We start from the raw sequence: 72,089 nt of genomic DNA on the forward strand, positions 1-72,089 counted from the left end.
GCGGCTGAACAGTGAGCGACACACTCAAACTGCTTTTTTTTTTAGATACCAAAGGCCCAAAACTGGATAGTACAGCGATTTGACCCGTGGAACTGTGAAACCACACTGGGATGTCGGGCCTACACAAGACTATTTTCAACAGATATATTTTTGTGTCACAACAGTCAGGAGACACTACTGTTTTTCTTTACGGAAAAAACTAGCAAAAGCTGAATAATAGAGATTTTTTACCGTGGGATGGCAAAACCACAGTTATTGTTTACTGGGGTATACCACACTTTTTTAAATAGAGATATTTGCGGCTGAACAGTGAGCGACACACTCAAACTGCTTTTTTTTTAGATACCAAAGGCCCAAAACTGGATAGTACAGCGATTTGACCCGTGGAACTGCGAAACCACACTGGGATGTCGGGCCTACACAAGACTATTTTCAACAGATATATTTTTGTGTCACAACAGTCAGGAGACACTACTGTTTTTCTTTACGGAAAAAACTACCAAAAGCTGAATAATAGAGATTTTTTACCGTGGGATGGCAAAACCACAGTTATTGTTTACTGGGGTATACCACACTTTTTTAAATAGAGATATTTGCGGCTGAACAGTGAGCGACACACTCAAACTGCTTTTTTTTTAGATACCAAAGGCCCAAAACTGGATAGTACAGCGATTTGACCCGTGGAACTGCGAAACCACACTGGGATGTCGGGCCTACACAAGACTATTTTCAACAGATATATTTTTGTGTCACAACAGTCAGGAGACACTACTGTTTTTCTTTACGGAAAAAACTAGCAAAAGCTGAATAATAGAGATTTTTTACCGTGGGATGGCAAAACCACAGTTATTGTTTACTGGGGTATACCACACTTTTTTAAATAGAGATATTTGCGGCTGAACAGTGAGCGACACACTCAAACTGATTTTTTTTTAGATACAAAAGGCCCAAAACTGGATAGTACAGCGATTTGACCAGTGGAACTGCGAAACCACACTGAGTTGTCGGGCCTACACAAGACTATTTTCAACAGATATATTTTTGTGTCACAACAGTCAGGAGACACTACTGTTTTTCTTTATGGAAAAAACTACCAAAAGCTGAATAATAGAGATTTTTTACCGTGGGATGGCAAAACCACAGTTATTGTTTACTGGGGTATACCACACTTTTATAAATAGAGATATTTGCGGCTGAACAGTGAGCGACACACTCAAACTGCTTTTTCTTTTAGATACCAAAGGCCCAAAACTGGATAGTACAGCGATTTGACCCGTGGAACTGCGAAACCACACTGGGATGTCGGGCCTACACAAGACTATTTTCAACAGATATATTTTTGTGTCACAACAGTCAGGAGACACTACTGTTTTTCTTTACGGAAAAAACTAGCAAAAGCTGAATAATAGAGATTTTTTACCGTGGGATGGCAAAACCACAGTTATTGTTTACTGGGGTATACCACACTTTTTTAAATAGAGATATTTGTGGCTGAACAGTGAGCGACACACTCAAACTGCTTTTTTTTTAGATACCAAAGGCCCAAAACTGGATAGTACAGCGATTTGACCCGTGGAACTGCGAAACCACACTGGGATGTCGGGCCTACACAAGACTATTTTCAACAGATATATTTTTGTGTCACAACAGTCAGGAGACACTACTGTTTTTCTTTACGGAAAAAACTAGCAAAAGCTGAATAATAGAGATTTTTTACCGTGGGATGGCAAAACCACAGTTATTGTTCACTGGGGTATACCACACTTTTTTAAATAGAGATTTTTGTGGCTGAACAGTGAGCGACACACTCACACTGATTTTTTTTTAGATACAAAAGGCCCAAAACTGGATAGTACAGCGATTTGACCAGTGGAACTGCGAAACCACACTGAGTTGTCGGGCCTACACAAGACTATTTTCAACAGATATATTTTTGTGTCACAACAGTCAGGAGACACTACTGTTTTTCTTTACGGAAAAAACTACCAAAAGCTGAATAATAGAGATTTTTTACCGTGGGATGGCAAAACCACAGTTATTGTTTACTGGGGTATACCACACTTTTATAAATAGAGATATTTGCGGCTGAACAGTGAGCGACACACTCACACTGATTTTTTTTTAGATACAAAAGGCCCAAAACTGGATAGTACAGCGATTTGACCAGTGGAACTGCGAAACCACACTGAGTTGTCGGGCCTACACAAGACTATTTTCAACAGATATATTTTTGTGTCACAACAGTCAGGAGACACTACTGTTTTTCTTTACGGAAAAAACTACCAAAAGCTGAATAATAGAGATTTTTTACCGCGGGATGGCAAAACCACAGTTATTGATTACTGGGGTATACCACACTTTTTTAAATAGAGATATTTGCGGCTGAACAGTGAGCGACACACTCAAACTGCTTTTTTTTTAGATACCAAAGGCCCAAAACTGGATAGTACAGCGATTTGACCCGTGGAACTGCGAAACCACACTGGGATGTCGGGCCTACACAAGACTATTTTCAACAGATATATTTTTGTGTCACAACAGTCAGGAGACACTACTGTTTTTCTTTACAGAAAAAACTAGCAAAAGCTGAATAATAGAGATTTTTTACCGTGGGGTGGCAAAACCACAGTTATTGTTTACTGGGGTATACCACACTTTTTTAAATAGAGATATTTGCGGCTGAACAGTGAGCGACACACTGAAACTGATTTTTTTTTAGATACAAAAGGCCCAAAACTGGATAGTACAGCGATTTGACCAGTGGAACTGCGAAACCACACTGAGTTGTCGGGCCTACACAAGACTATTTTCAACAGATATATTTTTGTGTCACAACAGTCAGGAGACACTACTGTTTTTCTTTACGGAAAAAACTACCAAAAGCTGAATAATAGAGATTTTTTACCGTGGGATGGCAAAACCACAGTTATTGATTACTGGGGTATACCACACTTTTTTAAATAGAGATATTTGCGGCTGAACAGTGAGCGACACACTCAAACTGCTTTTTTTTTAGATACCAAAGGCCCAAAACTGGATAGTACAGCGATTTGACCCGTGGAACTGCGAAACCACACTGGGATGTCGGGCCTACACAAGACTATTTTCAACAGATATATTTTTGTGTCACAACAGTCAGGAGACACTACTGTTTTTCTTTACAGAAAAAACTAGCAAAAGCTGAATAATAGAGATTTTTTACCGTGGGGTGGCAAAACCACAGTTATTGTTTACTGGGGTATACCACACTTTTTTAAATAGAGATATTTGCGGCTGAACAGTGAGCGACACACTCAAACTGATTTTTTTTTAGATACAAAAGGCCCAAAACTGGATAGTACAGCGATTTGACCAGTGGAACTGCGAAACCACACTGAGTTGTCGGGCCTACACAAGACTATTTTCAACAGATATATTTTTGTGTCACAACAGTCAGGAGACACTACTGTTTTTCTTTACGGAAAAAACTACCAAAAGCTGAATAATAGAGATTTTTTACCGTGGGATGGCAAAACCACAGTTATTGTTTACTGGGCTATACCACACTTTTATAAATAGAGATATTTGCGGCTGAACAGTGAGCGACACACTCAAACTGCTTTTTTTTTAGATACCAAAGGCCCAAAACTGGATAGTACAGCGATTTGAACCGTGGAACTGCGAAACCACACTGGGATGTCGGGCCTACACAAGACTATTTTCAACAGATATATTTTTGCGTCACAACAGTCAGGAGACACTACTGTTTTTCTTTACGGAAAAAACTACCAAAAGCTGAATAATAGAGATTTTTTACCGTGGGATGGCAAAACCACAGTTATTGTTTACTGGGGTATACCACACTTTTTTAAATAGAGATATTTGCGTCTGAACAGTGAGCGACACACTCAAACTGCTTTTTTTTTAGATACCAAAGGCCCAAAACTGGATAGTACAGCGATTTGACCCGTGGAACTGCGAAACCACCCTGGGATGTCGGGCCTACACAAGACTATTTTCAACAGATATATTTTTGTGTCACAACAGTCAGGAGACACTACTGTTTTTCTTTACGGAAAAAACTAGCAAAAGCTGAATAATAGAGATTTTTTACCGTGGGATGGCAAAACCACAGTTATTGTTTACTGGGGTATACCACAGTTTTTTAAGTAGAGATATTTGCGGCTGAACAGTGAGCGACACACTCAAACTGATTTTTTTTTAGATACAAAAGGCCCAAAACTGGATAGTACAGCGATTTGACCAGTGGAACTGCGAAACCACACTGAGTTGTCGGGCCTACACAAGACTATTTTCAACAGATATATTTTTGTGTCACAACAGTCAGGAGACACTACTGTTTTTCTTTACGGAAAAAACTACCAAAAGCTGAATAATAGAGATTTTTTACCGTGGGATGGCAAAACCACAGTTATTGTTTACTGGGGTATACCACACTTTTATAAATAGAGATATTTGCGGCTGAACAGTGAGCGACACACTCAAACTGCTTTTTTTTTTAGATACCAAAGGCCCAAAACTGGATAGTACAGCGATTTGACCCGTGGAACTGCAAAACCACACTGGGATGTCGGGCCTACACAAGACTATTTTCAACAGATATATTTTTGTGTCACAACAGTCAGGAGACACTACTGTTTTTCTTTACGGAAAAAACTACCAAAAGCTGAATAATAGAGATTTTTTACCATGGGATGGCAAAACCACAGTTATTGTTTACTGGGGTATACCACACTTTTTTAAATAGAGATATTTGCGGCTGAACAGTGAGCGACATACTCAAACTGCTTTTTTTTTAGATACCAAAGGCCCAAAACTGGATAGTACAGCGATTTGACCCGTGGAACTGCGAAACCACACTGGGATGTCGGGCCTACACAAGACTATTTTCAACAGATATATTTTTGTGTCACAACAGTCAGGAGACACTACTGTTTTTCTTTACGGAAAAAACTAGCAAAAGCTGAATAATAGAGATTTATGACGGTGGGATGGCAAAACCACAGTTATTGTTTACTGGGGTATACCACACTTTTTTAAATAGAGATATTTGCGTCTGAACAGTGAGCTACACACTCAAACTGCTTTTGTTTTAGATACCAAAGGCCCAAAACTGGATAGTACAGCGATTTGACCAGTGGAACTGCGAAACCACACTGAGTTGTCGGGTCTACACAAGACTATTTTCAACAGATATATTTTTGTGTCACAACAGTCAGGAGACACTACTGTTTTTCTTTATGGAAAAAACTACCAAAAGCTGAATAATAGAGATTTTTTACCGTGGGATGGCAAAACCACAGTTATTGTTTACTGGGGTATACCACACTTTTATAAATAGAGATATTTGCGGCTGAACAGTGAGCGACACACTCAAACTGCTTTTTTTTTTAGATACCAAAGGCCCAAAACTGGATAGTACAGCGATTTGACCCGTGGAACTGCGAAACCACACTGGGATGTCGGGCCTACACAAGACTATTTTCAACAGATATATTTTTGTGTCACAACAGTCAGGAGACACTACTGTTTTTCTTTACGGAAAAAACTACCAAAAGCTGAATAATAGAGATTTTTTACCGTGGGATGGCAAAACCACAGTTATTGTTTACTGGGGTATACCACACTTTTTTAAATAGAGATATTTGCGGCTGAACAGTGAGCGACACACTCAAACTGCTTTTTTTTTAGATACCAAAGGCCCAAAACTGGATAGTACAGCGATTTGACCCGTGGAACTGCGAAACCACACTGGGATGTCGGGCCTACACAAGACTATTTTCAACAGATATATTTTCGTGTCACAACAGTCAGGAGACACTACTGTTTTTCTTTACGGAAAAAACTAGCAAAAGCTGAATAATAGAGATTTTTTACCGTGGGATGGCAAAACCACAGTTATTGTTCACTGGGGTATACCACACTTTTTTAAATAGAGATATTTGCGGCTGAACAGTGAGCGACACACTCAAACTGATTTTTTTTTAGATACAAAAGGCCCAAAACTGGATAGTACAGCGATTTGACCAGTGGAACTGCGAAACCACACTGAGTTGTCGGGCCTACACAAGACTATTTTCAACAGATATATTTTTGTGTCACAACAGTCAGGAGACACTACTGTTTTTCTTTACGGAAAAAACTACCAAAAGCTGAATAATAGAGATTTTTTACTGTGGGATGGCAAAACCACAGTTATTGTTTACTGGGATATACCACACTTTTTTAAATAGAGATATTTGCGGCTGAACAGTGAGCGACACACTCAAACTGCTTTTTTTTTTAGATACCAAAGGCCCAAAACTGGATAGTACAGCGATTTGACCCGTGGAACTGTGAAACCACACTGGGATGTCGGGCCTACACAAGACTATTTTCAACAGATATATTTTTGTGTCACAACAGTCAGGAGACACTACTGTTTTTCTTTACGGAAAAAACTATCAAAAGCTGAATAATAGAGATTTTTTACCGTGGGATGGCAAAACCACAGTTATTGTTTACTGGGGTATACCACACTTTTTTAAATAGAGATGTTTGCGGCTGAACAGTGAGCGACACACTCAAACTGCTTTTTTTTTAGATACCAAAGGCCCAAAACTGGATAGTACAGCGATTTGACCCGTGGAACTGCGAAACCACACTGGGATGTCGGGCCTACACAAGACTATTTTCAACAGATATATTTTTGTGTCACAACAGTCAGGAGACACTATTGTTTTTCTTTACGGAAAAAACTACGAAAAGCTGAATAATAGAGATTTCTTAACGTGGGATGGCAAAACCACAGTTATTGTTTACTGGGGTATACCACACTTTTTTAAATAGAGATATTTGCGGCTGAACAGTGAGCGACACACTCAAACTGCTTTTTTTTTAGATACCAAAGGCCCAAAACTGAATAGTACAGCGATTTGACCCGTGGAACTGCGAAACCACACTGGGATGTCGGGCCTACACAAGACTATTTTCAACAGATATATTTTTGTGTCACAACAGTCAGGAGACACTACTGTTTTTCTTTACAGAAAAAACTAGCAAAAGCTGAATAATAGAGATTTTTTACCGTGGGGTGGCAAAACCACAGTTATTGTTTACTGGGGTATACCACACTTTTTTAAATAGAGATATTTGCGGCTGAACAGTGAGCGACACACTCAAACTGATTTTTTTTTAGATACAAAAGGCCCAAAACTGGATAGTACAGCGATTTGACCAGTGGAACTGCGAAACCACACTGAGTTGTCGGGCCTACACAAGACTATTTTCAACAGATATATTTTTGTGTCACAACAGTCAGGAGACACTACTGTTTTTCTTTACGGAAAAAACAACCAAAAGCTGAATAATAGAGATTTTTTACCGTGGGATGGCAAAACCACAGTTATTGTTTACTGGGGTATACCACACTTTTATAAATAGAGATATTTGCGGCTGAACAGTGAGCGACACACTCAAACTGCTTTTTTTTTTAGATACCAAAGGCCCAAAACTGGATAGTACAGCGATTTGAACCATGGAACTGCGAAACCACACTGGGATGTCGGGCCTACACAAGACTATTTTCAACAGATATATTTTTGCGTCACAACAGTTAGGAGACACTACTGTTTTTCTTTACGGAAAAAACTACCAAAAGCTGAATAATAGAGATTTTTTACCGTGGGATGGCAAAACCACAGTTATTGTTTACTGGGGTATACCACACTTTTTTAAATAGAGATATTTGCGTCTGAACAGTGAGCGACACACTCAAACTGCTTTTGTTTTAGATACCAAAGGCCCAAAACTGGATAGTACAGCGATTTGACCAGTGGAACTGCGAAACCACACTGAGTTGTCGGGCCTACACAAGACTATTTTCAACAGATATATTTTTGTGTCACAACAGTCAGGAGACACTACTGTTTTTCTTTACGGAAAAAACTACCAAAAGCTGAATAATAGAGATTTTTTACCGTGGGATGGCAAAACCACAGTTATTGTTTACTGGGGTATACCACACTTTTATAAATACAGATATTTGCGGCTGAACAGTGAGCGACACACTCAAACTGCTTTTTTTTTAGATACCAAAGGCCCAAAACTGGATAGTACAGCGATTTGACCCGTGGAACTGCGAAACCACACTGGGATGTCGGGCCTACACAAGACTATTTTCAACAGATATATTTTTGTGTCACAACAGTCAGGAGACACTACTGTTTTTCTTTACGGAAAAAACTACCAAAAGCTGAATAATAGAGATTTTTTACTGTGGGATGGCAAAACCACAGTTATTGTTTACTGGGATATACCACACTTTTTTAAATAGAGATATTTGCGGCTGAACAGTGAGCGACACACTCAAACTGCTTTTTTTTTTAGATAAGAAAGGCCCAAAACTGGATAGTACAGCGATTTGACCCGTGGAACTGTGAAACCACACTGGGATGTCGGGCCTACACAAGACTATTTTCAACAGATATATTGTTGTGTCACAACAGTCAGGAGACACTACTGTTTTTCTTTACGGAAAAAACTATCAAAAGCTGAATAATAGAGATTTTTTACCGTGGGATGGCAAAACCACAGTTATTGTTTACTGGGGTATACCACACTTTTTTAAATAGAGATGTTTGCGGCTGAACAGTGAGCGACACACTCAAACTGCTTTTTTTTTAGATACCAAAGGCCCAAAACTGGATAGTACAGCGATTTGACCCGTGGAACTGCGAAACCACACTGGGATGTCGGGCCTACACAAGACTATTTTCAACAGATATATTTTTGTGTCACAACAGTCAGGAGACACTACTGTTTTTCTTTACGGAAAAAACTACCAAAAGCTGAATAATAGAGATTTTTTACCGTGGGATGGCAAAACCACAGTTATTGTTTACTGGGGTATACCACACTTTTTTAAATAGAGATATTTGCGGCTGAACAGTGAGCGACACACTCAAACTGCTTTTTTTTTAGATACCAAAGGCCCAAAACTGGATAGTACAGCGATTTGACCCGTGGAACTGCGAAACCACACTGGGATGTCGGGCCTACACAAGACTATTTTCAACAGATATATTTTTGCGTCACAACAGTCAGGAGACACTACTGTTTTTCTTTACGGAAAAAACTACCAAAAGCTGAATAATAGAGATTTTTTACCGTGGGATGGCAAAACCACAGTTATTGTTTACTGGGGTATACCACACTTTTTTAAATAGAGATATTTGCGTCTGAACAGTGAGCGAAACACTCAAACTGCTTTTGTTTTAGATACCAAAGGCCCAAAACTGGATAGTACAGCGATTTGACCAGTGGAACTGCGAAACCACACTGAGTTGTCGGGCCTACACAAGACTATTTTCAACAGATATATTTTTGTGTCACAACAGTCAGGAGACACTACTGTTTTTCTTTATGGAAAAAACTACCAAAAGCTGAATAATAGAGATTTTTTACCGTGGGATGGCAAAACCACAGTTATTGTTTACTGGGGTATACCACACTTTTATAAATAGAGATATTTGCGGCTGAACAGTGAGCGACACACTCAAACTGCTTTTTTTTTTAGATACCAAAGGCCCAAAACTGGATAGTACAGCGATTTGACCCGTGGAACTGCGAAACCACACTGGGATGTCGGGCCTACACAAGACTATTGTCAACAGATATATTTTTGTGTCACAACAGTCAGGAGACACTACTGTTTTTCTTTACGGAAAAAACTACCAAAAGCTGAATAATAGAGATTTTTTACCGTGGGATGGCAAAACCACAGTTATTGTTTACTGGGGTATACCACACTTTTTTAAATAGAGATGTTTGCGGCTGAACAGTGAGCGACACACTCAAACTGCTTTTTTTTTAGATACCAAAGGCCCAAAACTGGATAGTACAGCGATTTGACCCGTGGAACTGCGAAACCACACTGGGATGTCGGGCCTACACAAGACTATTTTCAACAGATATATTTTTGTGTCACAACAGTCAGGAGACACTATTGTTTTTCTTTACGGAAAAAACTACCAAAAGCTGAATAATAGAGATTTTTTAACGTGGGATGGCAAAACCACAGTTATTGTTTACTGGGGTATACCACACTTTTTTAAATAGAGATATTTGCGGCTGAACAGTGAGCGACACACTCAAACTGCTTTTTTTTTAGATACCAAAGGCCCAAAACTGGATAGTACAGCGATTTGACCCGTGGAACTGCGAAACCACACTGGGATGTCGGGCCTACACAAGACTATTTTCAACAGATATATTTTTGTGTCACAACAGTCAGGAGACACTACTGTTTTTCTTTACAGAAAAAACTAGCAAAAGCTGAATAATAGAGATTTTTTACTGTGGGGTGGCAAAACCACAGTTATTGTTTACTGGGGTATACCACACTTTTTTAAATAGAGATATTTGCGGCTGAACAGTGAGCGACACACTCAAACTGATTTTTTTTTAGATACAAAAGGCCCAAAACTGGATAGTACAGCGATTTGACCAGTGGAACTGCGAAACCACACTGAGTTGTCGGGCCTACACAAGACTATTTTCAACAGATATATTTTTGTGTCACAACAGTCAGGAGACACTACTGTTTTTCTTTACGGAAAAAACTACCAAAAGCTGAATAATAGAGATTTTTTACCGTGGGATGGCAAAACCACAGTTATTGTTTACTGGGGTATACCACACTTTTTTAAATAGAGATATTTGCGTCTGAACAGTGAGCGAAACACTCAAACTGCTTTTGTTTTAGATACCAAAGGCCCAAAACTGGATAGTACAGCGATTTGACCAGTGGAACTGCGAAACCACACTGAGTTGTCGGGCCTACACAAGACTATTTTCAACAGATATATTTTTGTGTCACAACAGTCAGGAGACACTACTGTTTTTCTTTATGGAAAAAACTACCAAAAGCTGAATAATAGAGATTTTTTACCGTGGGATGGCAAAACCACAGTTATTGTTTACTGGGGTATACCACACTTTTATAAATAGAGATATTTGCGGCTGAACAGTGAGCGACACACTCAAACTGTTTTTTTTTTAGATACCAAAGGCCCAAAACTGGATAGTACAGCGATTTGACCCGTGGAACTGCGAAACCACACTGGGATGTCGGGCCTACACAAGACTATTGTCAACAGATATATTTTTGTGTCACAACAGTCAGGAGACACTACTGTTTTTCTTTACGGAAAAAACTACCAAAAGCTGAATAATAGAGATTTTTTACCGTGGGATGGCAAAACCACAGTTATTGTTTACTGGGGTATACCACACTTTTTTAAATAGAGATGTTTGCGACTGAACAGTGAGCGACACACTCAAACTGCTTTTTTTTTAGATACCAAAGGCCCAAAACTGGATAGTACAGCGATTTGACCCGTGGAACTGCGAAACCACACTGGGATGTCGGGCCTACACAAGACTATTTTCAACAGATATATTTTTGTGTCACAACAGTCAGGAGACACTATTGTTTTTCTTTACGGAAAAAACTACCAAAAGCTGAATAATAGAGATTTTTTAACGTGGGATGGCAAAACCACAGTTATTGTTTACTGGGGTATACCACACTTTTTTAAATAGAGATATTTGCGGCTGAACAGTGAGCGACACACTCAAACTGCTTTTTTTTTAGATACCAAAGGCCCAAAACTGGATAGTACAGCGATTTGACCCGTGGAACTGCGAAACCACACTGGGATGTCGGGCCTACACAAGACTATTTTCAACAGATATATTTTTGTGTCACAACAGTCAGGAGACACTACTGTTTTTCTTTACAGAAAAAACTAGCAAAAGCTGAATAATAGAGATTTTTTACCGTGGGGTGGCAAAACCACAGTTATTGTTTACTGGGGTATACCACACTTTTTTAAATAGAGATATTTGCGGCTGAACAGTGAGCGACACACTCAAACTGATTTTTTTTTAGATACAAAAGGCCCAAAACTGGATAGTACAGCGATTTGACCAGTGGAACTGCGAAACCACACTGAGTTGTCGGGCCTACACAAGACTATTTTCAACAGATATATTTTTGTGTCACAACAGTCAGGAGACACTACTGTTTTTCTTTACGGAAAAAACTACCAAAAGCTGAATAATAGAGATTTTTTACCGTGGGATGGCAAAACCACAGTTATTGTTTACTGGGGTATACCACACTTTTATAAATAGAGATATTTGCGGCTGAACAGTGAGCGACACACTCAAACTGCTTTTTTTTTTAGATACCAAAGGCCCAAAACTGGATAGTACAGCGATTTGAACCATGGAACTGTGAAACCACACTGGGATGTCGGGCCTACACAAGACTATTTTCAACAGATATATTTTTGCGTCACAACAGTCAGGAGACACTACTGTTTTTCTTTACGGAAAAAACTACCAAAAGCTGAATAATAGAGATTTTTTACCGTGGGATGGCAAAACCACAGTTATTGTTTACTGGGGTATACCACACTTTTTTAAATAGAGATATTTGCGTTTGAACAGTGAGCGACACACTCAAACTGCTTTTGTTTTAGATACCAAAGGCCCAAAACTGGATAGTACAGCGATTTGACCAGTGGAACTGCGAAACCACACTGAGTTGTCGGGCCTACACAAGACTATTTTCAACAGATATATTTTTGTGTCACAACAGTCAGGAGACACTACTGTTTTTCTTTACGGAAAAAACTACCAAAAGCTGAATAATAGAGATTTTTTACCGTGGGATGGCAAAACCACAGTTATTGTTAACTGGGGTATACCACACTTTTATAAATAGAGATATTTGCGTCTGAACAGTGAGCGAAACACTCAAACTGCTTTTGTTTTAGATACCAAAGGCCCAAAACTGGATAGTACAGCGATTTGACCAGTGGAACTGCGAAACCACACTGAGTTGTCGGGCCTACACAAGACTATTTTCAACAGATATATTTTTGTGTCACAACAGTCAGGAGACACTACTGTTTTTCTTTATGGAAAAAACTACCAAAAGCTGAATAATAGAGATTTTTTACCGTGGGATGGCAAAACCACAGTTATTGTTTACTGGGGTATACCACACTTTTATAAATAGAGATATTTGCGGCTGAACAGTGAGCGACACACTCAAACTGCTTTTTTTTTTAGATACCAAAGGCCCAAAACTGGATAGTACAGCGATTTGAACCATGGAACTGCGAAAACACACTGGGATGTCGGGCCTACACAAGACTATTTTCAACAGATATATTTTTGCGTCACAACAGTCAGGAGACACTACTGTTTTTCTTTACGGAAAAAACTACCAAAAGCTGAATAATAGAGATTTTTTACCGTGGGATGGCAAAACCACAGTTATTGTTTACTGGGGTATACCACACTTTTTTAAATAGAGATATTTGCGTCTGAACAGTGAGCGACACACTCAAACTGCTTTTGTTTTAGATACCAAAGGCCCAAAACTGGATAGTACAGCGATTTGACCAGTGGAACTGCGAAACCACACTGAGTTGTCGGGCCTACACAAGACTATTTTCAACAGATATATTTTTGTGTCACAACAGTCAGGAGACACTACTGTTTTTCTTTACGGAAAAAACTACCAAAAGCTGAATAATAGAGATTTTTTACCGTGGGATGGCAAAACCACAGTTATTGTTAACTGGGGTATACCACACTTTTATAAATAGAGATATTTGCGTCTGAACAGTGAGCGAAACACTCAAACTGCTTTTGTTTTAGATACCAAAGGCCCAAAACTGGATAGTACAGCGATTTGACCAGTGGAACTGCGAAACCACACTGAGTTGTCGGGCCTACACAAGACTATTTTCAACAGATATATTTTTGTGTCACAACAGTCAGGAGACACTACTGTTTTTCTTTATGGAAAAAACTACCAAAAGCTGAATAATAGAGATTTTTTACCGTGGGATGGCAAAACCACAGTTATTGTTTACTGGGGTATACCACACTTTTATAAATAGAGATATTTGCGGCTGAACAGTGAGCGACACACTCAAACTGCTTTTTTTTTAGATACCAAAGGCCCAAAACTGGATAGTACAGCGATTTGACCTGTGGAACTGCGAAACCACACTGGGATGTCGGGCCTACACAAGACTATTTTCAACAGATATATTTTTGTGTCACAACAGTCAGGAGACACTACTGTTTTTCTTTACGGAAAAAACTACCAAAAGCTGAATAATAGAGATTTTTTACTGTGGGATGGCAAAACCACAGTTATTGTTTACTGGGATATACCACACTTTTTTAAATAGAGATATTTGCGGCTGAACAGTGAGCGACACACTCAAACTGCTTTTTTTTTTAGATAAGAAAGGCCCAAAACTGGATAGTACAGCGATTTGACCCGTGGAACTGTGAAACCACACTGGGATGTCGGGCCTACACAAGACTATTTTCAACAGATATATTGTTGTGTCACAACAGTCAGGAGACACTACTGTTTTTCTTTACGGAAAAAACTATCAAAAGCTGAATAATAGAGATTTTTTACCGTGGGATGGCAAAACCACAGTTATTGTTTACTGGGGTATACCACACTTTTTTAAATAGAGATGTTTTCGGCTGAACAGTGAGCGACACACTCAAACTGCTTTTTTTTTAGATACCAAAGGCCCAAAACTGGATAGTACAGCGATTTGACCCGTGGAACTGCGAAACCACACTGGGATGTCGGGCCTACACAAGACTATTTTCAACAGATATATTTTTGTGTCACAACAGTCAGGAGACACTACTGTTTTTCTTTATGGAAAAAACTACCAAAAGCTGAATAATAGAGATTTTTTACCGTGGGATGGCAAAACCACAGTTATTGTTTACTGGGGTATACCACACTTTTTTAAATAGAGATATTTGCGGCTGAACAGTGAGCGACACACTCAAACTGCTTTTTTTTTAGATACCAAAGGCCCAAAACTGGATAGTACAGCGATTTGACCCGTGGAACTGCGAAACCACATTGGGATGTCGGGCCTACACAAGACTATTTTCAACAGATATATTTTTGTGTCACAACAGTCAGGAGACACTACTGTTTTTCTTTACAGAAAAAACTAGCAAAAGCTGAATAATAGAGATTTTTTACCGTGGGGTGGCAAAACCACAGTTATTGTTTACTGGGGTATACCACACTTTTATAAATAGAGATATTTGCGTCTGAACAGTGAGCGAAACACTCAAACTGCTTTTGTTTTAGATACCAAAGGCCCAAAACTGGATAGTACAGCGATTTGACCAGTGGAACTGCGAAACCACACTGAGTTGTCGGGCCTACACAAGACTATTTTCAACAGATATATTTTTGTGTCACAACAGTCAGGAGACACTACTGTTTTTCTTTATGGAAAAAACTACCAAAAGCTGAATAATAGAGATTTTTTACCGTGGGATGGCAAAACCACAGTTATTGTTTACTGGGGTATACCACACTTTTATAAATAGAGATATTTGCGGCTGAACAGTGAGCGACACACTCAAACTGCTTTTTTTTTTAGATACCAAAGGCCCAAAACTGGATAGTACAGCGATTTGAACCATGGAACTGCGAAACCACACTGGGATGTCGGGCCTACACAAGACTATTTTCAACAGATATATTTTTGCGTCACAACAGTCAGGAGACAATACTGTTTTTCTTTACGGAAAAAACTACCAAAAGCTGAATAATAGAGATTTTTTACCGTGGGATGGCAAAACCACAGTTATTGTTTACTGGGGTATACCACACTTTTTTAAATAGAGATATTTGCGTCTGAACAGTGAGCGACACACTCAAACTGCTTTTGTTTTAGATACCAAAGGCCCAAAACTGGATAGTACAGCGATTTGACCAGTGGAACTGCGAAACCACACTGAGTTGTCGGGCCTACACAAGACTATTTTCAACAGATATATTTTTGTGTCACAACAGTCAGGAGACACTACTGTTTTTCTTTACGGAAAAAACTACCAAAAGCTGAATAATAGAGATTTTTTACCGTGGGATGGCAAAACCACAGTTATTGTTTACTGGGGTATACCACACTTTTATAAATAGAGATATTTGCGGCTGAACAGTGAGCGACACACTCAAACTGCTTTTTTTTTAGATACCAAAGGCCCAAAACTGGATAGTACAGCGATTTGACCCGTGGAACTGCGAAACCACACTGGGATGTCTGGCCTACACAAGACTATTTTCAACAGATATATTTTTGTGTCACAACAGTCAGGAGACACTACTGTTTTTCTTTACGGAAAAAACTACCAAAAGCTGAATAATAGAGATTTTTTACTGTGGGATGGCAAAACCACAGTTATTGTTTACTGGGATATACCACACTTTTTTAAATAGAGATATTTGCGGCTGAACAGTGAGCGACACACTCAAACTGCTTTTTTTTTTAGATAAGAAAGGCCCAAAACTGGATAGTACAGCGATTTGACCCGTGGAACTGTGAAACCACACTGGGATGTCGGGCCTACACAAGACTATTTTCAACAGATATATTGTTGTGTCACAACAGTCAGGAGACACTACTGTTTTTCTTTACGGAAAAAACTATCAAAAGCTGAATAATAGAGATTTTTTACCGTGGGATGGCAAAACCACAGTTATTGTTTACTGGGGTATACCACACTTTTTTAAATAGAGATGTTTGCGGCTGAACAGTGAGCGACACACTCAAACTGCTTTTTTTTTAGATACCAAAGGCCCAAAACTGGATAGTACAGCGATTTGAACCGTGGAACTGCGAAACCACACTGGGATGTCGGGCCTACACAAGACTATTTTCAACAGATATATTTTTGTGTCACAACAGTCAGGAGACACTACTGTTTTTCTTTACGGAAAAAACTACCAAAAGCTGAATAATAGAGATTTTTTACCGTGGGATGGCAAAACCACAGTTATTGTTTACTGGGGTATACCACACTTTTTTAAATAGAGATATTTGCGGCTGAACAGTGAGCGACACACTCAAACTGCTTTTTTTTTAGATACCAAAGGCCCAAAACTGGATAGTACAGCGATTTGACCCGTGGAACTGCGAAACCACACTGGGATGTCGGGCCTACACAAGACTATTTTCAACAGATATATTTTTGTGTCACAACAGTCAGGAGACACTACTGTTTTTCTTTACGGAAAAAACTACCAAAAGCTGAATAATAGAGATTTTTTACTGTGGGATGGCAAAACCACAGTTATTGTTTACTGGGATATACCACACTTTTTTAAATAGAGATATTTGCGGCTGAACAGTGAGCGACACACTCAAACTGCTTTTTTTTTTAGATAAGAAAGGCCCAAAACTGGATAGTACAGCGATTTGACCCGTGGAACTGTGAAACCACACTGGGATGTCGGGCCTACACAAGACTATTTTCAACAGATATATTGTTGTGTCACAACAGTCAGGAGACACTACTGTTTTTCTTTACGGAAAAAACTATCAAAAGCTGAATAATAGAGATTTTTTACCGTGGGATGGCAAAACCACAGTTATTGTTTACTGGGGTATACCACACTTTTTTAAATAGAGATGTTTGCGGCTGAACAGTGAGCGACACACTCAAACTGCTTTTTTTTTAGATACCAAAGGCCCAAAACTGGATAGTACAGCGATTTGACCCGTGGAACTGCGAAACCACACTGGGATGTCGGGCCTACACAAGACTATTTTCAACAGATATATTTTTGTGTCACAACAGTCAGGAGACACTACTGTTTTTCTTTATGGAAAAAACTACCAAAAGCTGAATAATAGAGATTTTTTACCGTGGGATGGCAAAACCACAGTTATTGTTTACTGGGGTATACCACAGTTTTTTAAATAGAGATATTTGCGGCTGAACAGTGAGCGACACACTCAAACTGCTTTTTTTTTAGATACCAAAGGCCCAAAACTGGATAGTACAGCGATTTGACCCGTGGAACTGCGAAACCACATTGGGATGTCGGGCCTACACAAGACTATTTTCAACAGATATATTTTTGTGTCACAACAGTCAGGAGACACTACTGTTTTTCTTTACAGAAAAAACTAGCAAAAGCTGAATAATAGAGATTTTTTACCGTGGGGTGGCAAAACCACAGTTATTGTTTACTGGGGTATACCACACTTTTATAAATAGAGATATTTGCGTCTGAACAGTGAGCGAAACACTCAAACTGCTTTTGTTTTAGATACCAAAGGCCCAAAACTGGATAGTACAGCGATTTGACCAGTGGAACTGCGAAACCACACTGAGTTGTCGGGCCTACACAAGACTATTTTCAACAGATATATTTTTGTGTCACAACAGTCAGGAGACACTACTGTTTTTCTTTATGGAAAAAACTACCAAAAGCTGAATAATAGAGATTTTTTACCGTGGGATGGCAAAACCACAGTTATTGTTTACTGGGGTATACCACACTTTTATAAATAGAGATATTTGCGGCTGAACAGTGAGCGACACACTCAAACTGCTTTTTTTTTTAGATACCAAAGGCCCAAAACTGGATAGTACAGCGATTTGAACCATGGAACTGCGAAACCACACTGGGATGTCGGGCCTACACAAGACTATTTTCAACAGATATATTTTTGCGTCACAACAGTCAGGAGACAATACTGTTTTTCTTTACGGAAAAAACTACCAAAAGCTGAATAATAGAGATTTTTTACCGTGGGATGGCAAAACCACAGTTATTGTTTACTGGGGTATACCACACTTTTTTAAATAGAGATATTTGCGTCTGAACAGTGAGCGACACACTCAAACTGCTTTTGTTTTAGATACCAAAGGCCCAAAACTGGATAGTACAGCGATTTGACCAGTGGAACTGCGAAACCACACTGAGTTGTCGGGCCTACACAAGACTATTTTCAACAGATATATTTTTGTGTCACAACAGTCAGGAGACACTACTGTTTTTCTTTACGGAAAAAACTACCAAAAGCTGAATAATAGAGATTTTTTACCGTGGGATGGCAAAACCACAGTTATTGTTTACTGGGGTATACCACACTTTTATAAATAGAGATATTTGCGGCTGAACAGTGAGCGACACACTCAAACTGCTTTTTTTTTAGATACCAAAGGCCCAAAACTGGATAGTACAGCGATTTGACCCGTGGAACTGCGAAACCACACTGGGATGTCTGGCCTACACAAGACTATTTTCAACAGATATATTTTTGTGTCACAACAGTCAGGAGACACTACTGTTTTTCTTTACGGAAAAAACTACCAAAAGCTGAATAATAGAGATTTTTTACTGTGGGATGGCAAAACCACAGTTATTGTTTACTGGGATATACCACACTTTTTTAAATAGAGATATTTGCGGCTGAACAGTGAGCGACACACTCAAACTGCTTTTTTTTTTAGATAAGAAAGGCCCAAAACTGGATAGTACAGCGATTTGACCCGTGGAACTGTGAAACCACACTGGGATGTCGGGCCTACACAAGACTATTTTCAACAGATATATTGTTGTGTCACAACAGTCAGGAGACACTACTGTTTTTCTTTACGGAAAAAACTATCAAAAGCTGAATAATAGAGATTTTTTACCGTGGGATGGCAAAACCACAGTTATTGTTTACTGGGGTATACCACACTTTTTTAAATAGAGATGTTTGCGGCTGAACAGTGAGCGACACACTCAAACTGCTTTTTTTTTAGATACCAAAGGCCCAAAACTGGATAGTACAGCGATTTGAACCGTGGAACTGCGAAACCACACTGGGATGTCGGGCCTACACAAGACTATTTTCAACAGATATATTTTTGTGTCACAACAGTCAGGAGACACTACTGTTTTTCTTTACGGAAAAAACTACCAAAAGCTGAATAATAGAGATTTTTTACCGTGGGATGGCAAAACCACAGTTATTGTTTACTGGGGTATACCACACTTTTTTAAATAGAGATATTTGCGGCTGAACAGTGAGCGACACACTCAAACTGCTTTTTTTTTAGATACCAAAGGCCCAAAACTGGATAGTACAGCGATTTGACCCGTGGAACTGCGAAACCACACTGGGATGTCGGGCCTACACAAGACTATTTTCAACAGATATATTTTTGTGTCACAACAGTCAGGAGACACTACTGTTTTTCTTTACGGAAAAAACTACCAAAAGCTGAATAATAGAGATTTTTTACTGTGGGATGGCAAAACCACAGTTATTGTTTACTGGGATATACCACACTTTTTTAAATAGAGATATTTGCGGCTGAACAGTGAGCGACACACTCAAACTGCTTTTTTTTTTAGATAAGAAAGGCCCAAAACTGGATAGTACAGCGATTTGACCCGTGGAACTGTGAAACCACACTGGGATGTCGGGCCTACACAAGACTATTTTCAACAGATATATTGTTGTGTCACAACAGTCAGGAGACACTACTGTTTTTCTTTACGGAAAAAACTATCAAAAGCTGAATAATAGAGATTTTTTACCGTGGGATGGCAAAACCACAGTTATTGTTTACTGGGGTATACCACACTTTTTTAAATAGAGATATTTGCGGCTGAACAGTGAGCGACACACTCAAACTGCTTTTTTTTTAGATACCAAAGGCCCAAAACTGGATAGTACAGCGATTTGACCCGTGGAACTGCGAAACCACATTGGGATGTCGGGCCTACACAAGACTATTTTCAACAGATATATTTTTGTGTCACAACAGTCAGGAGACACTACTGTTTTTCTTTACAGAAAAAACTAGCAAAAGCTGAATAATAGAGATTTTTTACCGTGGGGTGGCAAAACCACAGTTATTGTTTACTGGGGTATACCACACTTTTTTAAATAGAGATATTTGCGGCTGAACAGTGAGCGACACACTCAAACTGATTTTTTTTTAGATACAAAAGGCCCAAAACTGGATAGTACAGCGATTTGACCAGTGGAACTGCGAAACCACACTGAGTTGTCGGGCCTACACAAGACTATTTTCAACAGATATATTTTTGTGTCACAACAGTCAGGAGACACTACTGTTTTTCTTTACGGAAAAAACTACCAAAAGCTGAATAATAGAGATTTTTTACCGTGGGATGGCAAAACCACAGTTATTGTTTACTGGGGTATACCACACTTTTATAAATAGAGATATTTGCAGCTGAACAGTGAGCGACACACTCAAACTGCTATTTTTTTTAGATACCAAAGGCCCAAAACTGGATAGTACAGCGATTTGAACCGTGGAACTGCGAAACCACACTGGGATGTCGGGCCTACACAAGACTATTTTCAACAGATATATTTTTGCGTCACAACAGTCAGGAGACACTACTGTTTTTCTTTACGGAAAAAACTACCAAAAGCTGAATAATAGAGATTTTTTACCGTGGGATGGCAAAACCACAGTTATTGTTTACTGGGGTATACCACACTTTTTTAAATAGAGATATTTGCGTCTGAACAGTGAGCGAAACACTCAAACTGCTTTTGTTTTAGATACCAAAGGCCCAAAACTGGATAGTACAGCGATTTGACCAGTGGAACTGCGAAACCACACTGAGTTGTCGGGCCTACACAAGACTATTTTCAACAGATATATTTTTGTGTCACAACAGTCAGGAGACACTACTGTTTTTCTTTATGGAAAAAACTACCAAAAGCTGAATAATAGAGATTTTTTACCGTGGGATGGCAAAACCACAGTTATTGTTTACTGGGGTATACCACACTTTTATAAATAGAGATATTTGCGGCTGAACAGTGAGCGACACACTCAAACTGCTTTTTTTTTTAGATACCAAAGGCCCAAAACTGGATAGTACAGCGATTTGACCCGTGGAACTGCGAAACCCCACTGGGATGTCGGGCCTACACAAGACTATTGTCAACAGATATATTTTTGTGTCACAACAGTCAGGAGACACTACTGTTTTTCTTTACGGAAAAAACTAGCAAAAGCTGAATAATAGAGATTTTTTACCGTGGGATGGCAAAACCACAGTTATTGTTTACTGGGGTATACCACACTTTTTTAAATAGAGATGTTTGCGGCTGAACAGTGAGCGACACACTCAAACTGCTTTTTTTTTAGATACCAAAGGCCCAAAACTGGATAGTACAGCGATTTGACCCGTGGAACTGCGAAACCACACTGGGATGTCGGGCCTACACAAGACTATTTTCAACAGATATATTTTTGTGTCACAACAGTCAGGAGACACTATTGTTTTTCTTTACGGAAAAAACTACCAAAAGCTGAATAATAGAGATTTTTTAATGTGGGATGGCAAAACCACAGTTATTGTTTACTGGGGTATACCACACTTTTTTAAATAGAGATATTTGCGGCTGAACAGTGAGCGACACACTCAAACTGCTTTTTTTTTAGATACCAAAGGCCCAAAACTGGATAGTACAGCGATTTGACCCGTGGAACTGCGAAACCACACTGGGATGTCGGGCCTACACAAGACTATTTTCAACAGATATATTTTTGTGTCACAACAGTCAGGAGACACTACTGTTTTTCTTTACAGAAAAAACTAGCAAAAGCTGAATAATAGAGATTTTTTACCGTGGGGTGGCAAAACCACAGTTATTGTTTACTGGGGTATACCACACTTTTTTAAATAGAGATATTTGCGGCTGAACAGTGAGCGACACACTCAAACTGATTTTTTTTTAGATACAAAAGGCCCAAAACTGGATAGTACAGCGATTTGACCAGTGGAACTGCGAAACCACACTGAGTTGTCGGGCCTACACAAGACTATTTTCAACAGATATATTTTTGTGTCACAACAGTCAGGAGACACTACTGTTTTTCTTTACGGAAAAAACTACCAAAAGCTGAATAATAGAGATTTTTTACCGTGGGATGGCAAAACCACAGTTATTGTTTACTGGGGTATACCACACTTTTATAAATAGAGATATTTGCGGCTGAACAGTGAGCGACACACTCAAACTGCTTTTTTTTTTAGATACCAAAGGCCCAAAACTGGATAGTACAGCGATTTGAACCATGGAACTGCGAAACCACACTGGGATGTCGGGCCTACACAAGACTATTTTCAACAGATATATTTTTGCGTCACAACAGTCAGGAGACACTACTGTTTTTCTTTACGGAAAAAACTACCAAAAGCTGAATAATAGAGATTTTTTACCGTGGGATGGCAAAACCACAGTTATTGTTTACTGGGGTATACCACACTTTTTTAAATAGAGATATTTGCGTCTGAACAGTGAGCGACACACTTAAACTGCTTTTGTTTTAGATACCAAAGGCCCAAAACTGGATAGTACAGCGATTTGACCAGTGGAACTGCGAAACCACACTGAGTTGTCGGGCCTACACAAGACTATTTTCAACAGATATATTTTTGTGTCACAACAGTCAGGAGACACTACTGTTTTTCTTTACGGAAAAAACTACCAAAAGCTGAATAATAGAGAATTTTTACCGTGGGATGGCAAAACCACAGTTATTGTTTACTGGGGTATACCACACTTTTATAAATAGAGATATTTGCGTCTGAACAGTGAGCGAAACACTCAAACTGCTTTTGTTTTAGATACCAAAGGCCCAAAACTGGATAGTACAGCGATTTGACCAGTGGAACTGCGAAACCACACTGAGTTGTCGGGCCTACACAAGACTATTTTCAACAGATATATTTTTGTGTCACAACAGTCAGGAGACACTACTGTTTTTCTTTATGGAAAAAACTACCAAAAGCTGAATAATAGAGATTTTTTACCGTGGGATGGCAAAACCACAGTTATTGTTTACTGGGGTATACTACACTTTTATAAATAGAGATATTTGCGGCTGAACAGTGAGCGACACACTCAAACTGCTTTTTTTTTTAGATACCAAAGGCCCAAAACTGGATAGTACAGCGATTTGACCCGTGGAACTGCGAAACCACTCTGGGATGTCGGGCCTACACAAGACTATTGTCAACAGATATATTTTTGTGTCACAACAGTCAGGAGACACTACTGTTTTTCTTTACGGAAAAAACTACCAAAAGCTGAATAATAGAGATTTTTTACCGTGGGATGGCAAAACCACAGTTATTGTTTACTGGGGTATACCACACTTTTTTAAATAGAGATGTTTGCGGCTGAACAGTGAGCGACACACTCAAACTGCTTTTTTTTTAGATACCAAAGGCCCAAAACTGGATAGTACAGCGATTTGACCCGTGGAACTGCAAAACCACACTGGGATGTCGGGCCTACACAAGACTATTTTCAACAGATATATTTTTGTGTCACAACAGTCAGGAGACACTATTGTTTTTCTTTACGGAAAAAACTACCAAAAGCTGAATAATAGAGATTTTTTAACGTGGGATGGCAAAACCACAGTTATTGTTTACTGGGGTATACCACACTTTTTTAAATAGAGATATTTGCGGCTGAACAGTGAGCGACACACTCAAACTGCTTTTTTTTTAGATACCAAAGGCCCAAAACTGGATAGTACAGCGATTTGACCCGTGGAACTGCGAAACCACACTGGGATGTCGGGCCTACACAAGACTATTTTCAACAGATATATTTTTGTGTCACAACAGTCAGGAGACACTACTGTTTTTCTTTACAGAAAAAACTAGCAAAAGCTGAATAATAGAGATTTTTTACCGTGGGGTGGCAAAACCACAGTTATTGTTTACTGGGGTATACCACACTTTTTTAAATAGAGATATTTGCGGCTGAACTGTGAGCGACACACTCAAACTGATTTTTTTTTAGATACAAAAGGCCCAAAACTGGATAGTACAGCGATTTGACCAGTGGAACTGCGAAACCACACTGAGTTGTCGGGCCTACACAAGACTATTTTCAACAGATATATTTTTGTGTCACAACAGTCAGGAGACACTACTGTTTTTCTTTACGGAAAAAACTACCAAAAGCTGAATAATAGAGATTTTTTACCGTGGGATGGCAAAACCACAGTTATTGTTTACTGGGGTATACCACACTTTTATAAATAGAGATATTTGCGGCTGAACAGTGAGCGACACACTCAAACTGCTTTTTTTTTTAGATACCAAAGGCCCAAAACTGGATAGTACAGCGATTTGAACCATGGAACTGCGAAACCACACTGGGATGTCGGGCCTACACAAGACTATTTTCAACAGATATATTTTTGCGTCACAACAGTCAGGAGACACTACTGTTTTTCTTTACGGAAAAAACTACCAAAAGCTGAATAATAGAGATTTTTTACCGTGGGATGGCAAAACCACAGTTATTGTTTACTGGGGTATACCACACTTTTTTAAATAGAGATATTTGCGTCTGAACAGTGAGCGACACACTCAAACTGCTTTTGTTTTAGATACCAAAGGCCCAAAACTGGATAGTACAGCGATTTGACCAGTGGAACTGCGAAACCACACTGAGTTGTCGGGCCTACACAAGACTATTTTCAACAGATATATTTTTGTGTCACAACAGTCAGGAGACACTACTGTTTTTCTTTACGGAAAAAACTACCAAAAGCTGAATAATAGAGATTTTTTACCGTGGGATGGCAAAACCACAGTTATTGTTTACTGGGGTATACCACACTTTTATAAATAGAGATATTTGCGGCTGAACAGTGAGCGACACACTCAAACTGCTTTTTTTTTAGATACCAAAGGCCCAAAACTGGATAGTACAGCGATTTGACCCGTGGAACTGCGAAACCATACTGGGATGTCGGGCCTACACAAGACTATTTTCAACAGATATATTTTTGTGTCACAACAGTCAGGAGACACTACTGTTTTTCTTTACGGAAAAAACTACCAAAAGCTGAATAATAGAGATTTTTTACTGTGGGATGGCAAAACCACAGTTATTGTTTACTGGGATATACCACACTTTTTTAAATAGAGATATTTGCGGCTGAACAGTGAGCGACACACTCAAACTGCTTTTTTTTTTAGATAAGAAAGGCCCAAAACTGGATAGTACAGCGATTTGACCCGTGGAACTGTGAAACCACACTGGGATGTCGGGCCTACACAAGACTATTTTCAACAGATATATTGTTGTGTCACAACAGTCAGGAGACACTACTGTTTTTCTTTACGGAAAAAACTATCAAAAGCTGAATAATAGAGATTTTTTACCGTGGGATGGCAAAACCACAGTTATTGTTTACTGGGGTATACCACACTTTTTTAAATAGAGATATTTGCGTCTGAACAGTGAGCGACACACTCAAACTGCATTTGTTTTAGATACCAAAGGCCCAAAACTGGATAGTACAGCGATTTGACCAGTGGAACTGCGAAACCACACTGAGTTGTCGGGCCTACACAAGACTATTTTCAACAGATATATTTTTGTGTCACAACAGTCAGGAGACACTACTGTTTTTCTTTACGGAAAAAACTACCAAAAGCTGAATAATAGAGATTTTTTACCGTGGGATGGCAAAACCACAGTTATTGTTTACTGGGGTATACCACACTTTTATAAATAGAGATATTTGCGGCTGAACAGTGAGCGACACACTCAAACTGCTTTTTTTTTAGATACCAAAGGCCCAAAACTGGATAGTACAGCGATTTGACCCGTGGAACTGCGAAACCACACTGGGATGTCGGGCCTACACAAGACTATTTTCAACAGATATATTTTTGTGTCACAACAGTCAGGAGACACTACTGTTTTTCTTTACGGAAAAAACTACCAAAAGCTGAATAATAGAGATTTTTTACTGTGGGATGGCAAAACCACAGTTATTGTTTACTGGGATATACCACACTTTTTTAAATAGAGATATTTGCGGCTGAACAGTGAGCGACACACTCAAACTGCTTTTTTTTTTAGATAAGAAAGGCCCAAAACTGGATAGTACAGCGATTTGACCAGTGGAACTGTGAAACCACACTGGGATGTCGGGCCTACACAAGACTATTTTCAACAGATATATTGTTGTGTCACAACAGTCAGGAGACACTACTGTTTTTCTTTACGGAAAAAACTATCAAAAGCTGAATAATAGAGATTTTTTAGAGTGGGATGGCAAAACCACAGTTATTGTTTACTGGGGTATACCACAATTTTTTAAATAGAGATATTTGCGGCTGAACAGTGAGCGACACACTCAAACTGCTTTTTTTTTAGATACCAAAGGCCCAAAACTGGATAGTACAGCGATTTGACCCGTGGAACTGCGAAACCACACTGGGATGTCGGGCCTACACAAGACTATTTTCAACAGATATATTTTTGTGTCACAACAGTCAGGAGACACTACTGTTTTTCTTTACGGAAAAAACTACCAAAAGCTGAATAATAGAGATTTTTTACCGTGGGATGGCAAAACCACAGTTATTGTTTACTGGGGTATACCACACTTTTTTAAATAGAGATATTTGCGGCTGAACAGTGAGCGACACACTCAAACTGCTTTTTTTTTTAGATACCAAAGGCCCAAAACTGGATAGTACAGCGATTTGACCCGTGGAACTGCGAAACCACACTGGGATGTCGGGCCTACACAAGACTATTTTCAACAGATATATTTTTGTGTCACAACAGTCAGGAGACACTACTGTTTTTCTTTACAGAAAAAACTAGCAAAAGCTGAATAATAGAGATTTTTTACCGTGGGGTGGCAAAACCACAGTTATTGTTTACTGGGGTATACCACACTTTTTTAAATAGAGATATTTGCGGCTGAACAGTGAGCGACACACTCAAACTGATTTTTTTTTAGATACAAAAGGCCCAAAACTGGATAGTACAGCGATTTGACCAGTGGAACTGCGAAACCACACTGAGTTGTCGGGCCTACACAAGACTATTTTCAACAGATATATTTTTGTGTCACAACAGTCAGGAGACACTACTGTTTTTCTTTACGGAAAAAACTACCAAAAGCTGAATAATAGAGATTTTTTACCGTGGGATGGCAAAACCACAGTTATTGTTTACTGGGGTATACCACACTTTTATAAATAGAGATATTTGCAGCTGAACAGTGAGCGACACACTCAAACTGCTTTTTTTTTTAGATACCAAAGGCCCAAAACTGGATAGTACAGCGATTTGAACCGTGGAACTGCGAAACCACACTGGGATGTCGGGCCTACACAAGACTATTTTCAACAGATATATTTTTGCGTCACAACAGTCAGGAGACACTACTGTTTTTCTTTACGGAAAAAACTACCAAAAGCTGAATAATAGAGATTTTTTACCGTGGGATGGCAAAACCACAGTTATTGTTTACTGGGGTATACCACACTTTTTTAAATAGAGATATTTGCGTCTGAACAGTGAGCGAAACACTCAAACTGCTTTTGTTTTAGATACCAAAGGCCCAAAACTGGATAGTACAGCGATTTGACCAGTGGAACTGCGAAACCACACTGAGTTGTCGGGCCTACACAAGACTATTTTCAACAGATATATTTTTGTGTCACAACAGTCAGGAGACACTACTGTTTTTCTTTATGGAAAAAACTACCAAAAGCTGAATAATAGAGATTTTTTACCGTGGGATGGCAAAACCACAGTTATTGTTTACTGGGGTATACCACACTTTTATAAATAGAGATATTTGCGGCTGAACAGTGAGCGACACACTCAAACTGCTTTTTTTTTTAGATACCAAAGGCCCAAAACTGGATAGTACAGCGATTTGACCCGTGGAACTGCGAAACCACACTGGGATGTCGGGCCTACACAAGACTATTGTCAACAGATATATTTTTGTGTCACAACAGTCAGGAGACACTACTGTTTTTCTTTACGGAAAAAACTACCAAAAGCTGAATAATAGAGATTTTTTACCGTGGGATGGCAAAACCACAGTTATTGTTTACTGGGGTATACCACACTTTTTTAAATAGAGATATTTGCAGCTGAACAGTGAGCGACACACTCAAACTGCTTTTTTTTTAGATACCAAAGGCCCAAAACTGGATAGTACAGCGATTTGACCCATGGAACTGCGAAACCACACTGGGATGTCGGGCCTACACAAGACTATTTTCAACAGATATATTTTTGTGTCACAACAGTCAGGAGACACTACTGTTTTTCTTTACGGAAAAAACTAGCAAAAGCTGAATAATAGAGATTTTTTACTGTGGGATGGCAAAACCACAGTTATTGTTTACTGGGGTATACCACACTTTTTTAAATAGAGATATTTGCGGCTGAACAGTGAGCGACACGCTCAAACTGCTTTTTTTTTAGATACCAAAGGCCCAAAACTGGATAGTACAGCGATTTGACCCGTGGAACTGCGAAACCACACTGGGATGTCGGGCCTACACAAGACTATTTTCAACAGATATATTTTTGTGTCACAACAGTCAGGAGACACTACTGTTTTTCTTTACGGAAAAAACTACCAAAAGCTGAATAATAGAGATTTTTTACCGTGGGATGGCAAAACCACAGTTATTGTTTACTGGGGTATACCACACTTTTATAAATAGAGATATTTGCGGCTGAACAGTGAGCGACACACTCAAACTGCTTTTTTTTTTAGATACCAAAGGCCCAAAACTGGATAGTACAGCGATTTGACCCGTGGAACTGCGAAACCACACTGGGATGTCGGGCCTACACAAGACTATTTTCAACAGATATATTTTTGTGTCACAACAGTCAGGAGACACTACTGTTTTTCTTTACGGAAAAAACTACCAAAAGCTGAGTAATAGAGATTTTTTACCGTGGGATGGCAAAACCACAGTTATTGTTTACTGGGGTATATCACACTTTTTTAAATAGAGATATTTGCGGCTGAACAGTGAGCGACACACTCAAACTGCTTTTTTTTTAGATACCAAAGGCCCAAAACTGGATAGTACAGCGATTTGAACAGTGGAACTGCAAAACCACACTGAGTTGTCGGGCCTACACAAGACTATTTTCAACAGATATATTTTTGTGTCACAACAGTCAGGAGACACTACTGTTTTTCTTTACGGAAAAAACTACCAAAAGCTGAATAATAGAGATTTTTTACCGTGGGATGGCAAAACCACAGTTATTGTTTACTGGGGTATACCACACTTTTTTAAATAGAGATATTTGCGGCTGAACAGTGAGCGACACACTCAAACTGCTTTTTTTTTAGATACCAAAGGCCCAAAACTGGATAGTACAGCGATTTGACCCGTGGAACTGCGAAACCACACTGGGATGTCGGGCCTACACAAGACTATTTTCAACAGATATATTTTTGTGTCACAACAGTCAGGAGACACTACTGTTTTTCTTTACGGAAAAAACTACCAAAAGCTGAATAATAGAGATTTTTTACCGTGGGATGGCAAAACCACAGTTATTGTTTACTGGGGTATACCACACTTTTTTAAATAGAGATATTTGCGGCTGAACAGTGAGCGACACACTCAAACTGATTTTTTTTTAGATACCAAAGGCCCAAAACTGGATAGTACAGTGATTTGACCCGTGGAACAGCGAAACCACACTGGGATGTCGGGCCTACACAAGACTATTTTCAACAGATATATTTTTGTGTCACAACAGTCAGGAGACACTACTGTTTTTCTTTACGGAAAAAACTAGCAAAAGCTGAATAATAGAGATTTTTTACCGTGGGATGGCAAAACCACAGTTATTGTTTACTGGGGTATACCACACTTTTTTAAATAGAGATATTTGCGGCTGAACAGTGAGCGACACACTCAAACTGATTTATTTTTAGATACCAAAGGCCCAAAACTGGATAGTACAGCGATTTGACCCGTGGAACTGCGAAACCACACTGGGATGTCGCGCCTACACAAGACTATTTTCAACAGATATATTTTTGTGTCACAACAGTCAGGAGACACTACTGTTTTTCTTTACGGAAAAAACTACCAAAAGCTGAATAATAGAGATGTTTTACCATGGGATGGCAAAACCACAGTTATTGGTTACTGGGGTATACCACACTTTTTTAAATAGAGATATTTGCGGCTGAACAGTGAGCGACACACTCAAACTGCTTTTTTTTTAGATACCAAAGGCCGAAAACTGGATAGTACAGTGATTTGACCCGTGGAACTGCGAAACCACACTGGGATGTCGGGCCTACACAAGACTATTTTCAACAGATATATTTTTGTGTCACAACAGTCAGGAGACACTACTGTTTTTCTTTACGGAAAAAACTACCAAAAGCTGAATAATAGAGATTTTTTACCGTGGGATGGCAAAACCACAGTTATTGTTTACTGGGGTATACCACACTTTTTTAAATAGAGATATTTGCGGCTGAACAGTGAGCGACACACTCAAACTGCTTTTTTTTAGATACCAAAGGCCCAAAACTGGAAAGTACAGCGATTTGACCCGTGTAACTGCGAAACCACACTGGGATGTCGGGCCTACACAAGAGTATTTTCAACAGATATATTTTTGTGTCACAACAGTCAGGGGACACTACTGTTTTTCTTTACGGAAAAAACTACCAAAAGCTGAATAATAGAGATTTTTACCGTGGGATGGCAAAACCACAGTTATTGTTTACTGGGGTATACCACACTTTTTTAAATAGAGATATTTGCGGCTGAACAGTAAGCGACATACTCAAACTGCTTTTTTTTCAGATACCAAAGGCCCAAAACTGGATAGTACAGCGATTTGACCAGTGGAACTGCGAAACCACACTGGGATGTCGGGCCTACACAAGACTATTTTCAACAGATATATTTTTGTGTCACAACAGTCAGGAGACACTACTGTTTTTCTTTACGGAAAAAACTACCAAAAGCTGAATAATAGAGATTTTTTACCGTGGGATGGCAAAACCACAGTTATTGTTTACTGGGGTATACCACACTTTTTTAAATAGAGATATTTGCGGCTGAACAGTGAGCGACACACTCAAACTGATTTTTTTTTAGATACCAAAGGCCCAAAACTGGATAGTACAGCGATTTGACCCGTGGAACTGCGAAACCACACTGGGATGTCGGGCCTACACAAGACTATTTTCAACAGATGTATTTTTGTGTCACAACAGTCAGGAGACACTACTGTTTTTCTTCACGGAAAAAACTACCAAAAGCTGAATAATAGAGATTTTTTACTGTTGGATGGCAAAACCACAGTTATTGTTTACTGGGGTATACCACACTTTTTTAAATAGAGATATTTGCGGCTGAACAGTGAACGACACACTCAAACTGTTTTTTTTTTTAGATACCAAAGGCCCAAAACTGGATAGTACAGCGATTTGACCCGTGGAACTGCGAAACCACACTGGGATGTCGGGCCTACACAAGACTATTTTCAACAGATTTATTTTTGTGTCACAACAGTCAGGAGACACTACTGTTTTTCTTTACGGAAAAAACTACCAAAAGCTGAATAATAGAGATTTTTTACTGTGGGATGGCAAAACCACAAATATTGTTTACTGGGGTATACCACACTTTTTTAAATAGAGATATTTGCGGCTGAACAGTGAGCGACACACTCAAACTGCTTTTTTTTTTAGATACCAAAGGCCCAAAACTGGATAGTACAGCGATTTGACCCGTGGAACTGCGAAACCACACTGGGATGTCGGGCCTACACAAGACTATTTTCAACAGATATATTTTTGTGTCACAACAGTCAGGAGACACTACTGTTTTTCTTTACGGAAAAAACTACCAAAAGCTGAATAATAGAGATTTTTTACCGTGGGATGGCAAAACCACAGTTATTGTTTACTGGGGTATACCACACTTTTTTAAATAGAGATATTTGCGGCTGAACAGTGAGCGACACACTCAAACTGCTTTTTTTTTAGATACCAAAGGCCCAAAACTGGATAGTACAGCGATTTGACCCATGGAACTGCGAAACCACACTGGGATGTCGGGCCTACACAAGACTATTTTCAACAGATATATTTTTGTGTCACAACAGTCGGGAGACACTACTGTTTTTCTTTGCGGAAAAAAATAGCAAAAGCTGAATAATAGAGATGTTATACCGTGGGATGGCAAAACCACAGTTATTGTTTACTGGGGTATACCACACTTTTATAAATAGAGATATTTGCGGCTGAACAGTGAGCGACACACTCAAACTGCTTTTTTTTTTAGATACCAAAGGCCCAAAACTGGATAGTACAGCGATTTGACCCGTGGAACTGCGAAACCACACTGGGATGTCGGGCCTACACAAGACTATTTTCAACAGATATATTTTTGTGTCACAACAGTCAGGAGACACTACTGTTTTTCTTTACGGAAAAAACTAGCAAAAGCTGAATAATAGAGATTTTTTACCGTGGGATGGCAAAACCACAGTTATTGTTTACTGGGGTATACCACACTTTTTTAAATAGAGATATTTGCGGCTGAACAGTGAGCGACACACTCAAACTGATTTTTTTTTTAGATACCAAAGGCCCAAAACTGGATAGTACAGTGATTTGACCCGTGGAACTGCGAAACCACACTGGGATGTCGGGCCTACACAAGACTATTTTCAACAGATATATTTTTGTGTCACAACAGTCAGGAGACACTACTGTTTTTCTTTACGGAAAAAACTAGCAAAAGCTGAATAATAGAGATTTTTTACCGTGGGATGGCAAAACCACAGTTATTGTTTACTGGGGTATACCACACTTTTTTAAATAGAGATATTTGCGGCTGAACAGTGAGCGACACACTCAAACTGATTTTTTTTTTAGATACCAAAGGCCCAAAACTGGATAGTACAGCGATTTGACCCGTGGAACTGCGAAACCACACTGGGATGTCGGGCCTACACAAGACTATTTTCAACAGATATATTTTTGTGTCACAACAGTCGGGAGACACTACTGTTTTTCTTTACGGAAAAAAATAGCAAAAGCTGAATAATAGAGATGTTTTACCGTGGGATGGCAAAACCACAGTTATTGTTTACTGGGGTATACCACACTTTTTTAAATAGAGATATTTGCGGCTGAACAGTGAGCGACACACTCAAACTGCTTTTTTTTTAGATACCAAAGGCCCAAAACTGGATAGTACAGCGATTTGACCCGTGGAACTGCGAAACCACACTGGGATGTCGGGCCTACACAAGACTATTTTCAACAGATATATTTTTGTGTCACAACAGTTAGGAGACACTACTGTTTTTCTTTACGGAAAAAACTAGCAAAAGCTGAATAATAGAGATTTTTTACCGTGGGATGGCAAAACCACTATTATTGTTTACTGGGGTATACCACACTTTTTTAAATAGAGATATTTGCGGCTGAACAGTGAGCGACACACTCAAACTGCTTTTTTTTTAGATACCAAAGGCCCAAAATTGGATAGTACAGCGATTTGACCCGTGGAACTGCTAAACCACACTGGGATGTCGGGCCTACACAAGACTATTTTCAACAGATATATTTTTGTGTCACAACAGTCAGGAGACACTACTGTTTCTCTTTACGGAAAAAACTACCAAAAGCTGAATAATAGAGATGTTTTACCGTGGGATGGCAAAACCACAGATATTGTTTACTGGGGTATACCACACTTTGTTAAATAGAGATATTTGCGGCTGAACAGTGAGCGACACACTCAAACTGATTTTTTTTAGATACCAAAGGCCCAAAACTGGATAGTACAGCGATTTGACCCGTGGAACTGCGAAACCACACTGGGATGTCGGGCCTACACAAGACTATTTTCAACAGATATATTTTTGTGTCACAACAGTCAGGAGACACTACTGTTTCTCTTTACGGAAAAAACTACCAAAAGCTGAATAATAGAGATTTTTTACCGTGGGATGGCAAAACCACAGTTATTGTTTACTGGGGTATACCACACTTTTTTAAATAGAGATATTTGCGGCTGAACAGTGAGCGACACACTCAAACTGATTTTTTTTAGATACCAAAGGCCCAAAACTGGATAGTACAGCGATTTGACCCGTGGAACTGCGAAACCACACTGGGATGTCGGGCCTACACAAGACTATTTTCAACAGATATATTTTTGTGTCACAACAGTCAGGAGACACTACTGTTTTTCTTTACGGAAAAAACTACCAAAAGCTGAATAATAGAGATGTTTTACCGTGGGATGGCAAAACCACAGTTATTGTTTACTGGGGTATACCACACTTTTTTAAATAGAGATATTTGCGGCTGAACAGTGAGCGACACACTCAAACTGCTTTTTTTTTAGATACCAAAGGCCCAAAACTGGATAGTACAGTGATTTGACCCGTGGAACTGTGAAACCACACTGGGATGTCGGGCCTACACAAGACTATTTTCAACAGATATATTTTTGTGTCACAACAGTCAGGAGACACTACTGTTTTTCTTTACGGAAAAAACTACCAAAAGCTGAATAATAGAGATTTTTTACCGTGGGATGGCAAAACCACAGTTATTGTTTACTGGGGTATACCACACTTTTTTAAATAGAGATATTTGCGGCTGAACAGTGAGCGACACACTCAAACTGCTGTTTTTTAGATACCAAAGGCCCAAAACTGGATAGTACAGCGATTTGACCCGTGGAACTGCGAAACCACACTGGGATGTCGGGCCTACACAAGACTATTTTCAACAGATATATTTTTGTGTCACAACAGTCAGGAGACACTACTGTTTTTCTTTACGGAAAAAACTACCAAAAGCTGAATAATAGGGATTTTTACCGTGGGATGGCAAAACCACAGTTATTGTTTACTGGGTATACCACACTTTTTTAAATAGAGATATTTGCGGCTGAACAGTGAGCGACACACTCAAACTGCTTTTTTTTAGATACCAAAGGCCCAAAACTGGATAGTACAGCGATTTGACCCGTGGAACTGCGAAACCACACTGGGATGTCGGGCCTACACAAGACTATTTTCAACAGATATATTTTTGTGTCACAACAGTCAGGAGACACTACTGTTTTTCTTCACGAAAAAAACTAGCAAAAGCTGAATAATAGAGATTTTTTACCGTGGGATTGCAAAACCACAGTTATTGTTTACTGGGGTATACCACACTTTTTTAAATAGAGATAATTGCGGCTGAACAGTGAGCGACACACTCAAACTGCTCTTTTTTTAGATACCAAAGGCCCAAAACTGGATAGTACAGCGATTTGACCCTTGGAACTGCAAAACCACACTGGGATGTCGGGCCTACACAAGACTATTTTCAACAGATATATCTTTGTGTCACAACAGTCAGAAGACACTACTGTTTTTCTTTACGGAAAAAACTATCAAAAGCTGAATAATAGAGATTTTTTACCGTGGGATGGCAAAACCACAGTTATTGTTTACTGGGGTATACCACACTTTTTTAAATAGAGATATTTGCGGCTGAACAGTGAGCGACACACTCAAACTGCTTTTTTTTTAGATACCAAAGGCCCAAAACTGGATAGTACAGCGATTTGACCCGTGGAACTGCGAAACCACACTGGGATGTCGGGCCTACACAAGACTATTTTCAACAGATATATTTTTGTGTCACAACAGTCAGGAGACACTACTGTTTTTCTTTACGGAAAATATACCAAAACCTGAATAATAGAGATTTTTTACCGTGGGATGGCAAAACCAGTTATTGTTTACTGGGGTATACCACACTTTTTTAAATAGAGATATTTGCGGCTGAACAGTGAGCGACACACTCAAACAATTTTTTTTTTAGATACAAATGGCCCAAAATGGATAATACAGAGGTTTGGACTGTGGAAGTGCAAAACAACACTTCTGTTTCTCTAGCCTACACAAGACTATTTTCAACAGTTTTATCTGTGTCTGAAAAATCAGAGACACGCTTTTTTTTTTGGGGGGGGGGGGGGACACCAAAAGGTTAATAAGACGGGTATTTGTACAGTGTGAAGGAGGAAAAAAAGGAGGATTTAGATGAAAAAAAAAGGATTTTTCCTGGCCCCCGACACCTGGTGCTAGGTCCAGCAATTTCAGCAACAGGAGCACACAGGACTGTAATGCAGTGTTTGCTGGTATAACCACTGTGTCTCCTATACAGCCTGCCTGCCTGGTATCTGAGATGGATATTAGTCCTGAAAAGGACAGTTTGTTTATTCTGGCAGCCTTTACAGACCCTACACTAACTATTTCGCAGTTTATATTTCTCCCTAAATCAGCAGCGCTGTCCCTACACTGTCTAATCCGGAGCGACTGTGTCCAAGATGGCGGCGCCCGGTTTTAAATACTCGAGGTGACGCTGTGCGGCCAGCCAATCACTGTAATGCCCACAACCAACATGGCTGCAGCATTACAGTGACTGGCTGGCAATCCCTGCATGTTCATTGGCTCTGTAAAGAGCGCCAAACATGCAGGGTGGAGACCCGAGCTCCCGCCCGAGTAACCCGGAAATGCTCGGTGCTCGTCGAACATCCCAAGTAGCGTGATGCTCGGGCGAGTACCGAGCAGTGTCGAGCATGTTCGCTCAACACTACTCTTTATGTATCAGATGACCAAGTTCTCCAAAACATATGACGTAATAGTCATGGGAGATTTCAACTATCCAGACATTTGTTGGGAATCTCTCTCAAGTAAAACTAACAGGTCAAGCAAATTCTTATCCTCTCTTGCTGACAACTTTATCTTCCAAAAGGTAGGGGAGAAAACAAGGGGATCTGCTACTTTGGATCTAATCCTTATAAACAGGGATGAAATGGTTGAGGAGGTAAAAGTGGCTGGGACCCTAGGAGGCAGCGATCATGCTATTATTGAATTTTGGATAACTAGAGGAGGAAGACATGTGAAGACTCAAACTTCAAGGTTAGATTTCAGAAAGGCTGATTTTAAGCGACTCAGAAAGAGAATAGGAGGGATCCAATGGCTTGATGTCCTTAAGGACAAAAATGTCCAGGAAGGATGGGAAATTTTTAAAACTGAGATTCTCAAAGCGCAATCGTTAACAATCCCGAAAAGTAGGAAGAATGGGAAGCATTTAAGGAAACCAGGATGGATGAACACAGAACTTAAACACATGCTAAAAAGAAAGAAAGAAATGTTTATCAAATGGAAAGAGGAAGGCATATCTAAAGAAGATTATAATGCAGTCTGCAGATCCTGCTGGGCACGTATCAGGTTAGCTAAAGCTGACAATGAATTAAGGCTTGCAAGAGATGTCAAAAGCAATAAAAAAGGATTTTGGGGGTATGTGAAAAGTAAAAGAAAAGTCAAAGATGCTATAGGATTTTTACAGGATGAAAATGGTGAAATGGTAAGAAAGGATGTTGAGAAGGCCGAACTTTTTAATTCCTATTTTGCATCTGTCTTCTCTCAGAAAGAAAATGTAACATCAACTGATCTTCACTGTCCTATTAAAGGAATAGAAGAATCCAAGTTATCTGTAAAAAGAGAGATTGTGAGGGAATATTTAGCTAACATAAATGAGTTCAAGTCCCCAGGTCCAGATGAATTACACCCCAGAGTACTGAAGGAGATCTTAGAAGAAATTTTAGAACCACTCTCCATAAGCTTTGAAAATTCTTGGAGAACAGGAGAAGTCCCAGAAGACTGGAGAAGAGCAAATGTTGTTCCTATCTTCAAAAAGGGGAAGAAGGTGGACCCAGGGAACTATAGGCCGGTGAGTCTGACTTCTATACCAGGAAAGATCTTTGAACAAATTATTAAACAACATGTAACTAAGTACCTGGATAAGAATGAAGTGATTAACCAGAGTCAGTGTAGCGTCGGCGTCCCTGCCTCCTGCTAGGCAGGGACACTGTTCCCCTCACCTCTCCGCTCCGTGCCCGGCGTCTTCCTCCCGCTCTGCTGGCAGCGCGCGCTGCTTCCCGGCCACTGTGCTTAGGGCGCGCGCTCCCCCTCTCTTAAAGGGGGCGCGCGCCGTCCTAAGGAGTCCCCGGCCAATGGCCGGAGGACCTCACCATATATAAGGCACCTCCTCCAAAATGGAGGTGCCCGAGCAATGTTGTTGCATAGTCTATCACTCTGCTTCAGCCCTCAGGTCCCGTTACCAGATACCTGCCAGTTACCTGCCAGTTACCTGCCAGATTCCTGCTTGATACCTGCCTGATACTTGTCTATCTACTTACATTCCTGCGGTCCGACAGTCTGCCTACCAGCCCTGCCAGTCTGTCTATGGATCTGATTGCCCGCTCACCTGGGAGCGCTCATCTGCTACCTGCCTGCTAGCCTACCTGGAGGCTCTGTCGTCACGTGCTGTGACCACCTGCCTGTCCAGAGACTCTTACCCGCTCACCTGGGAGCGTCCGCCTGCTACCTGCCTGCTAGCCTACCTGGAGGCTCTGCCGTCACGTGCTGTGACCACCTGCCTGTCCAGAGACTCTTACCCTCTCACCTGGGAGCATCCGCCTGCTACCTGCCTGCTAGCCTACCTGGAGGCTCTGCCGTCACCTGCTGTGTCCACCTGCCTGTCCAGAGACTCTTGCCCGCTCACCTGGGAGCGTCCACCTGCTACCTGCCTGCTAGTCTACCTGGAGGCTTAGCCATCACTTGCTGTGACCACCTGCCTGTCCAGAGACTCTTGCCCGCTCACCTGGGAGCGTCCACCTGCTACCCGCCTGCTAGCCTATCTGGAGGCTTAGCCGTCACTTGCCGTGACCACCCGCCTGTCAAGAGACTGTCCTCGTCACTTGCCGTGACCTCCTGCCCTTCTACCCAGAGACTGTCCCCGTCACTTGCCATGACCTCCTGCCCTTCTACCCAGAGACTGTCCCCGTCACTTGCCGTGACCTCCTGCCCTTCTACCCAGAGACTGTCCCCGTCACTTGCCGTGACTACCTGCCCGCCTACCCTGGGAGCCACCCGCTTCCTTACAAGGACTGCCCCCTTGTATCGTTGCTCAGAGGTTCCACCTCCCAGACCCGTTACAGTTTGCTCGGGCCATGGAACCCGGTGGCACCCAAGCTCCCTCGCTCTCGGACTTGTGTCATGAACTTTCCCGTCAGAGGTCCCAACAGAAGTCCATCCTGAGTCATCTGCGTAGTGTTAACTCCCGCCTGGACACATTGTCTACCTCTTCGGGAGCTGCCTCCACACGCACACTTACTACCCCGGCACCGCCGCAGCCCATCAACACCATGGCATCTCTTCCCGGTCCCCGCCTCTCCGCTCCTCCTCGTTTTGGCGGAGATCCCAGCCAGGCACGGGGCTTCATTAACCAGTGCACTCTGCACTTCGAACTGTTGGCACACCAGTTTTCCACCCACCGAGCCAAAGTCGCCTTCATCATGTCCCATCTCACGGGAGAGGCACTGGCTTGGCTAAATCCTCTATGGGAGAGAGGAGACCCCCTGGAGTCCAACCTGCCAGCCTTTCTCACGGCTTTCTGGAAAGTCTTTGACGAACCAGGACAGAAGACCTCATCCGCATCATCTCTGCTACGCCTCCGTCAAGGAAATCTCACCGTGGGCCAATATGCCATACGGTTCCGTACCCTTGCTTCGGAGCTGGCCTGGGATAACGACGCCCTGGTCTCTGTCTTTTGGGAGGGTCTGTCCGGCCGTATTAAAGATGAACTCGCCGGTCGGGACATTCCTACCACTCTCGACGACTTAATAACTCTTGCCACCCGGATTGACATCCGGTTCCAGGAGCGCGCCAAAGAGGTCACCAGTGAGAGGAGGTTTCCACGTCTAGCCCCTACCTTCCAGAAACCCGTCACTTCTCCCGTTACTCCCCAGGCACACTCACCCGAGCCTATGCAGGTCGACCAGACCAAGATGGTCAAGACCCGTCAAGAGTTACGCGGAGCCGAGGGGAGCTGCTTCTACTGTGGCAGTAAGGAGCACCGGATCCGTTACTGCCCGGAGAGGTCGGGAAACGCCTGTGTCTAGGATCGCTCAGAGAGGTCGTCCTAGATAAGAGTAAACCCTCTCCATCTCTGTTGCTGTCGGGCTCTATCATCTGCGGGGAGAACCGTTATTTTGAACTAGCCCAACTTGACTCTGGAGCTGCCAGAAATCTCATTTCTCAGTCCCTGGTAGAGAAATACCGCATTCCCACCAAACCTCTAGCTGTACCCTAATCTGTTGCTGCCGTAGATGGGGGCCTCTTACCACATCCCATCCCACCGAATCCATAACCCTGCAGGTGGGAATGCTGCACTCAGAGAGCATCTTCTTTCATGTTCTGCCTGGACTCTCTCACGCCCTCTTGCTAGGCCTACCTTGGCTTCAGAAACATGCACCCGTGCTTGATTGGCAGACCGGAGAAGTCCTTCGCTGGGGACAGGACTGCCATACGACTTGCTTAGTTCCCGTCCATCCTGTCCGTCCTTCTCCTACCCCAGCCAATCTACCTGGTCTTCCGGTTCCCTATTGGTCTTATGCGGACGTCTTTAATAAAAAGGAGGCAGAGACATTACCCCCTCATAGACCATACGACTGCCCAATCGACCTGATGCCCAGCGCTACTCCTCCCCGTGGGCGTATTTACCCTTTGTCCGCTGCTGAGACCCGGTCCATGTCTGAATATATTGAGGAGAATCTGGCCCGGGGATTTATCCGGAAATCGACCTCCCCCACGGGAGCAGGCTTCTTCTTCGTCAAAAAGAAGGACGGCTCACTCCGTCCCTGTATAGACTATAGAGGCCTTAACCAGATCACGGTGAAGAATAAATACCCCCTTCCGCTCATTCCGGAATTATTTGACCATCTGAGGGGGGCTAGAATCTTCACCAAGCTGGACCTCCGTGGGGCGTATAACCTGGTCCGTATCTGTAAGGGGGATGAATGGAAGACGGCATTCAACACCCGGGACGGCCACTATGAATACCTGGTAATGCCCTTCGGTCTCTGTAACGCTCCCGCCATCTTTCAAGAGTTGGTCAATGACATCTTCCGGGACCTTCTCTACACCTGCGTAGTGGTGTACCTGGACGACATCTTGGTCTTCTCTCCGGATCTTCTCACTCACCGGAGGGATGTTCGTCAGGTCCTGCTCAGGCTCAGGCAGAACCACCTCTACGCAAAATATGAGAAGTGCCTCTTTGAGCAGACCTCGCTTCCGTTCTTGGGCTACATAATCTCTCAGACCGGCCTACAAATGGATCCTGAGAAACTGTCTGCCATCCAGAAGTGGCCCTGACCAGAGGGGTTGAAGACTATTCAGCGGTTCCTGGGCTTCGCCAACTACTACCGCCTCTTCATACCGCACTTCTCTTCCCAGAATGCCCCAATCTCTGCGCTCACCCGTAAGGGCACTAATCCCAGAGAATGGCAGCCAAAAGCAGAGGAAGCCTTTCTTTCCTTAAAACAGGCTTTCTCTTCCGCCCCGGTACTGCATCGTCCGGACGGCAACAAACAATTCTTCCTGGAGGTGGACACCTCCTCCTCTGGAGCCAGAGCGGTACTTACCCAAAAGTCGTCTTCCGGAAGAATGGTAACTTGCGGCTTCTTCTCCAAACTCTTCTCCCCTTCTGAGCGCAATTATTCTATAGGAGACCGAGAGTTATTGGCCATTAAGCTGGCACTGGAGGAGTGGCGTTACCGGCTCGAGGGGGCTCTTCACCCGGTAATTATTTACACGGACCACAAGAACTTGGCTTACCTCCAGAGCGCCCAGAGACTTAACCCGCGCCAAGCCCGGTGGTCCTTGTTTTTTGCCCGCTTTGATTTCGTTCTTCATTTTCGCCCGGCAGACAAAAACATCAAAGCTGATGCCTTGTCCCGATCCTTCCTGGTGTCTGATCTAGAGGAGGAGCCTAAGCACATCATTGATCCCGCCAGAGTAATGCAGGTGGCCCCCGTGAATCTAAATCGTCTCCCTCCCGGTAAGATGTTCGTAACAGTACCTGATCGGAAGAAGATCCTTCACTGGGGTCACTCGTCTAAGCTAGCTGGCCACGCCGGTCACAAAAAGACCCTCCAGCTTATTACCCGGCATTACTGGTGGCCTACCCTGCACAAGGACGTAATAGACTTTGTTTCAGCCTGTGTGTCCTGCACCCGCAACAAGGTTCCGAGACATCTGCCAGCCGGTCGCCTCCTTCCTCTTCCAGTACCTGCTGCCCCGTGGCAGCATATAGCTATGGACTTTATAACGGATCTCCCTGTCTCTGACGGTTGTACGGTCATTTGGGTGGTCGCTGACCGCTTTTCCAAGATGGCTCACTTCATTCCCCTGCCGGGCCTCCCGTCTGCACCCGAGCTGGCTAAAGACTTTATCCGCCACATCTTCCGTCTCCATGGCCTGCCCCTCCACATCGTGTCGGATCGTGGGGTTCAGTTCACCTCACGCTTCTGGAGAGCCACATGTAAGCTGCTGGACGTCACCCTGGACTTCTCCTCCGCTTACCACCCACAGTCCAATGGTCAAGTGGAGCGGATCAATCAGATCCTGACCAGTTACCTCCGGCACTTCGTTAATGCCCACCATTCGGACTGGGTGGAACTCCTACCATGGGCCGAGGTCTCTTACAATAATCACGAGAGCGAATCTTCCTCCAAATCCCCGTTTTTTGTAGTCTTCGGTCAGCATCCTCGGGTCCCATTTCCCGTCTCCACCTCGGTGGACAATCCGGCTGCGGAATCTCTCGTTAGCGAATTCTCCTCCATTTGGGAGAGTACCTGATCCGCACTCCTTCAGTCGTCCGAGCGGATGAAAAGACACGCTGACAAAAAACACCTGGATCCTCCACAATTCCATCCTGGAGATAAAGTCTGGCTGTCGTCCAAGTATGTCCGGCTCAAGATTCCTTCCTACAAGTTAGGGCCTCGGTTCATCGGCCCACTGGAAGTTATCAAAAAATCAATCCGGTGACCTATAAATTGAAACTTGCGGATCCCTAACTCCTTCCATGTATCTCTCCTCAAACCCGTGGTACTTAACTCTTTTTCCAAGTCTACAGGTACGCCTCCTGCTCCGGTTTCCGCTGAAAACGAGTTTGAGGTAGAGAACATTCTGGCCACCAAAAGGGTAAGAGGAAAGACCTTTTTTCTAGTGGATTGGAAGGGGTTTGGTCCTGAGGAGAGAACGTGGGAGCCCCGGGAGAACATCCATGCCCCTCTCATCCTTGATAAATTTCTGTCTGGCCTAAAAAAGGGGGGGCCTAAAGGGGGGGGTACTGTAGGGTCGGCGTCCCAGCCTCCTGCTAGGCAGGGACGCTGTTCCCCTCACCTCTCCGCTCCGTGCCCGGCGTCTTCCTCCCGCTCTGCTGGCAGCGCGCGCTGCTTCCCGGCCACTGTGCTTAGGGCGCGCGCGCGCTCCCCCTCTCTTAAAGAGGCCGCGCGCGCCGTCCTAAGGAGTCCCCGGCCAATGGCCGGAGGACCTCACCATATATAAGGCACCTCCTCCAAAATGGAGGTGCCCGAGCAATGTTGTTGCATAGTCTATCACTCTGCTTCAGCCCTCAGGTCCCGTTACCAGATACCTGCCAGTTACCTGCCAGTTACCTGCCAGATTCCTGCTTGATACCTGCCTGATACTTGTCTATCTACTTACATTCCTGCGGTCCGACAGTCTGCCTACCAGCCCTGCCAGTCTGTCTATGGATCTGATTGCCCGCTCACCTGGGAGCGCTCATCTGCTACCTGCCTGCTAGCCTACCTGGAGGCTCTGCCGTCACGTGCTGTGACCACCTGCCTGTCCAGAGACTCTTACCCGCTCACCTGGGAGCGTCCGCCTGCTACCTGCCTGCTAGCCTACCTGGATGCTCTGCCGTCACATGCTGTGACCACCTGCCTGTTCAGAGACTCTTACCTGCTCACCTGGGAGTGTCCGCCTGCTACCTGCCTGCTAGCCTACCTGGAGGCTCTGCCGTCACCTGCTGTGTCCACCTGCCTGTCCAGAGACTCTTGCCCGCTCTCCTGGAAGCGTCCACCTGCTACCTGCCTGCTAGTCTACCTGGAGGCTTAGCCATCACTTGCTGTGACCACCTGCCTGTCCAGAGACTCTTGCCCGCTCACCTGGGAGCGTCCACCTGCTACCCGCCTGCTAGCCTATCTGGAGGCTTAGCCGTCACTTGCCGTGACCACCCGCCTGTCAAGAGACTGTCCCCGTCACTTGCCGTGACCTCCTGCCCTTCTACCCAGAGACTGTCCCCGTCACTTGCCGTGACCTCCTGCCCTTCTACCCAGAGACTGTCCCCGTCACTTGCCGTGACCTCCTGCCCTTCTACCCAGAGACTGTCCCCGTCACTTGCCGTGACTACCTGCCCCGCCTACCCTGGGAGCCACCCGCTTCCTTACAAGGACTGCCCCTTTGTATCGTTGCTCAGAGGTTCCACCACAGTCAGCATGGGTTTGTAACTAACAAGTTATGTCAGACTAACTTAATTTCCTTCTATGACAGAATCACTGGCTGAGTGGATCAGGGAAATCCTGTAGATATAGTATATCTTGACTTTAGCAAAGCATTTGACAAAGTATCTCACACCATCCTTATTGAAAAAATGACCAAGTATGGAATGGACAAGGCAACTGTTAGGTGGATTCATAACTGGTATAGTGATCGGACTCAAACAGTGGTCGTAAATGGCTTCACATCCAGTTGGATGAATGTCTCAAGTGGGGTACCACAGGGCTCTGTCCTGGGACCTGTATTGTTCAACATCTTTATCAATGATTTAGATGAAGGAATTGAGGGTAAACTGATTAAATTTGCTGATGACACAAAGCTAGGAGGGATAGCTAACACTAGAGAAGAGAGAGAGAGGATTCAAAAAGACCTAAATAAACTGGAGCAGTGGGCAGTAACTAACAGAATGGTTTTTAACAGGGAAAAATGCAAAGTACTACATCTGGGCAATAAAAATGAAAAAAGCATATACAAAATGGGAGGAATAGAGCTAAGCAACAGTACATGTGAAAAAGACTTACGTATACTAATAGATCATAGACTGAACATGAGCCAACAGTGTGATGCAGCAGCAAAAAAGGCAAATACAATTCTGGGATGTATTAACAGAAGCATACAGTCTAGATCACGTGAAGTCATTATCGGACTTTACTCCTCTTTGGTCAGACCTCATCTGGAATACTGCGTCCAGTTTTGGGCACCTCATTTTAAAAAAGACATCGACAAACTGGAGCAAGTTCAGAGAAGAGCGACCAGAATGGTGATCGGTCTGCAAAACATGTCCTATGAGGAACGGTTACAGGATTTGGGAATGTTTAGCTTGCAAAAAAGAAGACTGAGAGGAGACTTAATAGCTGTCTACAAATATCTCAAGGGCTGTTACATTGAAGAAGGATTATCTTTATTCTCATTTGCACAAGGAAAGACTAGAAGCTATGGGATGAAACTGAATGAGAGGAGACACAGATTAGATATTAGAAAAAACTTTTTGACAGTTAGGGTGATCAATGAGTGGAACAGGCTGCCACGAGAGGTGGTGAGTTCCCCTTCAATGGACGTCTTCAAACAGAGGCGGTACAGACATCTGCCTGAGATGATTTAGTGATTCCTGCTTTGAGAAGGGGGTTGGACCAGATGACCCAGGAGGTCCCCTCCAATTCTACCATTCTATGATTCTCTGTTTACATCACAGATGACAACCATCTCTGTGATACATAGCTCCCATTAAAAATGTGTCCGGTAGCCACCTTACATCCCCCTCTTTCAAGAGCCATAACTTTTTTACCTTTCTGTTCACATATTTTATGAGGGCTTGTTTTTTTCCGGTATGAGATGTAGTTTTGGATGAAACCAATCATTTTACTATATACCGTAATCGTAATGTACTGAAAAACGTAAACAAAAATTCCAAGTTGGATGAAATCATGAAAAAAGCCTTGCAATTTTTCTATTGTTTTTTTCAGTGTTTATTGTGCTGTAAAAATGACTTGGCTATATGAATCTCTAGGTCACTATGATGATGGAGATATCAAATCTTGTATAATTTGCTTGTGTTTTATTAAAATGTTAAAAAAAATCTGACATTTTTAGTAAACAATTTGGTTTGCGTCACCGTTTTCTGAGACTTGCATCATTTTCCTTTTTCCATTGATGTACCTGTGTGATGGCTTGCTTTTGAGTTTTCATTGACACCATTCTGGGATATATATAACATTTTGATTGCTTTTTATTGCATTGTTTTAGGGAGGTTTAGAGAGAGGAAAAATGCACTTCTGGTTCCTCGCTTTTTTTTTTGTCTTTATGGCTTTTACAGTATGGGTTAATTCGTTATATATATTGATTGACTGAACTATTAAAATATGTAGCAATATTTATTTAAATTCCACGCCGTTCTATCTTGGTATTGTGGACGAGGAAATGTGGACACACTATGATCAGATATTCCTCCGGGAGGTTATATTTATGGCCAGGAAAGCGATAGCACTAAGATGGATGAGAGGGAAATCTCCTACTATCAACCAATGGAAAAAGCTAGTGAATGATACAATACCATATGAGTATGAATACTGTATATAGAAATAGGGGATGTCCCCAGAAGTTCCAAAGGATATGGGAAAGATGGTGTGATTCGCCCTTAACACACCTATCCCCTAGTTCCATGACCTCGTTAATCTTACGTTATGAGTCCTGATTAGTGTTGAGCGATACCTTCCGATATCAGGAAATATCGGATCGGATTGGATCGGGCCGATACCCAAAAAGTATCGGATATCGCCGATTCCTATACCGGAAACCAATGCAAGTCAATGGGACACAAATATCGGAATGAAAATAAACCCTTTCTTTCCTTGCAGGTTAATTCTACATGAAGGAAAACAACTAAGAATAATGTAGAATGTATTGGGGGAGGTGGTTGCCCAAATAGATGGGAACAGTGCTCACAGTGAAACATGAGAAGCCGGCAATTCAGCAGCGGCATATACCGGTACCTGACAATTTAGAACAGAAAGAATAGAGCTTCACCCATAGCTTAGATAGATACAAACATGTCAGTCACATATATATGAAGTACAGTGACAGTGTTGCTTACTGTACTTGTCATTTAGTGTAAAGGATTTCTTAAAAAAAATAACAGTGTTTTCATGCACCGTCTCTTTAAAAAAGCCGGCCGGCAATTCAGCAGCGGTACCCAACAATTTAGAATAGAAAGAATAGAGAATCACACATAGATTAGATAGATAGAAACATGTCAGTCACATATATAATAAGTACAGTGACAGTGTTGCTTACTGTACTTGTCATTTAGTGTTAAAATAAAGGATTTATTAAAAAAAAAATTGGGGTGGGGTTCCCGGTAATTTTAGTCTCTAGCGGAGGTTAAGCAGATGGCTGGGGCAGATGTTTGAAGCCTGGGAAGGGGGTAATACCCACGGAGCTCCCCAGGCTACTAATATCAGCCCCCAGCTGAATACCTAGCCTTTACTAGCTATTAAAATGGGGGACCCCCCCAAAAAAATGACTAGGGGTCCCCCCTATTTTAATAGCTAGCAAAGGCTAGGCAGACAGCTGGGGGCTGATATTAATAGCCCAGCCCCCCCTCCCAGGCTAGAAACACCAGCCGTCAGCAGCCCCAGAAATGGCGCATCCATAGGATGCGCCAATTCTGGGACTTAGCCTCGCTCTTCCCACTGCCCTGTAGCGGTGGCAGTGGGGTAATAGGGCTGGGGTTGATGTCAGCTTATAATGCCAGCTGACATCAAGCCCAGGTTAGTAATGGAGAGGCGTCTATAAGACACCCCCATTACTAACCCCATAGTCAAAGTTAAAAAAAAAACACAAACACCCAGAATAAAGTCCTTTAATTGAAATAAACACACAATTCTTTATTGTTTTAAATTAAACCATACCTACCGTCACGCCCATTCCAGCTGACGCCAACGATCTCCTGAAATAAAAGTAAAATAATAAAGCAACATCATCCTTATCTTTCCATGGCTCCCACGACAGCTTCAGCTCTGCTACATCGAGATGACAGGCTGGACCACAGCAGAACGCTGCCATCCAGCCTGTCATCCCGCAGACACTGAGAAGCGCAGGCATGCTTGCGCTCCTCAGTGTCTGGCTGTGACGGCATCCAGATGAGCCGACAATGAACTCAGCTCACCTCATGCACGTCACTGACAGCGTGGGAGAATTCTCTTGCGCATGTGGTGAGCGTGAGAGACTCGGCTCATCTGGATGCCGTCACAGCCTGACACTGAGGAGCGCAAGCATGCCTGCGCTTCTCAGTGTCTGCGGGATGACAGGCTGGATGGCAGCGTTCTGCTGCGGTCCAGCCTGTCATCTCGATGTAGCAGAGCTGAAGCTGTCGTGGGAACCATGGAAAGGTAAGGATGATGCTGCTTTATTATTTTACTTTTATTGCAGGAGATCGTTGGCTTCAGCTGGAATGGGCGTGATGGTAAGTATAGTTTAATTTAGAACAATAAAGAATTGTGTGTTTATTTCAATTAAAGGACTTTATTCTGGGTGTTGTGTTTTTTTTTAAATACTTTACTAGAAATTCATGGCGGTCATGAATTGGACATGACCTCGGCTCATCTGGATGCCGTCACAGCGAGACACTGAGGAGCGCAAGCATGCCTGCTCTTCTCAGTGTCTGCGGCATGACAGGCTGGATGGCAGCGTTCTGCTGCGGTCCAGCCTGTCATCTCGATGTAGCAGAGCTGAAGCTGTCGTGGGAACCATGGAAAGGTAAGGATGAGGTTGGTTTATTATTTTTCTTTTATTGCAGGAGATCGTTGGCTTCAGCTGGAATGGGCGTGATGGTAAGTATAGTTTAATTTAGAACAATAAAGAATTGTGTGTTTATTTCAATTAAAGGACTTTATTCTGGGTGTTGTGTTTTTTTTTAAATACTTTACTAGAAATTCATGGCGGTCATGTCTAATACTGGTGTGACCCCATGAATTTTGGGCTTGGGGCCAGCTGATAATACCAAGCTGGCCCTAACCCTTTTATTACCCAGTGAGCCACCGCACCAGGGCCCTGGATGAGTTGGGTACAGCGCCAGAAGATGGCGCTTCTATGAACGCGCCATTTTCTGGGGTGGCTGCGGACTGCAATTTTCAGCGGGTGGGGCCCAGAAAGCTTGGGTCTCCCTGCGCTGCAGATTCCAGCCCCCAGCTGCCTAGTTGTACCTGGCTGGACACAAAAATAGGGTGAAGCCCCACGTATTTTTTTTTTTAAATTATTTCATGAAATTCATGAAATAATTAAGAAAAAAAGGGCTTCCCTATATTGTTGTGTCCAACCAGGTACAAATAGGCAGCTGGTGGTTGGGGGCAGCCCGTTCCTGCCTGCTGTACCTGGCTGGACACAAATATAGTGGGAAGCCCCACGTCAATTTTTTTTAATTATTTCGGGAAATTCATGTTTGGATTGTCCTGACCTTATAATATGACAGTATTTCTTTGTAACCATTATCCTGTGGAATTTTTCAATAAAAAGAGTTTTAAAAAAAAATTCCACGCCGTCCTAGCCGCGGGCTTCAATAAATGGTAACGGTAACGGCGGTTAATATTCTGGCAGTCTGTGGGTACATGGCGTCGGTGGCGGCGCATGCATAGATTGATATCTCGGTTCGTCATTGAACCGAGATCTCAATCTGTGCATGTGCCACCAGGGGTGCCATTTTAATAAAGCCCATCGAGAGGTGAATCTGCACAAGCACCGCCTGTAAGAAGACAGACAGCAGAGGCTGCGGAGAGGCCATGGTAGAGCCAAAGACACTACCCACAGGCCCGCCCCAATGCTCGGAGACCAAAACTTCTAATGATGATTTTATAAAAAATAGGCTACCAATGTCTTTAGTTTATTATGTATAACCCTGATGACAGGTTCTCTTTAACCTAACATTGAAATAACCAGATGTTGCATCCTTGATGATATAGCTGTGGAGTGACAAAATCTGATTTAAGGCTGTACAATATAGTTTTTGGAAGAAGAGCTGTAGAATTAATATGCAATCTTAGGCCACGGCCCCACTATCAGTATTCGGTCTGTATTCGGTCAGTATTTTATCTCAGGAGTGGGAGCCAAAACCAGGTGAGGAACAATCAAAGAAAAGGTATAATAGAAACAAGTCACCAATTCTGCATTTATCACCCACTCCTGGTTTTGGCTCCCACTCCTGAGAAAAAATACTGACCGAATACTGAATACTGACCAGATACTGATAATGGGGCTGTGGCCTTAGACTAAGGCTTTATTCTGATGTTCATTTTTCACATACACGAGTTATCACTGGTAGAACAGGTACCACTACAATCTATTCAGCTGTTCACAAGTCTGTGGTTTTCTGCAGACCACGTGTCTGCAAAAAAATCATAGAGACATGTCTGTTTTTAATCCGCATTGTGGCCCTCATGGCTATAGCGCCACAAAATACCTGCATGTGTAATATAATTATCTGTATTGCCAACAATGGTGAGGGCTAAGTTCTCTGCTGTTATCATTGCATCCACACATTGTTACCCTATCCCTTACTGAAGGAGTGTGCACTTTTGCCTAAACCAGGAAGTTGTGCACGATCCCTCAGACAAGGGAGGAGGTTCTTCAGTAATTGTAGTGTGAGGAAGAAGTAGCATCATGGAGTTCCCTGTGCAAGGGAGAGAAGCGTACTCTTTGCATGTACAAGCTGCATAAGGCAGGGTCCAGTCCCTAGAGCACAGAGACTTTCAGAGTCTGTGCTAAACTGTGAGTCTGCTCGGTCTTCATATAAAGAGCAGGGAAGTGTTTTTACCTGGGAGCTCAGCAACCGCATGGAATCAAAGACACTGCTGCAAGAGAAAGTGAGTGTTCTGACAGGATTCATGTTGCCAGCTCGCTGGAAGGGATCACAGATCCAGTAACTGTTTACCTTGGACCCCAGGGGATCCAAGGACTTGTCTACCAGAGGTATAATTAGCAGTAGGAAGGCTACACAACCTCACAGAACCTGAACCCTCACCATGCAGGTCAGACCAAAACCACCCTGTATGTGAACTGTATAGAAGCTTCTGGAACTGTTTGCAGAACTCCAGTAAAAGGTACAAACTGGTTATTACCCTGTCCAAAGCTGATTATTCCCTGCTGCAGAATTCCTGCTCCAACTCCCCTGGGAGCCAGCCCTAGTTGCGCAGGGTTAATCATCTGACACTGATCATCATCACCTAACTCCCAGGGGCCTTAATCAGTGCCCAGCTGAACATCCCAAATGGCGTCACAAACCTTTTTTATTATTTTATTATTAACCCCCACAATTGATAAAGACTGTCTCGCGCCCCTGGTCGGACCATACCAGCATTCGGACCGCCATGCACCAGTGCCGTGACCTCAGTGGCCCGGCCGGAGCGGCACAGCTTCATTGACCCAAATTACTCATACAAGTCTATGGATCCGTGAAAATCACAGACAGTACATGGATGCCATCAAAGTGCAATCTTTTTATTTCTACTGCAATATGTTATGGATACTCCAGAAAAAATCCAGAACGAAGATCAACAGCATATCCAGGACATGTAAACATAGCTTAAAAGGGTTATTGGCATCTTTTTGGATGGGTGTTGTTGGATAGTGTTTGCAAAAATAAACACTTTTACAATTTACTGATCTTATTTTTAATTTTAAGCAATTCTTAAGATTTCAACACTTTTTTTTATAGCTCAACCAGCCTAGATACCTGCTGTTGACAAACTAGTGTAAACAGATTACTAGAATGCAACATGCAGATAGAGTTGAGGCTGAAGTAACCAACTAAGCTATTTATTTTCCTAACACAGAAATGAAGGTGCTAATTATGGAAACAGTCAGTTGTTCGGGTACAGAAAATCAAGCCACACAATATTAGCAGTAATGGCAATAACAACAATTCAACAGTTTCAATATCCTATTTTCTATTCTATCTTTCAGTGTGAATGGCGCTTTAATGTCCATTTTAACTTTCACGGGCAGCACTTGCAACGATAGTCCCGTCACTACAATGGTCCTTCAAGCGGTTTCAATTATCATAAAGGCACTAACGGGGGTCATCTGTCTTTCCCACTAGGCCCCAAATATTTAGAAACCAGTCACTCAATGCACTATGTGACCGGCTCCACTCCATTCTGTTGCACAGCCCCAGCTCATACCGTGTGCCATACGTCTATGCTGGAAGTAACGGCCCGGTTCAATTGTATCTCCTGGTCACCACAGCAGACGTCTGGCCCCATACAATGATCAGGGTTTCGGTGCTTGACCTGCGGTTTCCAGATATCGGGTCTCAACTGGGGAAGACTGGGCTTCGGGTATTGACCGGCAAGTCTGGATCTGGGGTCTTGACTGGCGTCGTCTGGACTTCAGTGCTTGACCTACAATGTCCCGCTGGTTTCGGTCCCCACCACTTCTGCTATGAAGCTGGCTGGATTCGCTGGAGTGAGGCAGTGAGCCAGTGTAATGAGGCACTGCAGATCTGTGTGTTTTTTCTCAGCTGTTTCTCATACTGTATCGGTACAGTGTGAGAAAAAAAATCACATGCCATACGGACCATCAGAGTGGCATCTAAGGCCCATACATTGCAATTCTGCAGCAAAGGAAACTGTATATAGTCCTGTAAATGAGATTTAATGTTTATAAATGTAGAGTAATGCACCTAAGACAGAGTAATTCTATTGTTGCATATACAGTGGCATATAAAAGTTTGGGCACCCCTGGTCAAAATTACTGTTATTGTGAACAGTTAAGCAAGTTGAAGATGACCAAAAGTTAAAGATGACACATTTCCTTTGTCTTTTAGGCAAAAAAATAATAAAAAATTAGTCAATTTTACATTTTAAAAATTGCAAAAAGGAAAATGGACTGATGCAAAAGTTTGGGCACCCTTGGAGATTTGTGTGCGCAAATAATTTTCTGAAGGTTTCAGACCTTAATTAGCCTGTTAGGGATGTGGCTTGTTCACTATCATCACTAGGAAAGGCCAGATGATGCAAGTTTCTCAGCTTTATAAAAACCCAGCCTCCTCTAACCTTGTGCCTAAAGACAGCAGCTATGGGTTCTTCTAAGCAGCTGCCTAGCAGTCTGAAAATCAAAATGGTGGAGGTGCATAAAGCAGGAGAAGGCTACAGGAAGATAGCAAAGTGTTTTTAAGTTGCCCTATCCTCAGTTCGAAATGTAATTAAGAAATGGCAGCTAACAGGAATAGTGGAGATCAAGATAAAGTCTGGAAGACCAAGCAAAATGTCAGTGAGAGCTGTTCTTAGGATTGCTAGAGAGGCAAATCAGAACCCCTGCTTGACTGCAAAAGGCCTTCAGAAAGATTTAGCAGACTCTGGAGTGTTGGTGCATTGTTCTATTGTTCAGAGACACCAGCACAAATATGGCCTTCATGGAACAGTCATCAGAAGAAAACCTCTCCTGATTCCTCACTGTAAAATTCAGCATCAGAAGTATGCAAAAGAACATCAAAACAAGCCTGATGCATTTTGGAAACAAGTTAAAATAGAACTCTTTGGCCACAATGATCAAAGGTACAGTGGCATGTAAAAGTTTGGGCACCCCTGGTCAAAATTACTGTTATTGTGAACAGTTAAGCAAGTTTTAGATTAAGTGATCTCTAAAAGGCCTAAAATTAAATATGACACATTTCCTTTGTATTTTAGGCAAAAATATATTTATATTGTCATTTTTTACATTTTATAAATTACAAAAAGGTAAATCGGCTAGTGCAAAAGTTTGGGCACCCTTGCAGATTTATGTGCTCAGATAACTTTGACCAAGGTTCCAGACCTTAATTAGCCTTTTAGGGTTATGACTTCATCACTATCAATATCATCGTTAGGAAAGGCCAGGTGATGCAAAAAACCCAGCCTCCTCTAACCTTCTGCCAAAGAACAGAAGCCACAGAAGCCATAGGTTCTTCTAAGCTGCTGGCTTGCACTCTGAAAATGAAAATGGCGGAGGCCCTCAAAGCAGGAGAAGGCTATAAGAAGATAGCAAACCGTTTTCAAGTTGCCCTTTCCTCAGTTCTAAATGTAATTTAGAAATGGCAGTTAACAGGAACAGTGGAGGTCAAGATAAGGTCTTGAAGACCAGGAAAAATGTCAGTGAGAGCTGCTCGTAGGATTACTAGAGAGGCAAATCATAACCTCCGCTTGACTGCAAAAGACCTTCAGAAAGATTTAGCAGACTCTGGAGTTGTGGTGCATTGTTCTACTGTTCAGAGACACCTGCACAAATATGGCCTTGATGGAAGAGTTATCAGAAGAAAACCTCTCCTGCTTCCTCACAATAAAATTGAGCATCAGAAGTTTGCAAAAGAACATCGAAACAAGCCTGATGCATTTTGGAAACAAGTCTTGTGGACCAATGAGATTAAAATAGAACTCTTTGGCCACAATGATCAAAGGTATATGTGGAGAAAAAGGGAACAGAATTTCAGGAAAGAACATCTATCCAACCATTAAGCATGGGGGTGGATCAATAATTCTTTTGGGTTGTGTTGCAACCAATGGCACGGGGAACATTTCACGGGTAGAGGGAAGAATAGATTCAATTAAATTTCCACAAGTTATTGATGCAAACATAACACCATCTGTAAAAAGCTGAAGTTTAAAAGAAGATGGCTTCTACAAATGGATAATGATCCTAAACACACGTCAAAATCCACAATAGACTACCTCATAAGGCGCAAGCTGAAGGTTTTACAATGGCCCTCACAGTCCTCTGATCTAAACAGCACTGAAAATCTGTGGCTCAACCTCAAAATAGCAGTGCATGCAAGGCGACCCAGTAATCTCACAGAACTGGAAGAATTTTCCAAGGAAGAATGGATGAAAATCCCTCAAACAAAAATTGAAAGACTCTTGGCTGGCTACAAAAAGCATTTACAAGCTGTAATACTTGCAAAAGGGGGGCTACTAGGTACTAACCATGCGGGGTGCCCAAACTTTTGCTTCGGCCCATTTTCCTTGTTGTAATTTATAAAATGTAAAAGATAGAAATATACATATTTTTTTGCCTACAATGCACAAGAAATGTGTCATCTTTAACTTCAGGCCTTTTAGAGATCATTTCATTTTCAAATTGCTTAACTGTTCACAATAACAGTAATTTTGACCAGGGATGTCCAAACTTTTACATGCCACTGTATGTGTGGAGAAAAAAGGGCACAGAATTTTAGGAAAAGAACATCTCGCCAATCATTAAGCATGAGGGTGGATCAATCATGCTTTGGGGTTGTGGTGCAGCCAATGGCATGGGAAACATTTCACGGGTAGAGGGAAGAATGGATCCAATGAAATTTCAACAAATTATTGATGCAAACATAACACCATATGTAAAAAACTGAAGTTGAAAAGAAGATGGCTTCTACAAATGGATAATGATCCTAAACACATGTCAAAATCCACAATAGACTACCTCAAAAGGCACAAGCTGAAGGTTTTACAATGGCCCTCACAGTCCCCTGATCTGAACATCATTGAAAATCTGTGGTTAGACCTCAAAATAGCATTGCATGCAAGACGACCCAGGAATATTACAAGACTGGAAGCATTTTCCAAGGAAAAATGGATGAAAATCCCTCGAACAAGAATTGAAAGACTCTTGTCTGGTTACAAAAAGCTTTTACAAGCTGTGATATTTTCAAAAAGGGGTGCTACTAGGTACTAAGCATGCAGGGTGCCAAAACTTTTGCATGAGCCAATTTTCCTTTTTGTAATTTTTAAAATGTAAAAGATGAAAATATAGAGTATATATATTTTTTTGCCTAAAATACAAATGAAATGTGCCATCTTTAACTTTAGGACTTTTAGAGATCATTTCATTTTTAACTTGCTTTACTGTTCACAATAACAGTAATTTTCACCAGGGTTGCCCAAACTTTTACATGTCACTGTACTTTGAATGAGAGTATACTCTGGACTACAGAACAGAAGAAGGACTTGGTATTCTGGCTACAAGTAAGCTGAGCAGCAGTACTCAATGTAAAGCAGCAGCTGCAAAGCAAACAAGATTTTCGGGTGTATAAAAAGAGAGTTAAAATCTTGCAATCCCAATATATTGTTACCCCTCTATAAATCACTTGTAAGCACACATCTAGAATATGGGATCCAGTTTTAGGCTCCACATTTTAAAAAGGATATTCAGAAGTTAGTTAGTCAGTTCAAAGCGGGGAACTCGATTATTACAAGGGATTGAAAGCTTCTCCATGATAAGAGGTTGGAAAAGTTGGGCTTTTTTAGCTTAGAAAAAAGACATCTCAGAGGAGATCTCATTTATATGTATAAATACATGTGTGGTCAATACAAAGGACTCACACACGACTTATTCCTACCAAAGACCATACTGAGGACCAGGGGGCATTCATTAAGGGTGGAAGAAAGGTGGTTCCGGCAGCTAAATAGGAAAAATTCTCTACAGTTAGAGCAGTCAGACTATGGAATGCCATACCACAAGAGGCAGACAATATAACAGCTTTAAAAAAGGGCTGGATGATCTCCTCAGCACTTATAACATTGTGGGTTATAGATAGAGATGAGGACTTCTCCCGGAAGTCCGTTTTAGTGTTCAGAGGAGAGAGAGAGCCCTTACTACAACTATTTTACAGCACCAAAGTTTGGGTCCCCATAGACTTCTATTGGGGTTGGGTTTAAATTAGGGTAGAGTTCTGGTACTCGAACCAAACTTTTGGTCCGCTCATTCCTAGTTATAGATAATTTAGTGCCAAAAAATGTATAATTGGTGGAGAAAGGTTAATCTTGATGGTAGTGATGAGCGAGCATGCTCACCACTCTTCGTTAGTCACCTGAGAACACAGTGCTTGAGATGCTAGTTACTCGGCGAGCATTTTTTGAATGTTCGGGTGGGAGCTCGAGTCCCCACCCGGCATGTTTGGCGCATCGTAGGCAGCCAATTAATATGCAGGGATTGCGTGACAGTCACTGTAATGCCTTAGCCATGTTGGTTGTGGCATTAAAGTGATTGGCTGGCTACATAGCGTAATCGGGTTTATATAAGACCAAGGACCCTATGGTCGTCACAGTCTACCGGTCAAAGAGGCAGAGTAGGGAGAGAATTGACGGTTATTTTAAACAGAGATTCCACATCACAATTATTAATCTACTCTAACAGTCCTTGTAAAGACTCATTCTGAAGAATATTAATCCTGCTGATAGCACTAGTTAGGCAGAGAGTGTGGAGAGGTAGTACAGTACAAAATAGGTTCCATTGCACGTTCTTTCTGCTGCTGGAACTCCTATCAATAGCCCTAGATATCAGGGATAATAATATTATTTTTGCTACTAATCCTGATAATTTTGGTGAAAAGCAATATAATACACCATTTTACTGCTCCATTTGCTTGTTAGCAGCATAAAGCCAGATTTGGTTGATTTGAATAGCATTGCTGTAATGTGGAAGCAGAGAAACTTGTCCATCATCTCTGGTGGTCAAATATTACTGCTGTATTAATCCTTAATTTTTTTGGAAGCTGAAAAATATTATACTGCATTTAAAATCTGCTACTTGTGTGTCCAAAATATATCCACACTTGTTCACTGACCAATAGCATCGGTATACTGGCACTGGCCAAAAGAACTGGTCATCAGACGTGATGAAATACTGCGGTATTAATTCTGACATTTTTTTGCAAGCTGCAAAATATTAAACTCCATTTAAAATAGGCAAGGCATCTGGTAAGGGACGGAGAAGTGGACGTGATGCTGATGGTGCACTTGGAGGCTGAGGTCGTGGGCAAGATGAAACTGCGCCTGCTGAGGGAGCACAACAAGCTCAACAACCCACATCATGTCAAACTAGCTTCCTGTCCCACTTTCTAGGAGGCTGCGGAACTCCACTCTTAAAGTCAGAGCAGGTTGTTGGTTGGATAGCAGATAATGCTTCCAGTCAGTTTGCCACCACCACCACCAACACCACCCTGTCTTTCACATGGTCCAGTCTCAGTAGCCGTGAGTCTGGAAGACATATTCCTCACCCTGATCTTCCTTCCTCCCACCATGCCGAGTGCCCGGAGACAAGTGATCCCACACTTGGACACTCCAAAGAGCTGTTCACATCTCCATTTATAGATTCTGGTCTCTCGCTTGGTCCGCTTCAAGCGGAGCAAGAAGAGACCGCATGTAGGGATGCCCAAATATTTTAGCAGCCGCGGTTACAAGAAGGCGACGATGGGAAAGTGCAATTACTGTTGCAAGAGGCGGCTGATGATGATGAGACACAATTGCCAGCAAGTCAGGAAGAGGCCGAGGGTGCATACGTGGTGGACAATGAAGTCACTGACCCAGCCTGGCAAGGTGACATGCATAGCGATGACAGCAGCACAGAGGGGGAGGGAGGTGTAGCACCACAACAGGCAGGAACAAGCAGTGGTGTGGCCACAGACACAAGGCAGGCAACTGTTCCCCAAAACACCAATACGAGGGAAGTTGCCAGTCCAACTGCTAGGTCTTCCCGAGTCTGGCTCTTTTTTAAAGATTGTGCAGTTAACACAAAAAAGGCCATTTGCAACATCTGCCATGCCAGCATCAGCAGGGGCAGCAAAACTACCAGCCTGACTACCATCAGCATGCTCAGGCACATGACAGCAAAGCACCCGACTAATTGGGCCGAACACCAGGGTCCAGAAACAGTGTCTGTGGGTAACACCACTGCCTGCTCCATGGTTGTACGTAAATGCCAAGCCTCTGCCCATGATGCAGGCGAAGATGCCTCCCACCCTGCACCTGTCATTGCACACTTTCAAACATCACAATACGCAGCCACACACCCACAGGCCACACTACTAAACTGCCACATTTCTCGACTGCTTATACTAGAAATGTTGCCTTTTAGACTTGTGAAGACGGAAGCTTTCCTAGACCTCATGTTGGCGGCTGTCCCTTGGTACTTGGTCCCCAGTCATCGCTATTTCTCCCGGTGTGCCACCTCCGCCTTACACAAGCACGTTTCCCAGAACATTAGCCATGCCCTCACCAACGCAGTTACTGGGAAGGTTCACCTAACCATGGTAACGTGCTTGTGGCCAGGGATAATACATTTCACTGACAGCACACTGGGTTAATATTGTGGAAGCCGGGACCCATTCGGACCCTGGGATGGAACACGTCCTCCCGACGCCAAGGATTGCTGTCCTGGGTCAATCAGGGTTGCCCCCACATTCTACAGCTCCTGCACCTCCTCCTCCTTTTCAGCCTCCATCTCCAAAATGACCATATCAATCGCAAGCTGGAAGCAATAAAGCACTGCTTCGGCCAAGCGGCAACAGGCTCTGCTGAAGCTTATCTACTTAAGTGACAAACCGCACACTGCTGCAGAGTTGTTGAAAGCTGTAACTGAGCAGGCAGATCTGTGGCTGCCAGGCCAGGCATGGTCGTGTGTGACATTGGCCAGAACCTGGTGGCGGCTCTGAAGTTTGGCAACCTCGCACATGTACCTTGCCTTGTCCATGTGCTCAACTTAGTGGTTCAACAGTTTCTCAAAACCTACCCAGATCTGCTTGAGCTGCTTGTAAAAGTACGCCACGTGTGTGCCCATTTCAGAAAGTCAGCTACAGCTTCTGCCGCCCTGACAGTGCTTCAGCTGCATTTGCAGTTTCCAGCTCACCGACTGGTGTGCGATGTCACCACGTGTTGGAACTCAACATTGAATATGTTGGAAAGGATTTGTGAGCAGCAGAGGGCAGTTGTTGAGTATCAGCTTCAACACGCCTGTCGGTATTCGGTGCATCCTTTGCACATAAGATCTGATAGTGGGCATGGATGTGTGACATCTGTGCCATCCTCCAAAACTTTGAGGAATCGACCAAGATGGTGATCGGCGATGACATCATAATAAGCGTCACCATCCCACTTCTCTGTCTACTGAAACGCTCGCTGCTCACAATTAAAGAGGAGGCATTGCAGGTGGAGCATGAAGAAATGGAGCAAGGAATTTTACAGGGAGATGCTACACAACCCAGCCTCATCTCAACGCTGATTGGGTGATAATGAGAAGGAGGAGCAGGGGCAGGAAGAACAGCAGCTGGTTTCCAGCACTACAGATGGTACTACCCACACCACATTCATACCGTCTGTTTAGCGTGGATGGCCTGAAGAGGGGGAGAACGAGGAGGAGAACTGGGAGGAGGATGAGGAGGGAGAATATGGACAGTTGTCCTCTTGGTGGGGATAAGGAAATCTTGGCTGTTGGCAGTCTGGCACATATGGCTGAATTTATGTTCCTCTTCCTTTCCCGTGACCCTCGATTTGTACATATTTTGGGCAACAGTAATTATTGGTTGGTCCCACTTCTAGACCCGCGCTACAAGGAGAACCTTCTATCTCTCCTTCCCATGGCGGCCAGGTAAAATAAGTTGTTGTAGTACATTTAGAAGGTACTTGTTGAAGAATTATTAAAAACATTCCCAGCTGACAATGCTGGCGGCAGAGGTCACACTTACTTGGACAACCAAGGAGTACAGGTGCGGGAGACACAAATCAGATGCACTAGAGGCAGGGGAACACTGTCAAAGGTCTGGGACAGTTTTCTCAGACCCTCCCAGTGCCCAGGTCCTGATGCGCGGGGTACTCTGAGAAGGAGGGAAAAGTTTTGGAGGATTCTGAAGGAGTACCTTGCTGACCGTACCACCGTCCTTCATGATTCCTCTGTGCCTTACAACTATTGGGTGTCCAAGCTGGACACGTGGCATGAACTGTCTCTCTACGACATAGAGGTCCTGGCCTGCCCTGCCGCTTGCGTTTTGTCAGAGCGGGTTTTTAGTGCCACCAGGGGTATTATAACTGATTGGCCCATCTGCCCCACAAATGAAAATGCTGGCAGGCTGACTTATCAAAATGAGCAAGGGCTGGATTGGGCCAGATTTCTTGACACCACTGGATGATAGCAGTGGATCATAAACTCAAATCCAGTGTTTTTTTTTGCAGGGTCTATTCCCATGCACCCCTTCACACCCACATATGGGTATAAACTTCAGGATTTTGTCTATTTCATGTCATCCTCCTCCTTATCCTTCTTCTCATCCTCCACCACCATATCACTAAGGTTACCATCATGCAACCCCACATAATTTTTTTAAGGGTGTTTATGATGCCCATAGGAACTATTTTTAGAGGCCTACCTCTAACATTATATATAATATAGGGGTAAATGTTTTTCACCCCATGCACTTAGTGCATGGGCATTATCAGTCTAGGAGACCCACTCCTTAATAATGAAAAATATTTTTTTACTGAGGCCCTCCACTACGTCTCTTCAAATTGGTATTGAAGTGCATCCTAATTTTTGGCAGCCCTTGGACTTACGGCATACGCAATAAGAGTATAGGAGACCCACTCCTAAATAATGGGAAGGCCAATTCAAATCGATTCTATATTCTACAATATTAACTCGTATCTGAAATTTGTGTGAGCTATTGCACTATGGATAGCATATTACATGCATCCAGACAGGGATTACTGCCTTATACTCTTGCTGCTGCAAGCAAACAAAAAAAAATTGATTCCCTATTGATACCGCTGTTAGCTGCTTTTAGAATAGGGACAAGTGCTAGGTATCATCAGTTGGAAATGAGTGTTCATATTCTGGTCACATACATATCTTCCACAGTACATAACTTGATAGATTTTTTCCATGCACTCGTTTACCGATTCATAATTTTTAACTGTGATCTGTAATTAGAAATTGATGAAAGGAGGCAGGGTTGCTTGTGTTCCTTCACAGTTTGGTGGTGCAAGTATCAAAAAAAAACTCTTCGGAGTCAGTTAAATTCTATTTTTTATTATACTATATTACCTCTCTTATCTGAGATTTGTGTATGGGTGACCTATAGCAGTTGGCATAGCGTCTTACAGGCATCTAGTCAGGGATTTTTGTATTATACTCCTTGCTGAAAAAAAAAATTCTATTCCCTATTGCTAACTATTGATAGAATAGGGACAGGTGCTAGATGGTACCATCAGCTGAAAAGGAGTGTTCATTCTGGTCGCATATATATCTTCCACAGTGCATAACTTGATTGATGTTTTCCATGCACTCATTGACCGATTCCTAATTTTTACAGTGATCTGTACTCAGAAATTAATCAAGGTTGACAGAAATTTATCATAGTTGACAAAAATTAATTAAAATTGGCCAAAATTTTTCAATTTTGACAGAAATTAATCAAACTTAAAAAAATGTCCTGATTTAATGTGTCCATTCGCAGTTTCTTTGCAGCTTCTGTATGTAAGAGGTAGTGGTGGGAGACTTGACGCTACTGAAGCTGGAATTACCACTTGAGAACTCTCCAGTGCTTTGTTTTCATCCATTTCTGGGTGCTTCTTTAATTAGGTTTGGCATTGTCCTGCTGGAAGACCCATGACCTAGGATGCAAAGCCAGCTTTATGACACTGGGCACTACATTGCAAACCAAAATCAATTGGGAATCTTCACATTTCATGATGCATTGCACACAGTCAAGGTACCCTCTAGAAATAGTGAAGGATGGCTGATGGCCCTTTAACAATAGTAAGGGTCGCCTGATGGCCCTGTAAAATAGGTTTTGTGACTTTCAGAGATCCTCTTTCATAAATGAAACAGGATGTGTCTGATCTTGTCTCACACACAACATGGCCAGATAAGGTAGTAAAATGTTAAAATTACATTTACTGGAGAATGCATTTTTCACCATCAAAAGCAATGCAAAAGTACAGAAATGCATCAAAAACACTACATGTGAACATAGCCCAAGGTGTGGAGGAGCATTTTTGTTTTTGGTTATTTATTTTGCCTTAGTCATTACCCTGGAAAGGATGTTCCTTAACATTTTTTCCAGGAAAATCCATTTTAGCTTTGTTTTTGTTTGTTTTATTGTGAGTCTGTGAAAGTGGCATTTGAACATTGTTCACAGCAGTGACCTAGGAGTCAGAGATGCTTCCAGGGGTCTTCTCCATGCTGTTCCTGTGTCATTTCAGCCCTGTTTCCATCGATTTCACAAATTTTAGGCCCCCTCTAGAGCTCTGGGTGGGGGGGGGTGGGAACCGACAAAAAATACTCTGGTTTCCCATTGACTTACATTGGGCTCGTTACTTGGATCGAGCACCCGAGCATTACGATTTACTTGACCCGAGTAACGAGTACCCGAGCATTTTATTGCTTGCTCATCACTACTTGATGGACCTAGGTCTTTTTTCAACGTATTTAACTTTATATATGTAATAGCTGCTGAGTAAAAAAAAACGGATTCTATACGTACAGCACACGAAGTGAGAAAAAATCATCCCACTCTCCTGGATGAGAATGGAACCTATTTTTTTATACGCTAGTGTAAGCAAACACTGAGATTCAACAAGTGGTCATGGATAAGGCTAAGGTTATATGGCGACTTGCATAGCAATTAGTGATGAGCGACCACTAAAATGCTCGGGTGCTCGAAGCTCGGGCCGAGCACATTGGAATACTCGGGTGCTCGACCCGAGCAACGAGCCCAATGTAAGTCTATGGGAAACTCGAGCATTTTTCTGGCGGTCCCCCTCCGGCGGTCTGCAGAAGGTCAAAAATTGCCCAAATCGATGCGAACAGTGCTCAATAAAGCATGGCAGGCAGGCAGAATATATAGGCAGGCAGGGTATATAGGAGGGTGCATGGAAAACATAGCAGGGCACTGGGAACACACTAGTGCCCTCTGATTTTCATGCACCCGTCTCTTTAAAAATGCCGGCAATTAAGCAGCCGCATACAGTTATAACACCGGTACCCGACAATTTTAGTCTCTAGCGGAAGTTAAGCAGACGGCTGGGGCAGATGTTTGCAGCCTGGGAGAGGAGAATTCTCCTGCTCAAGCGGTGACATCATTTGCCGGCACCGCATGCGCAGGAGAATTCTCCCACGCTGTCAGTGATGTGCATGAGGTGAGCCAAGTTCATCTTTTCTAAATTGTCGGGTACCGATGTTATAACAGTGTGTGGCTGCTGAATTGCCAGCTTTTCATGTTTCACTGAGCACTGTTCCCATTGATTTGGACTATCACTGCAATGACACAACCACCATGGCTGCGGCATTACAGTGAGTGGCAGGCAATCCCTGCATGTTGATTGGCGCTCTAAATAGCACCAAACATGCAGGGAGGGGACCCGAGCTCCCGCCCGAGCATTGCGCAAGTACTCGGCGAGCTCCGAGCATCGCGCAAGTACTCGGCGAGCTCCGAGCATCTCGGGCAGTGAGATGCTCGGGCGAGTACAGACCAGTGGCGAGCATGCTTGCTCATCACTACTACTCATAATAAGATATTGGGATCAGCCTGTCACATACCAAACGGCAATAGTAGTAAAGAAAAGAATTTTGCGAATACACGGATCACCAAATAGTAATAAATAACCGATCTTTGTTGAAAAACAGACAAGCCAAAAACATTGAGATTGAAAACGATTTAAAAAGCACAACTGGCTATGAAAAACATGATCAGGTCACAATAGACAAGATCTCTATTGTTATAAATAACATAGATTCTTATCAAATGTTGTTAGACACTCTCATGAATAGTGTTGAGCCACCCCTGTAGTGTTCGGGTTCGGTTCGGTTCGTCGAACACCGGGATGTTCGAGGAACTGTTCGTCGAACTGTTCGTCGAACACCTTAGAACACCGTCGAACACCGTTAAAACCAATGGCAGGCAAACAAAAACACATAGAAACACATAGAAAACACCTTCAAAAGGTGTCCAAAAGCTGACAAACTGCTCAGAAGACGCTTTCTTTAAAAAAGCCGGCCGGCAATTCAGCAGCGGCATACACCGGTACCCGACAATTTAGACAAGAAGGAATAGAGCCTCACACATAGATTAGATAGATAGAAACATGTCAGTCACATATATAAGAAGTACAGTGACAGTGTTGCTTACTGTACTTGTCATTTAGTGTAAAGGATTTATTAAAAAATATAATAGTGTTTTCATGCACTGTCTCTTTAAAAAAGCCGGCCGGCAATTCAGCATCTGTACCCGACAATTTATAACAGACAGAATAGAGCTTCACACATAGATTAGATAGATAGAAACATGTCAGTCACATATATATGAAGTACAGTGATAGTGTTGGTTACTGTACTTGTCATTTAGTATTAAAATAAAGGATTTATTATTAAAAAAAATTGGCGTGGGGTTCCTCTTAATTTTAGTCTCTAGCGGAGGTTAAGCAGACAGCTGGGGCAGATGTTTGAAGCCTGGGAAGGGGGTAATACCCACGGAGCTTCCCAGGCTACTAATATGAGCCCCCAGCTGAATACATAGCCTTTACTAGCTATTAAAATGGGGGACCCCCCCAAAAAAATGACGTGGGGTCCCCCCTAATTTAATAGCTAGCAAAGGCTAGGCAGACAGCTGGGGGCTGATATTAATAGCCCAGGAAGGGAGACATGAATATTGGCCCCCTCCCAGGCTAGAAACACCAGCCGTCAGCCGCCCCAGAAATGGCGCATTCATAGGATGCGCCAATTCTGGCACTTAGCCTCGCTCTTCCACGCTGCCCTGTAGCGGTGGCAGGGGGTAATAGGGCTGGGGTTGATGTCAGCTTATAATGCCAGCTGACATCAAGCCCAGGTTAGTAATGGAGAGGCGTCTATAAGACACCCCCATTACTAACCCCATAGTCAAAGTTAAAAGAAAACACAAACACCCAGAATAAAGTCCTTTAATTGAAATAAAGACACAATCCTTTATTGTTCTAAATTAAACCATACTTACCATCACGCCCATTCCAGCTGAAGCCAACGATCTCCTGCAATAAAAGAAAAATAATAAAGCAACATCATCCTTACCTTTCCATGGTTCCCACGACAGCTTCAGCTCTGCTACATCGAGATGACAGGCTGGACCGCAGCAGAACGCTGCCATCCAGCCTGTCATCCCGCAGACACTGAGAAGCGCAGGCATGCTTGCGCTCTGCAGTGTCTGGCTGTGACGGCATAAAGATGAGACGAGTTCATGTCCAATGAACTCGGCGCACCTCATGCACGTCACTGACAGCGTGGGAAAATTCTCACGCTGAAGCGCTGAGTGCAGGAGAATTCTCCCACGCTGTCAGTGACGTGCATAAGGTGAGCTCATGTCCACTGAACTCAGCTCACCTCCTGCACGTCACTGACAGCGTGGGAGAATTCTCCTGCACTCAGCGCTTCAGCGTGAGAATTCTCCCACGCTGAAGCGCTGAGTGCAGGAGAATTTTCCCACGCTGTCAGTGATGTGCATAAGGTGAGCTCATGTCCAATGAACTCAGCTCACCTCCTGCACGTCACTGACAGCGTGGGAGAATTCTCCTGCACTCAGCGCTTCAGTGTGAGTATTCTCCCACGCTGAAGCGCTGAGTGCAGGAGAATTTTCCCACGCTGTCAGTGACGTGCATGAGGTGAGCCGAGTTCATTGGACATTAACTCGGCTCATCTGGATGCCCTCACAGAGAGACACTGTGGAGCGCAAGCAAGCCTGCGCTTCTCAGTGTCTGCGGGATGACAGGCTGGATGGCAGCGTTCTGCTGCGGTCCAGCCTGTCATCTCGATGTAGCAGAGCTGAAGCTGTCATGGGAACCATGGAAAGGTAAGGATGATGTTGCTTTATTATTTTTCTTTTATTTCAGGAGATCGTTGGCTTCAGCTGGAATGGGCGTGACGGTAAGTATGGTTTAATTTAGAACAATAAAGAATTGTGTGTTTATTTCAATTAAAGGACTTTTTTCTGGGTGTTGTGTTTTTTTTAAATACTTTACTAGAAATTCATGTTGGTCATGTCTAATATTGGCGTGACCCCATGAATTTTGGGCTTAGGGCCAGCTGATAATGCCAAGCTGGCCCTAACCCCTTTATTACCCAGTGAGCCACCGCATCAGGGCCCTGGATGAGTTGGGTACAGCGCCAGAAGATGGCGCTTCTATGAACGCGCCATTTTCCGGGGTGGCTGCGGACTGCAATTTGCAGCGGGGGTGGCCCAGAAAGCTTGGGCCTCCCTGCGCTGCGGATTCCAGCCCCCAGCTGCCTAGTTGTACCTGGCTGGACACAAAAACAGGGCGAAGCCCCACGTCAATTTTCTTTAAATTATTTCATGAAATAATTAAGAAAAAAAGGGCTTCCCTATATTGTTGTGTCCGGCCAGGTACAAATAGGCAGCTGGTGGTTGGGGGCAGCCCGTTCCTGCCTGCTGCACCTGACTGGACACAAATATAGTGCGAAGCCCCACGTCAATTTTTTTTTAATTATTTCATGAATTTCCTGAAATAATTTAAAAAAATTGAAGTGGGGCTTCGCACTATATTTGTGTCCAGCCAGGTACAGCAGGCAGGAACGGGCTGCCCCCAACCACCAGCTGACTATTTGTACCTGGCCGGACACAACAATATAGGGAAGGCCTTTTTTTCTTAATTATTTCATGAATTTCATGAAATAATTAAAAAAAATTGAAGTGGGGCTTCGCACTATATTTGTGTCCAGCCAGGTACAGCAGGCAGGAAGGGGCTGCCCCCAACCACCAGCTGACTATTTGTACCTGGCCGGACACAACAATATAGGGAAGGCCTTTTTTTCTTAATTATTTCATGAATTTCATGAAATAATTTAAAAAAAAAATACGTGGGGCTTCGCCCTATTTTTGTGTCCAGCCAGGTACAACTAGGCAGCTGGGGGCTGGAATCTGCAGCGCAGGGAGGCCCAAGCTTTCTGGGCCCCCCCCGCTGCAAATTGCAGTCCGCAGCCACCCCGGAAAATGGCGCGTTCATAGAAGCGCCATCTTCTGGCGCTGTACCCAACTCATCCAGGGCCCTGGTGCGGTGGCTCACTGGGTAATAAAGGGGTTAGGGCCAGCTTGGTATTATCAGCTGGCCCCAAGCCCAAAATTCATGGGGTCACGCCAGTATTAGACATGACCGCCATGAATTTCTAGTAAAGTATTTAAAAAAAAACACAACACCCAGAATAAAGTCCTTTAATTGAAATAAACACACAATTCTTTATTGTTCTAAATTAAACTATACTTACCATCACGCCCATTCCAGCTGAAGCCAACGATCTCCTGCAATAAAAGAAAAATAATAAACCAACCTCATCCTTACCTTTCCATGGTTCCCACGACAGCTTCAGCTCTGCTACATCGAGATGACAGGCTGGACCGCAGCAGAACGCTGCCATCCAGCCTGTCATGCCGCAGACACTGAGAAGAGCAGGCATGCTTGCGCTCCTCAGTGTCTCGCTGTGACGGCATCCAGATGAGCCGAGGTCATGTCCAATGAACTCGGCTCACCTCATGCACGTCACTGACAGCGTGGGAAAATTCTCACGCTGAAGTGCTGAGTGCAGGAGAATTCTCCCACGCTGTCAGTGACGTGCAGGAGGCGAGCTCATGTCCAATGAACTCAGCTCACCTCATGCACCTCACTGACAGCGTGGGAAAATTCTCCTGCACTCAGCGCTTCAGCGTGAAAATTCTCCCACGCTGTAAGTGACGTGCATGAGGTGAGCCGAGTTCATTGGACATGACCTCGCCTCATCTGGATGCCGTCACAGCCAGACACTGCAGAGCGCAAGCAAGCCTGCTCTTCTCAGTGTCTGCGGGATGACAGGCTGGATGGCGGCGTTCTGCTGCGGTCCAGCCTGTCATCTCGATGTAGCAGAGCTGAAGCTGTCGTGGGAACCATGGAAAGGTAAGGATGAGGTTGCTTTATTATTTTATTTTTATTACAGGAGATCGTTGGCTTCAGCTGGAATGGGCGTGATGGTAAGTATGGTTTAATTTAGAACAATAAAGAATTGTGTCTTTATTTCAATTAAAGGACTTTATTCTGGGTGTTTGTGTTTTTTTTAACTTTGACTATGGGGTTAGTAATGGGGGTGTCTTATAGACGCCTCTCCATTACTAACCTGGGCTTGATGTCAGCTGGCATTATAAGCTAACATCAACCCCAGCCCTATTACCCCCTGCCACCGCTACAGGGCAGCGTGGAAGAGCGAGGCTAAGTGCCAGAATTGGCGCATCCTATGAATGCGCCATTTCTGGGGCGGCTGACGGCTGGTGTTTCTAGCCTGGGAGGGGGCCAATATTCATGGCTCCCTTCCTGGGCTATTAATATCAGCCCCCAGCTGTCTGCCTAGCCTTTGCTAGCTATTAAATTAGGGGGGACCCCACGTCATTTTTTTGGGGGGGGTCCCCCATTTTAATAGCTAGTTAAGGCTATGTATTCAGCTGGGGGCTGATATTAGTAGCCTGGGAAGCTCCGTGGGTATTACCCCCTTCCCAGGCTTCAAACATCTGCCCCAGCTGTCTGCTTAACCTCCGCTAGAGCCTAAAATTAAGGGGAACCCCACGCCAATTTTTTTAATAATAAATCCTTTATTTTAATACTAAATGACAAGTACAGTAACCAACACTATCACTGTACTTCATATATATGTGACTGACATGTTTCTATCTATCTAATCTATGTGTGAAGCTCTATTCTGTCTGTTATCAATTGTCGGGTACAGATGCTGAATTGCCGGCTGGCTTTCTTAAAGAGACGGTGCATGAAAACACTATTATTTTTTTTAATAAATCCTTTACACTAAATGACAAGTACAGTAAGCAACACTGTCACTGTACTTCATATATATGTGACTGACATGTTTCTATCTATCTAATCTATGTGTGATTCTCTATTCCTTCTATTCTAAATTGTTGGGTACAGATGCTGAATTGCCGGCCGGCTTTTTTAAAGAGACAGTGCATGAAAACACTATTATTTTTTTTGATAAATCCTTTACACTAAATGACAAGTACAGTAATCAACACTGTCACTGTACTTCATATATATGTGACTGACATGTTTCTATCTATCTAATCTATGTGTGATTCTCTATTCCTTCTATTCTAAATTGTCGAGTACAGATGCTGAATTGCCGGCCGGCTTTTTTAAAGAGACGGTGCATGAAAACACTATTATTTTTTTTGATAAATCCTTTACGCTAAATGACAAGTACAGTAAGCAACACTGTCACTGTACTTCATATATATGTGGCTGACATGTTTATATCTATCTAATCTATGTGTGAAGCTCTATTCTTTCGGTTCTAAATTGTCGGGTACCGGTGTATGCCGCTGCTGAATTGCCGGCTTTTCATGTTTCACTGTTGGCACTGTTCCCATCGATTTGGGCAATCACTGTAATGCCACAACCACCATGGCTGTGGCATTACAGTGAGTGGCAGACAATCCCTGCATGATTGGTGCTCTAAATAGCGCCAGACATGCAGGATACGCTTTTGGTGCACGAACAGTTATCGAACATAACCTCGAACAGCCGAATTTTTTGCAAATCGTTCGGGTTCGTCGAACAACTCGAACACCGCCCAAAACAGCTCGAATTTGAGATTGGCGAACAGTTCTAGTCGAACACCGCTCATCTCTACTCATGAATATAATTAACAGACAAATCCATTATATATTAAAAAGGGTACTAAAAGCACCACACACAATTAAAGGATACTAATTAGTGATGAGCGAGCACTAAAATGCTCGGGTACTAGTTGCTCGGGTCGAGCACATTGGAATACTCGGGTGCTCGACCCGAGCAACTAGCCCAATGTAAGTCTATGGGAAACTCGAGCATTTTTCAGGCGGCTCCCCCCGGCGGTATGCAGAGGGCCTAAAAATTGCCCAAATCGATGGGAACAGTGCTCAAATGACATGGGAACAGCATGGGGAAGACCCCTGGAAGCATCTCTGACTCCCAGATCACTGCTGTCCACAACGTGGTCAGAGTATTACGCCTCTTTTACAGACTCACAATAAAACATACAAAAACAAAACCAAAATGAATTTTCCTGGGAAATATGCTAAGGAACATCCTTTCCAGGGTAATGACTTGTATATAAGGCAAAATAAATAACCTAAAACAAAAATACTCCTCCACAACTTGGACTATGTTCACACGTAGCGTTTTTGATGCGTTTTTGCACTTTTGAATTACTTTCAACCAAGACAAATGCATTCACCAGGAAATGTCATTTTAACATTTTACAACCTTATCTGGCCATGTAGTGTGTGACACATCAACAGACACATGCATACAGTGCTGAAAAGACATGGGAGCAGCATGAGGGAGACCTCTGGAAGCATCTCTGACTCCCAGGTCACTGCCTAAAAGTGTGCCCATCATAAGTGATCCTTGGCGCATGCGAAGATGCCTCCCGCCCTGAACCTGTCATTGCAGACTTGCAACAATCACGGTCCTTGTCCTTGTCCCACTGCAGCGTTCAGTTGTCCCTACCCCATTCCTTGGAATGCAAGCGCAAGTATGCAGCAGCCACCCACCCACCCACAGGCTGCAATACTATACTGCCAAATTTTTGACAGCTGCT

The sequence above is a fragment of the Phyllobates terribilis genome, unplaced genomic scaffold (genome assembly GCF_046119375.1).
Source record: "Phyllobates terribilis strain yellow unplaced genomic scaffold, ASM4611937v1 Scaffold_2__4_contigs__length_985480577, whole genome shotgun sequence".
NCBI lineage: Eukaryota > Metazoa > Chordata > Amphibia > Anura > Dendrobatidae > Phyllobates > Phyllobates terribilis.